Genomic DNA, 72,089 nt, shown 5'->3' with positions numbered 1-72,089 from the left:
ATTCTTGACTTTATTCGACTTGTCACTTTATTTTCTTATATTATATCTACCATGTGTCTTTGCTTTCATGTACCTTTGTCTACTCCTATATTTTTCATTTTACTTTATTCGTGTTATTATTTTGTAATTTGGACGATGTCCGTTAATAAATAAATAAATAATTTAATGCATGTAGAAATTAAATAAAATGACTTTATCGTGTTAAAGAAAGTAAGTGTTCACAGTTTGGTTTAGTAAAAAAGTTGCAAAATGAAATGTGAGGTGGTTTAAATGAAAAAAGACTTGAGTCTGAAAAATTATGTGTATGTGCCTAGATGTTGAGTTTGGTTTATTTGGCAATGCTTGAAGCATGAAAATGTTTTTTTTTTCCATATAATGAGTGCGAACGTAGGTAATTAAGTTTGACTTCTGTGAACATGAATAGTTGCAGTAGACACATGTGAACGGTTTTTCTTAAGTATGAGTACGAATGTGTGTAATCAATGATGACTTCTGTGAACACGAATAGTCACAGTAGAAGCACGTGAACAGTTTTTATTTAGTATGAGTGCGATCGTAGGTAATTAAGTTTGACTTCTGCGAACATGAATAGTTGCAGTAGACATATGTGAAGGTTTTTCTTAAGTATGAGTACGAATGTGTCTAATCAAGGATGACTTCCGTGAACATGAAAAAATACAGTAAGAGCATGAGAACGGTTTTTCTTTCGTATGAGTATGAATGTGTGTAATCAATGATGACTTCTGTGAACACGAATAGTCACAGTAGAAGCACGTGAACGGGTTTTCTTTAGTATGAGTGCGATCGTGGGTAATTAAGTTTGACTTCTGTGAACATGAATAGTTGCAGTAGACGCATGTGAACGGTTTTACTTTAGTATGAGTACGAATGTGTCTACTCAAGGATGACTTCCGTGAACATGAAAAGTTACAGTAAGAGCAAGAGAACGGTTTTTCTTTCGTATGAGTATGAATGTGTCTGTTTAGTGATGATTTATCTGAACATGAAAAGTTACAATAAGAGCATGAGAACGGTTTTTCTTTAGTATGAGTGCGTATGTGGAAAATTAAGGATGTCGCACGTGAACTAGAATAGTTACAGTAAGAACATGAGAACGGTTTTTCTTTGGTATGAGTACGCTCGTGTTCAGGTAAGTGTGACTTCTGTGAACATGAATAGTTACAGTAAGAGCATGTAAACGGTCTTTCTTTGGTATGAGTACGCTCATGTTGAGGTAAGTGTGACTTCTGTGAACATGAATAGTTACAGTAAGAGCATGTAAACGGTTTTTCTTTGGTATGAGTACGCTCGTGTTGAGGTAAGTGTGACTTCTGTGAACATGAATAGTTACAGTAAGAGCATGTAAACGGTTTTTCTTTGGTATGAGTACGCTCATGTTGAGGTAAGTGTGACTTCTGTGAACATGAATAGTTACAGTAAGAGCATGTAAACGGTTTTTCTTTAGTATGAGTGCGAACGTGTGAAATTAAGTTTGTCTTACGTGAACTGAAATAGTTACAGTAAGAGCAAGAGAAAGGTTTTTGATTAGTATGAGTGAGTAAATGTACAATTAGGTCAGGCTTCGAAGCAAGTTTTCGGTCATAATTAGAGCAAGGGAAAGATTTTGTCTCGTTAAATACCTTCCCATCGCGTTTTTGTTGAAAATAATGGATGTTCGTAGCTATGAATGCTTCACCTGGAAGAGAAAACAATATAAAAACTCTTATTATAATCGGGGAGTGTTGTGAGGCTGAAGGTAGTGGGGAGGGGAGGGAGAAAGGGAAGAGGAAGGTAGGAAATACCTAATTATTCAGATCTCTTTGCCACACACGGCTTAAGACATTTCAAGCAACATTTTGATACTGAGTGGTGGTCTCCCACCAGGGTGATATCGAGAGTATATTCTACTCTACTGCCTTGATGTATGTTGATGTTGTTTACAAACAATGCTTGTTTTTATTATTAAAGGGTGTTTTTTATTTTCATTAAGATCTTAGAGTCATTTACTGATCTTACTACTGGCACGACATGTCAGGCCATTCCGAAAATGTTGACAAAGCGCTTCAAATGCCCGTCCACAAACTAAGCAACATTCATATGGAAATTTCAATAAGCCTTTTTAATTATGCTTTATTTCTGAAATAAGTACGCGATGTGGGAGCATATCAAAAATATATTATTTTACCCGAGGTTTTGTGAATTTTTTCAGAGTGTTCCAAGCTTTCCTTCTTAATATCTGGGAGTTCGATATCAATTTCTGTATAAGATATATCACTTTCTTTTTTTTCTTTAGTACCTGGTTCTGCTTCGATGGTAACTCCCTGCAGATTAGAATTCTCTGTCGTGCTAATTTCACCTGCGAACAAAAACTTATTTAAAAATTGGGTACAGTTGTTGGGTGACTATACGACATGCCCCGATTAAATTTACGCAAACCAACATACATCAATATTTGGAGATCGGCTAAATAGAGCAATACAAACATAACGAAAACGCTGTTAGATTGTTTTAAATTTAGGCCATCAAACAATTCTATTTGTGACAAATTGATAACTTTATCGGTTTGCTAGGTTTTTATTATTATAAGTTTCAATGACAGAGTTCGTAAATGATATATGTTTAATGTATAAGTATACATTAAAAAAATCCCAGTCCTCCTCACTACGATTTCCTGTTCTGACGAGGTCTGTAGTATTTTAAAAATTTGTATTATGTTTCAAGTTGTCTTTACATCGTCTCCATAATATTAGTAAAATTGATTATCACTTTTTTTTCCAGCCATGAATTAACTTTTGTTTAAAAATATTCATTTCCGTTATTGTTTTTGTTTGATTTGCATTGTATAGTTTTGTAGCATAGAATTTGATATTTCTCCGTCCAAAAGATGAATTTTAATCGGGAGTAACCAGCATATCTCGGATTATTGTTCTGGTTGAGTAAATATACTGGGCAGTGGAGTAATTTGTATACTTGGAAGATTTAAATATTTCTTCCGTCGGAGTTCTAACAGGAACTTTTAGAATCGTTTTAAGTACTCATTTTTTCGGGTAAGTTGAGCCACTCTGAATGATTACTCATGGCAGATCCCCATCTAGTTGATCCATACTCTATTAGTATTTAGTATTGAGAAAATAATTCAAACAACTTTCCGGAGATCTGAATTACCACAAAAATATTGCAAAATTATTTTTTCAAGTGAAGAAAACATTCATAACTGTCAACATTGTTGATGTTCCATCACTTATCCTTATAATTTCACTTTCACCAAAAAAATTGCTGTCTTAAAAGACCAAACATAAATTTATAAATAGACTGCTGTAAACAAAAGTACCCGATGCAATTTACGAGAAAATGGATACAGTTTAGGGTCAAACACCAATCTTGCAGCAACATTTCTTACCAGCCATTTGATCAATTCTCGTGGAATGTTCCAAACATTCCTGCTTCATTTGCGGCAGGTTTACCTCAACTTCTGTATTTGGCAAGTCTCCTTCGCCTTCTTCACCAGTCCCTGGCTCCATTTTGATGGTGACAAACGGAGACGGAAGGTCCATGGAACAACTGTAAGAGTGTTCAACTAACAGCGGAATACTCTGAAAACCTAAAGCATTTCGAAAAATTAATGAAGTAAATTATTATTAAAGTACTTTATTATAAAAGTATTTGGCAGCTGAAAGACAAAGAAAAACCGTTGAAAACATTAGCTTAAGAAGAAGGAGTCAACTCTTAGATCAGCAACATTATCAGCTGTAGGCAGACTGATGGAACCTAAGCGTAAGCCAAATACTAAGTTATGTGATCGCGCTTTCGGAGTATCTGGGCCGATGGCTTGGAACAAATTCCCTCCGGAACTAAAATCTATAACAAGTTCAACAGATTTCAGGTCTAAACTAAAAACTTACCCTGTTAAGCTGTCATACCCTTTAATTAAATATACCATTCCTGAGAGAAAGTCCATTTATATCCAATTATGTCCTAAATCCTGTTTATAAATTTCGCTAAAAATCAATATGTTAATTATAACGTTAATTAAGTGTTAATCTCAAGTGACCTACCAGGTATATGGTACTGTATATTATCTCGACATATAGTTAGAAATAACAAAGATAACTCTAGAAATGTATTTTATATTTGTACTGCGCCCTTGAGGTGATTTTGCACAAAATCGGCGCAATAAAAATCATCCAAATGATAGAAACGTATTACAATAAAAATAAATCAACAAAACGGAAGTAAACAAACGATAAGACAAGGTAAAAGTACGTAAAATTTTGCATTATTACCTTATCACGTGGATTAAAATTAATTTTATTTATAGACAACGTTAACATTTATTTTAAAAGTAAATTTTCGATGTAAAACACAAAAAGGTGAAAAAGGAAAAAAAAACATAACGTAAAAACTCAAACACGAAAGGTTAAGTAAAAAAACGTAACGGAATAATGGTCAGACATATCAGAAAGACTTAGTAAGGGTAAATATTCGGAATTGCTGGACACGGATTCTACGAAATATTTTTAAATAAAACCTTCTGATTTACCTTAATTACTATGAAAGGTAATTTAATATATAATTAATGGAAGTAAGTTGTTAAAAAAATCAGAAAACGAGTAATTGATAAAAAAAATATAAATCTACTCACTTACAAGGCGAAGCGCAAAGTTTCAATGACGAGGAATGTAACCTAATATATGAAGTAGTTGAGCAAACGTCCATGAAAAAGTTAAGGTAATTTTTGGATAGGGCCTGACACGCTTATTACGAATATTTTTTAGAAAAAAACTTTATATTCGCCTTAATTACTATAAAAGAAAACTTTTTGCATTTCGGGCGGCGGAAAATTATGAATTTAAATTTTCAATTGCGTTAACCAAAATTCACTTCGCGAATCGATGCGGCGGCAATCAGCTGCCATTAGGTACGTCACTGTTATGTTGGTATCCCTGATACATTGCGTAGATACGACTATGGCTAACTTCGAGGAAGACAAATGGATTTGTATCACAAACCATGTTACACAAACCTAGCGTAGCCGGTAAACTATTTGAAAACTGGGATGTTTTTCTTGCCTTGACGCGAGCAGGCGTTATTAAGGGGCACTTTCCTTTGTATCACAAACCATGTTACACAAACCTAGGTATCCCACGAAGAAAGCAACGGTCGTATTTAGCTCTTGTTAATGCATCAGTGATACCAACATAACAGTGCGTTCCTAATGTCGCCACATCGATTCGCGGAGTGAATTTTGGTTTTACGCAATTGAAAATCCAAATGCATAATTTTCCGCCGCCCGAAATGCAAAAAGTTTTATTTTATAGTAATTAAGGCGAATATAAAGTTTTTTTCTAAAAATTATTCGTAATAAGCGTGTCAGGCCCTATCCAAAATTTACCAAAGTTAATTCAACATCTTCAGATATTATTGTGATGATTTAGAATTGGAAAAATTGCAATTTACAAGTAATTAATGCGATATTAATTCTGAAAACGATGCAGCCACAGCTCAACCCACAGCTGTCAGATAGATTTCACCATAGATAAAGCATAACTGAAGATAGTTCTCTAGCGGTTGTACCAACATTACAAAACCCATAAATTAAAAAGTCCTCATCGATATTTTTCAGTGCGCGCTCGATAGTAAAAGAATGCCATCAATGATGGAAAATGACACATTGAAGTATTAAGAAAAAGATTATTATAATATGATATTTCTTTGGATAAAATAAACATTTTCCAGGCGTTAGCTGTCGCGGTTTTGTTGGTTACGTTATTCCGATTTACTAAGTACTACACCTTCAGACAATGCGATTTTAGTTTATCAACTCTATGTTGAATGCCATTTGAAAGCTAATCGATAATTGTGAACACCCTTTCAACTTTCAACTAAGTTGATCAAGTTTTTAGCTGAGCGACGAAAGTTGAAAGCCCGTCTACTTTTGTTATTCGTGTTTAAGTCATCGTTAGATTTTCTCGAGAACATATGTTTCAAGTCGCTTGCGATTTTTAGTTTCCTTCGGTCGAATCTAAACGTTAGACGTCCCTAGGGAGTGGTTTATTTATGCGTACCTAGTATCTACCACCATGGCATTTAATTCAATGAAAAATGTATTAAGTGGTCGGATGATATGAATTTTAGATTTATGGATTTATGCCAACGCCATCCCTGTCTTTGGGATCAGAAGGAAGAAATTTACAAAAATGGGAATGCCTATTACACTAATAATTTTAATATTAATTTTGAAATGTTTCTGTAACTTAATAGTTATTATTATTAAATAGCACGTCTCTGAATGTTCATAACAAATCTTAGGGCATCAAATATTGTAAGGAGCCCTTCTTTTATAAACAATGCTATCGTGTTTTTTGGAACTCTGCGCATATAAGCTGGACTTGAAAAAGAATCCACGTTGTAAGGTTTTAGCTATCATCTAAGCGTAATTCGAAACTTTTTTTAGCGTTATATGAAAGTTTTTGCCGAGACAGCCGCGCGTATAACTGTGTCCTGTAATGACTTTTTTCTTAAATTTTAGACAACAGTACATCAAATTGTTCTTCCCAAATTCGCAAATGATTGCTATAGCCTTCGGTATCTTCTAATGCCATCTCTCAATAAAGCATTAGAAACACCCAATTCGTTTCTTCTTATAAACCATATTCTGGCCTACATACGAGGTTTTTTGCGCTTTTTCATACACTCAAGTTCGTTCCATAATAGGTCCGAAATCATAGGGACGCACGCAGCGATAACTTCACTTGCCATCTTGATAAACAATATCGGTTCAAGTTAAATTGAAACGTCTGAACGAAATCTTGTTCAATTTTTAACGTTCAACTAAAATCGCTCTGTCTGAATTGCATATAGTACTATCGCAAAAACACTACGACACAATTCAATACTCTGCCGCATAGAATACAGAATTTAGGTAATATCTTAGCACACGTAACAGATGTATGGAATATATCGCTGACACTATAGAGATATGTAATCACGAACTCTTTATCTACGGCTAATATTTGTACTCCCTGAGAAAAGTCTGTAGTAAATTTATTAATCAACAACAAATAAAAGATTACACATTTAGGTAGTTATTAAACTTATGATTTAAGGGAAAACATATGAACCTTAAACTACAATTTTATAAATTTGTAACGTTTTTTAGTCTTATTATTTTTTTACAGTTAAGACTGAAAGTGGTAAAAGAAACATTGGCCACGAAGGTGTACAAATATACGATCACCTTGACATCAATAGCCATGAACACTACACAAGCCAACATAATAAACTATACACATATTCAGTTAAGACTGAAAGTGGTAAAAGAAACATTGGCCACGAAGGTGTACAAATATACGATCACCTTGACATCAATAGCCATGAACACTACACAAGCCAACATAATAAACTATACACATATTCAGTTAAGACTGAAAGTGGTAAAAGAAACATTGGCCACGAAGGTGTACAAATATACGATCACCTTGACATCAATAGCCATGAACACTACACAAGCCAACATAATAAACTATACACATATTCAGTTAAGACTGAAAGTGGTAAAAGAAACATTGGCCACGAAGGTGTACAAATATACGATCACCTTGACATCAATAGCCATGAACACTACACAAGCCAACATAATAAACTATACACATATTCAGTTAAGACTGAAAGTTGTAAAAGAAACATAGCGCAGCCTTAGGCTAAGGACTCACGGAGCGATTTTTACCCGCGCCCGCTGCGGTGGCGGAATGGAGTTTTATTTTCAAAACTCACGAGACCGGACTTTTTTGCGGTGACGCAGCTGCCGCGGTTGCGGTTATCGCCTGCAATCTTGGCGGTTGATTATCGCAAGACGGGCGGTTGCAAGACGGGCAGTTGAGTTCCACTAACTCGCCCGCCAACCGATCGCAGAGCGCGCGGGTGTAACCCGCCGCGGCTGCGGGACCGCGCCCGCGCCCGCCGGTATAAGATAACCGCCGGTGCAGCGGGCCCCGCAAACAATCGTACACGCCGCGGGCGTAAAACGCGTCGTGAAATGTGCTTTATTTTTTTACATAAATATCTGCATTCTACAAAGGCTGCGGGGCCGCAACCGCGGCTGTCCCGGGTAAAAATCGCTCCGTGAGTCCTTAGCCTTAGTTCTTGTTTGTTCAATAGACCATTAAGCAAATTTTACAGGAGACGTTTTTTTTTTGTTTTTACAGGCAAATTCTAAAAAATTCTCGATTTTGGTCATTCATTGGTCGTTTAATACATATGTGTAACAGGAAATTATTAAAGATCATTTTTCGAAGATTGAAGCTATAATATGCCCATATTATGACTTTAAAGGTGGACGTTGAACATGGCTTGAAAATGATGAATGATTATTTTGGATATTGAACATATCGTCTGGAGATTGAACAATTCGGCTCCCATAAGTTTGAGGTATTTTTTGTTCAATTAGCCAATTAGTGGTAAATTGTATATACAGGGTGATTTTCAGATTTCAAATACTTTACTTTTATCTTAGTTAGTAGTTGACTTAAAGTATTACTTTAAAATATACAAACAGAGTCCTTGAGTTGATTTTTCACAAAAACTGCTCTATATAAATCATCAAATATTTTGGAAGTTTGAAAACAATGCACAAGTACAAAGGTACCTACCGCTAATATACTACTATCGGTTGTCGGTGCATGCGGTATGAGAAATATTCTTACATCGTACGTATTACGGCCTCCGTGGTCTAGAAATCCGGAGGTCGCGGATTCAAATCCCGGCGTGCCCAAGTAAATTTTATTTGATTCATTTATGTTATTTTCACAAATTATTAATTTAAAATAACATATATTCTATTTGCGGCATGTTCCAGAGAGGAAGATATGGTGTAAAGACCACCATAAGAATTGAAATGGCTTTAGCCATGTTTGGTGATCAGATCTGAATAGATACTCACATACCATCTCTCTTCTCCTTCATCCTCCTTCCTGTCTTTCTCCTCTCCATCTCCTTCCCCTCCACACTACCTTCAGCCTCACAATATACTAATATACCCCAATTGGGGATTCCATAGTCTCACTGGCTCCAGATGGTTGGGAGCAAAAAATCCCGATTGATGCGTAAAATTATTAAAGTTCAATTTTCAGTTGAAAATTGTCTTTTTAAACTTTTCTATTTATATGGTGTTTTTAATAATAGGAAGGGCATTATATAATTTTATAGCATGGAAATAGTGGTTTTTTTGGCCGAAAAATGTATTTTATTTTGGAATGTTTAGTAGATTTGAGGATTTCGTCAATGTAGTGTAGGTGTGTTGTTCAGCAAGGTAGTCATACTTTTCCTTAAAATTGATTACTTAGTGTATTTTTAAGTACAGTTTTTTAATGCTGAACGCTTTAAATTTTTTTTAAATTCTTTTGATGGTGTATTTATGGGTACTTTCAGGATTATTTTTATTATAACTTTTTGTGTTTGAACGAGCTGCTTCATATATGAAGGTTTGAGGCAGAACCCCATCCAATAATTCCAAATTCTATGCGTGATTGGCAAAGAGCATAGTAGACTTTCTATAGTCATTTAGTATATTGCGTACGTTTGTAAAGTAGTACATGAGTTTTGTAAGTTTCTTTGTAATGCTATTTATGTGAGTGTCCCATTGAAGATTTTCATCGATTTCAACGCAGAGATATTTTATGTTTCTGGAGTGTGTTATGGTGGGGCAGTGACATGATTGCGTTAAGTTTTTTCCTTGACAAATCATGTATTTTAATATCCACTCTCAAAAAAATTGATGACATACCAACACAAAATCTAAAAATATACAGACTTGGTGCTAAAAAACCTGGAGTCATCAGACCAATTAAAGTGGAATTTGAAGATTCTTTCCAAGTAAAATACATTCTTCGGAATAAATTTAAAATTACCGATGGAATAAAGATAAAACCGGACTTGACAATAACTCAACGAAATCACATGAAAAATCTGATAATAGAATTAGAACAACGGAAAAATAGCGGTGAAATAAATCTCACGATAAAATATGTTCATTATATTCCGAAAATCGTTCAACAGCATACACCAAAAAACTACTCAATAAACTAAATCACTGTTACCTATATTATCAAAACGTCAGAGGAATTCGAACTAAACTGGACACTCTCAGACTAGAAATAACTACTTCAATATTTGATGTGTTGATTTTCACAGAAACTTGGTTACATCCGGATATTCACACTGCAGAACTAGGAATGTCAAGATACAACGTTTTCCGCCGGGATAGAAATCAATCTACAAACGATGACATTAAAAACAATAAAAGAAGAGGTGGTGGAGTTCTGATTGAAGTAGCGAAAAATATTGTCTCCAGACAGTTAAATACAAAAAACGTTGAAATAGAGCAATTATTTGTTATGATTAATACAGGTAAAAACAGAATTTTATTGGGTAATGTGTACATTCCGCCTAAATCGGATTTAAGTATTTATACCAAGCATTTTGAAGATATTGAAATTTTACAATTAAAATATCCAAAAGTAAAAATAATTATAACTGGCGATTTTAATCTTCCGAACATCATTTGGAATCAAAACTTTATGGAATTGACAGGTATAGAAAACGCTGGCTTATCAACTATACACAAAGAAGTTATAAGCATGTCAAATTTTATAAATCTAACACAATTACATAAAATTGAAAATTGTAATAACAAAATACTGGACTTGGTATTTTCAAGTGATACTTCAGTAACTGTAGCAAAATCAAGTGAAATAATATGACCTGTAGATAACTATCATCCTCCATTAAGGTTAAACGCAACGCTTGTTATATTCTACGAGTTCATAGATGGCGTTAATTAAATAATTTTATTAAAATACGCTTTTGCAAAGTATTTCTTTACAATATTAAGAAAATCATTTGTTTGCGCCCGTATATACGCAATATGAATATGAATCAATAGTTTTGTTCGTTTAAAAACTCAATTCTTTCGAGAAAGGCGTACAAATACAATATTGTACCGATTATTCAATCCAATATTGTATTTGCATGCCTTTCTCGATAGAATTGAGTTTTTATAAAGATAAAACTATTTATTCATATTCATATTGCGTATATGCGGGCGCAAACATATAATTTGTCTTAATACTGTAAAGCAATACCTTGAAAAAAGCGAATTTTGATCAAATTAATTAATTACGCCATCTATGAACACGTAGAATATAACTAGCGTCGCGTTTAACCTTAAATATTAGCGTATCACTAAATAAAATACCAAATCTACAGTGCAAAAAATCACTTCACAATTTTAATAAAGCTGATTTTAATCATATTAATGAATGCTTAAATGCTACTGATTGGACTTTTTTAAAACAAGAAAATATTAACGAAAATATCAACGTATTCTATAAAATAATTCACAATATCATAGAAAAAAGTGTGCCTTACATTAAATGTAAAAATAATGTTTTCCCTCAGTGGTTCAGTAAAGATTTAATTGACTTGACTCTATTGAAGAAGAAAATACATAAAAAGTACAAAAATTCTAAATCAATTAAAGATTATATTCAATTCAATTCAATTCGGCGCCAATGTCACGATCTTTCTAAAAATTGTTTCAAAGAATACTTAAATAATGTGGAAAATTCAATTGCAAATAACGACATCAACACATTATGGAAGTACTCAAAGTCATTAAAAAGAAATGAAATAGATATACCTGCTAGCATGTATTATAACGGCATAAATGGAAATAATGCAGAAACTATTGTTAATTTATTTGATTCATTTTTTAAAGATGTATATGACAACACAATTGATAGTAGTGAAATTCCTTTTTTTTCATCTAACATCAATTTACAAATTTCTAACATTCACATAGATATAAATGAAATTAAAACCCATATTAACAAATTAGATAAGAAAAAAAAGTTCAGGTCCTGACAAAATACCACCAATTCTATTGAAACACTGTATACATGCCTTGTCGTATCACCTCTATTTAATTTTTAATATGTCATTGTCATCGGGATATTTTCCAATTGCATGGAAAAATAGTTACATCACACCCATATTTAAAAAAAGGTGACAAATGCGATATACGCAACTATAGACCTGTGTGTATACAGTCAACTATTCCAAAACTATTTGAAAAAATTATTTTGGATAAAATTATTTTTAAATTAAATGGGATTATAACAAGGTTTCAACATGGTTTCATGAAGAATAGATCAACTCTGACAAATCTACTAATATATGAAAACTTTATAGCGAATGCCTTTGTAGATAAATGTCAAGTAGATTCGATATATACTGACTTCACCAAGGCGTTCGATAAAGTTTGTCATAAAATGTTAATAAATAAATTATGGAGTATGGGTATAACTGGGAACTTTCTTAAATGGGTAGAGAGTTATTAAACAAATAGGCAACTGTTTGTAAAGTTAAATGACGTAATATCGGATGCCTTTTCTGCCACTAGTGGTGTGCCACAGGGCTCCCATTTAGGACCAATACTGTTTATTTTATTTATTAATGATATAGTAGACATTTTTTCCGATGTTGATATCCTGTTATTTGCTGATGATTTAAAATTACCTATATAAAAAATTAAAAATATTTCTGATAGCATAATGTTACAAAAAAATTTAAATAACTTGTTTAATTGGTGTATATGCAATAATCTGGCACTTAACATTAGTAAATGTCAAATAATAAGATTTTATAAAATAAAGAAACCGACAATTTATGAATACAATCTTGACAAAATTATATTAAACTCAGTAGAAACAATAAATGATCTAGGTATTATTTTTAACTCAAAACATACATTTATTAGCCATTTAACTAATATTATTAATAGAGCAATGAAGATTTTGGGATTTATTATTAGAATAACCAAACAATTTTGTAACATTGATACTATTCGCATTTTATACATAACGCTAGTGAGAAGCATTTTGGAATATAACTCTACGATTTGGGCTCCACATTACAATATCCATATTCAAGCGATTGAAAAAGTCCAGCATAGATTCCTTAGGTATATTAATTTTAAATTAGGTATTCCAAGAGAATCCGTGGACTATAATTTGTTATTAAACTGGACTAATCTCGTAAATTTATCAGATCGCAGAAAAATCTGTGATCTATTAATATTATATAAAATAATTCACTCGGTCCTGGATACCCCTGATTTAATAGAACTAATACGATTTCATTGCCCTGGTCGCGCTAACAATAGACTGACTCTACCGTTCTACTATAATAACACACATACATTATCACATTATTACTCACCAATCAGTCGATTACACATTTTGGGAAATGAACATGCCAACATCGGCGACATTTATTTTTTAAAATTAGCGCAATATAAACATGCACTCAAAAATTATTTTTCCATAATGTAACTTTATATACACAATATGGACATGTTGAAATGAAATGGTGATATTTCTCATTGTTCTTTTTTTGTTATTTTTGGTAGTGATACACAAAATAATTGTATGTTATTTTAAAGTTTAAAACTATTATTATGTAATTATATTATTTTTCTTACTTTTGTACTCTGTTATATGTTTATTTATAAAAGGCAGTATAGCCGTTTATGTATTTAAAATAAAAATTAAAATAAAAGTATTTTGAGAGCATAATCCTCAGCTGGTTGTCCTCTGGCCGTTATAGAAAATGTTAAGTATTTCGTTTTGTTGACATTTAGTGTAAGTAAGTTATGTTTAAGCCATTTTTTCAGAAGTACAATCCCATGTTCAGCTTCTGTGTAATTGGTTACCTAATCACTTTCATTAAATCAAATAACGATGTCGTCGGCAGAACAACAAAATTACGATGAAAGATTGAATTTGATTATAAAGGGTTAAATCAGCTTTCTGTAAGTGATTTGAAATTCAATTTTAAACGAAGATTTTAATGTTTTAGATAATTCAACATACATATTTTTGATGCGGGTCAATGTTTTTGTAGTATGTGCGATAATGCGGCCCTGCAGAATAATAGCTGATTGGGAATTGTTACACATACTCCCGTGACTAGATAACTGTAAAGATTTCAGATTAATTTAGTCAGGATAAAGACACCGATTTAAAAATGTTTTCTTCGTTTATTTACAATAGAAACAATTCACATTATAAATCCCACTTTTTTAATCTCTACGTAGATAAAGGCCGGATCGGCCCCCCTGATAGTTCTGAAAGAACTGCTTTGCCCTGCGTACAAACTTGTATTGTGGAGCTCATTGAGTTAAAATAGATATAAAAATATATATATATATAAAAGAGATTCAATTCAATTCAATTCAATTTGTTTATTCCTTTAAAAACATTACAAAATTTTATTTTATTTCGTTTTTAAGTATATTTGTAAAATGGTATTACATAATAGTTAGCGGTGTATAAACTATACCAGCATCAATAGAGCTTGCCTTTTAAAGGCAGCTTCACCGATGCTAAATATGTCGATATCCGAATTAATTCTGTTCAACAGCAAGACTGCTCTCCCCACCGGCATGACCATTGGCAAGTTGGTCCTGCAGGCCGGGAGATAAAACAGTCTATGCTGTCGGTGACGGAGATAACCATCAGGAACATAGAGACTAATACTTTCTATGATAGTCGGATTTTCAAACCATCCACGAATCAGTTTGAAGAAGTGTGATACAATATGCACATCTCTTCTGACCCGTAGATGGTTCATACCGAGCATGCCCAAGAGAAAGTCAGTAGGATAGAGCCACGGGTAGTAGCCATACTCCCTCAGGTAGAGGAATCTCAGAAATTTCTTCTGCACTCTCTCCAACATAAGGGAATACTTCACCTGATGTGGGCTCCAAACCACCGACCCACTCTCAAGCCTACTCCTAACCAACGCAATGTATAGCACTTGGAGAACCCGGGTGTCTCTAAAATTCCTCGCAGTGCGTAGGACGAAGCCCAGCATTTTCAGTGAAGCACTACACGTCATTTCGATATGAGTATGAAATGTCAGCCTACTATCAAACATGATGCCAAGATCTTTCATAGTGGAGACACGTTTTAAACTTCGGGCATTCATGGTATACCGGTAAAACCAAGTATGACGTGCCCGTGTGAAAGAAAGAATGAAACATTTAGAAACATTGAATTCCATCCGATTCCGTTTACTCCAGTCAACAATTCTATTAATGTCCGATTGGAGTCGAATGCAGTCTTCTAAAGTTTTAATTTCCAAGAATAGTTTTAGGTCATCAGCAAAAAGAAGTGACCTGGAATGCAGAATATTTTCTGTAATATCGTTAATAAAAATCAGAAAGAGGAGTGGTCCTAAATTAGAGCCCTGTGGAACGCCTGACAGCACAAGGAATAATTTTGACAAGAATATTCCATGAGATACAAATTGCTTTCTTCCAGTAAAATAGCTTGCAAAGAATATGAGAAACCGTAAAGAAAAACCTATAGTTGACAATTTATTTAATAATATGTCATGGTTTACGGTATCAAATGCCTTCGAGAAATCATTATATGAGCAATCTACTTGGTAGCCCTTATCTAAAGATTTGGAAATATAATCTGTGAGTACCAGTAGGTTAGTATCTGTTGATCGACCTTTTCTAAACCCATGCTGTTCCGATAATAAGAAAGGCTCTACTTGAAACAGCACATGTTTATGAATTATCGATTCGAATAACTTAGCCGGGGCGGAAAGTATTGCCACTGGCCTGAAATTTTCGACGGATGTCTTTGATCCACTTTTGAAAATGGGACAAATTTTTGAGACTTTCCAGGAATCAGGAAATATACCAGTATCTAAAGATAGGTTGAATATAAAACTTAGTGGCATTTTTAAAAATTCATCGCATCCTTTCAAAAAAAATACTGGAAGAAAGTCTGGCCCAAGTGAATGTGTATGTTTCATGTTATTAATTGAAGATTTAACATCTGATTCGTCTATATGACTTATATCAATGTTTTGGGCTCCCTTCACATTCAACTTGGAAGCAGAAATAGGATTTAGTAATGGAGGCTCATTACTGTACACTGATTGGAAATGGGTTGCAAATGCATTAGCTACATCCGCTCCTCTAACTTCCCGATCACCATGCATCATGATGTCTGTTATACCACCATCCTTGCGCAGTGATTTTACGTAGTCCCAAAATGCCTTGGGATCATGCTTGATATCACTCTCTATTGAGTCGACATACGTTCGGAATGCTATATGAACATTTCTTCTAACAACTGCTCTGAGATTACTGAACATTTCATACTCATTTTGATCACCAGTAGCTTTCCATTTTTTATGGTGAGCATGTTTTTTCTCAATGCTCCTGATGGTATCTCTAGTGAACCACTTTGGATATCTACGTCCACCTCTGTTGGGAGGTTTCCTAGGGAAGCAAGCGTCAAATACATTATATATACATTAATAAAAATGGTGTAGCGCCTCCTTAACGGTATCGAATTTAGAAAGTTCATGCCAATCCAATTGGCTCATCATCTGATAAAGTTTGACAAAATCGCCCCCATAAATATACCACTCTCTAGATCGATATCTTCGGGCTTTTTGTATACAACAGAATTATACAGTACTTAACCACAGATATACAAGCAGTACCTACCGTGCGGAAAAGAGCAGTAGACAAGATAGAAAAAACTCAAGGTCATCTAAAAGTAAGATGCAACCATAGACAATATAATTGCTCTCGGCCTACTCCATTCATTCACTAGCCCAAAAAAATATTTTAAAAATAAAAATGTCCTTGAAGCAGAAAAATGTCGAAATGTTTTCCGAGGGCAAGGTTCATCTGACTAAGAAAATAAACTTTTACAGTGCATTTCCTTAAGATGAAACTTGTTAATCTGAGAAGAAGAAACCCAAAATGACAAGAAATTTGCAACAACACTGAAGAAAATTTCCAAAACATGATTGTCCGACAGTACGACGAAGAATTCCGATATTTTTTAGCCTCATGAACTCATGGTTACATATGTTTAAAAATCTTTAATTTCACCAAAACAATAAGATAATACAGGATAACACTAATCAATAACATGAATTAGTTGGTCGATATAATAAATAACATTTATACGTTGTGGAGGAAGACATATGCCAAGTATGTTACGTAATAACCTAAAAACTGTCAATTCACTTTAAACTTGAACTTACGTAGGTAGGTTGAATATATGTTTGTAACTCGCTAACACTATACTGGCTTATATTGTATTTTTATCACGAACAACTTTAAAACGACGGAAATGATAGTATTTTGGCAGCAAATGACAACCCGCGTGTATAAATAAACCATTCACGGCAAAATTCCGTCATCTCTTTCTGTTACACAAGTCATTATGGTAGAGAGCGAGAGATCAAACCAATCCTTCTGCTCTCACCAATGAGATCTGAGATTTTAGCCATATTATTCGTTTTCTATAAGAATTTTGAGGTGGGCGTGGCGGTTTCAAATGAGTTTCAAGGCCAAAGCTGAGAGAAATGCCCCTGATCGCCCCTACCAAAAATCCATCCCCGCAAAGTGCCGTCTGTAGTTTTAGGTAATTTGGTAGTCTTCGGAGGCTTTTTACAAGAATACCGGAACTCTAATGCGGGGTGATATTTGTCCTCATATACAGGCCATAGAGAACATAAAAACGTAGAAAATATTCTATAAAGATATTTAAAACTGCCACTGGCGGCAATTTCAAATCACAAAAACGCTAATTTCGCGCATTTATAAAGTTTAAGATTTTTTAATAATTTATCTATCAATTCTAAAAATATAGAATAATTATTAAAATATAGGTGAATTCATTGGCTGTATAGCACTACAATCAGTTTTATGTCTCCGTATTAAAATTCGGAGGTTTGATTTTTTTAATGTTGGCGGAAAATATTCAAATTCGTCGCCAAAAAACCGCGAGCAATCGGAGAAAAAAGTTTTTTGACGCGCGATCGTTCGAGTGGATAAGAAAGGCTCTACTTGAAACAGCACATGTTTATGAATTATCGATTCGAATAACTTAGCCGGGGCGGAAAGTATTGCCACTGGCCTGAAATTTTCGACGGATGTCTTTGATCCACTTTTGAAAATGGGACAAATTTTTGAGACTTTCCAGGAATCAGGAAATATACCAGTATCTAAAGATAGGTTGAATATAAAACTTAGTGGCATTTTTAAAAATTTATCGCATCCTTTTAAAAAAAATACTGGAAGAAAGTCTGGCCCAAGTGAATGTGTATGTTTCATGTTATTAATTGAAGATTTAACATCTGATTCGTCTATATGACTTATATCAATGTTTTGGGCTCCCTTCACATTCAACTTGGAAGCAGAAATAGGATTTAGTAATGGAGGCTCATTACTGTACACTGATTGGAAATGGGTTGCAAATGCATTGGCTACATCCGCTCCTCTAACTTCCCGATCACCATGCATCATGATGTCTGTTATACCACCATCCTTGCGCAGTGATTTTACGTAGTCCCAAAATGCCTTGGGATCATGCTTGATATCACTCTCTATTGAGTCGACATACGTTCGGAATGCTATATGAACATTTCTTCTAACAACTGCTCTGAGATTTCTGAACATTTCATACTCATTTTGATCACCAGTAGCTTTCCATTTTTTATGGTGAGCATGTTTTTTCTCAATGCTCCTGATGGTATCTCTAGTGAACCACTTTGGATATCTACGTCCACCTCTGTTGGGAGGTTTCCTAGGGAAGCAAGCGTCAAATACATTATATATACATTAATAAAAATGGTGTAGCGCCTCCTTAACGGTATCGAATTTAGAAAGTTCATGCCAATCCAATTGGCTCATCATCTGATAAAGTTTGACAAAATCGCCCCTACCAAAAATCCATCCCCGCAAAGTGCCGTCTGTAGTTTTAGGTAATTTGGTAGTCTTCGGAGGCTTTTTACAAGAATACCGGAACTCTAATGCGGGGTGATATTTGTCCTCATATACGAGGGGAGAATCGCTATGTATGACATTTAATTCAATGTTACACAAAACGAGATCCAACATCCTCAACTCAGAATTGGGAATACCATTATTCTGGGTGAGCCCAAACACTTCGCATAAAAAATTGAGGTCATTTTCAACATCCTTGCCGCTACGCGCTGAATGGATGTTGAAATCTCCCAAAACAATAATATTTTTTTTTTTTTTTTTTTTATTTATTAAAAGTATACAATACAGAATATAGTATATTATATAAAGCATCGTACTCCCAGGAGTTAATAAACTCATATTCCTTCCTCCGAGAAGATCCACGTTTTCGTGAAACTTATCGAAGAATAGTTGATATGTTTCCAGAGTTGATGCCGGTGGAAAATATATTACACATATAAAAGTAACAAACAAATCCATTGTAATTTTTATCCACAAGTCTTCGATGTCAGCTTCCAGATCAGGCATGTGTTCGGCCTTAAACTTAGTTTTGACAGCCAAAAGGCAGCCTCCGCCTTGTCTGTGGCCACTACCACTATCTTTGTCTCTTCTGTACACTTGAAAGCTGTTATCGAATAACTCCTGGTTGAACACACTGGAGTTCAGCCAAGTCTCAGTGAGCCCTATTACATCGTAATTGTTTACCAAAACGTTAGAATAAAATAGAGAACATTTAGTTTTCAGTCCCCTAACGTTTTGGTAAAAGAAATGAAAACTATTGTACTGTCAACTAGGTTTAATATTTGGTAGCCGTGGGGTAATTACCTTATTGACCCATTCTTTTAAGAACGAATGCTTAGGCCAATGCTTAGATTGCAGTAATTCTGCCACCGCTGACCCGGGTACACCGATTTTAAATGACGCATATTCTCCCCTCGTTTTGATTTTCGTTATCCTAAATGAGGAGATACTGACAGATTTACTTATTGTTTTGAGGTGCGATGTTAAGTCATCTACTGTAGTCTTTGGATGCAAGGGGTAAAGATGGAAGTATTTCACTTCCTCCTGGTCCTTTTGACTACCTCGTACGGTGATGGGACGCCGTTTACGATTACGATTAATCAAAGTCCAAGATTGACTTCCTGGAGTTTGACGTAAGGGCGGTGCATCTGCCTTAGCTCCATCGGGCGGGGGCGGTGCATCCACGTCAGTTCCGCCGGCCGGGGGCAGCGCATCACTATCAGATGGCGTGGAGGTAGGCGCTATGGAGGTAGACGCAACGGGTGTCACATCAGGAGTACTTCGGGATGAAGCATAAGCGGAAGAAGATTGTCCTTTGTCTGAAGGCGGTTTTGCAGCCTGCGAGCGGGTTATTATTTTTCTGACGGCCAAACTTGTAACGTCATCTGAGGTACGAGTCGGCTTATTAGACGGGGCGACGTGCGGGGGGAACGGAACGGAGACACCGGCCCCGGCAGTTGCAGTTGTATTGTCTGCGGTAGTAGCGAGCGGGGGCGGTGAGGTGGCGGTGACAAGGGGCGCGGGCGGGCCGAGTGTGTCGCCTGTAGCGTGAACGGGAATCTTGTGCACACATGTACCTGCAACCGCAGTTTCACTATTGTACAAACTACCGACAATTACTGGTGACGTTTTTAGAATATTTTTAACAACATTCAACTCACTAGTTAAATTGTCCACTTTAACCGAGAGAACTTCGATGGCCATCGTTAGCAAACGAAGCGCATTCGTTTCCTCGTTGATATCCATTAGGATAAACTTGTAAACTTGTAAATTATTTAATAAATTAAAATTACGGCGCGCGGCGAAAAACACGTACGTCCTGCCGGCGAATTTAGAAGAATTCAAACCAATACCAAACAATATTCAAGCTCACCAGTCTACGTTGCGGAACACCTGACATTTCGTGCTAACCACTTGTGGTACCTGGCCCGCAAAGCTACAAAGGAAAATTTTTTTAAGTATTCGTGGATCAAATCAGGGCAGATCTACGTACGTAGAGATATCGGAACACCTGCAATTCTTATTTCTAATGCGGAGACACTGGCACTACTCTCACCAAATTCATCACAATTATAGTTCTAAAATTATCATGTGTAAAACTTTTATTGTATCGTATTATTATTTTTTTATTGTACTTGTTTTGAGGTATCACATATATTGTACTAGTGTCAGAATCAAGAATCCGGTAAAAGATACTATTCCTATTTCTATTGCTTTGAAACATCAACATTATTTTCTAACATTGCCAACAGTAAAAACTCTACATACAACTTGTTTTCTAAATTGCTCGCCAAGTTTTGTTCAGCTTCTAGTCTTCATCCAAAGTTTAGCTACCAACACCCTACACCAATTTAAAAAATGGAAGATAATATAAATAATATTTTAGACAATTTGTCGCAGATTCCATGTATCGAAACAAGTAGTTCTGTAGAAGTTCAAAAAACCCTAAATAAATCCAACCTAAAAATATTTTCCATGAATATCAGAAGCATGAACAAAAATTTCAATGAACTAATGATACTACTTACAGAACTTGACTCAGACTTTGACTTGATTATTCTGAGCGAATGCTGGATCAGAGATAACTATATTCCTAAAAACATAAAAAACTATAATCAATACAGTACTCAGAATAACCAATTACAAAATGATGGCGTTATTATATACATAAAAAATCATATACAATACTCTATAAAGGAAATCACAATAACTCACTCAAATTGTCTTAAACTTGAAATAGAAAATAGCGTTACTGTTCTAACTATATACCGATCACCGAGCACTTCCAATATAACACCATTTTTAAACTCGCTTAATCAATTTCTGGCATGTATTAGAGATCATGAAAATGTTCTAATTATTGGTGACCTAAATATTAATATTATAAATACAATGCATCCCCAAGCAAACGACTACATAAATGTATTAACTCTTCAAGGATTTATCCCAGCTATTACAGCCCCTACTCGTGTCTCAGAGTTATCTGCCAGTTGCATAGACCACGTCTTTGTCAAATGTAAGCTAAATATCAAATCTCTCATATATCAGTGCACTGTGACAGATCACTACGCTACTATCACCTCCATTTCTCATAAAATTCAAAAATTACCAGCATCCACTATACAACTAAAGAAAATTTCTTATGACACTCTCTTCAAACTGGTTTCCAATGAAAACTGGTCAAATTTCTACAAAATTAGCGATCCAAACTTAGCGTGTGAATCTCTCATCAACATCCTACATAAGCATCTGAAAAATGCCACATCCCACACACACAACAATCAAAGTAGTCGTACAACTAAACTAAAACCTTGGATAACTACTGGTATTTTAAACTGTATCCGCAAACGTGATAAACTTCATAAATATTGTAAAAATAACCCCACTGATTACGAATCTCTCTTATTTTATAAAAGATACAGAAATGCCTGTAAAAAAATAACCTGTACGGCCAGAGAAGATTATTATAGGAAACAGATAGAGGAAGCTGCGAATGATAATAAAAAAATCTGGAACATTGTCAAAGAAATATGCTACACCGACAAAATTACCACACCCATAAATAAAATAACCATCACAAATAAAACACTAAATGCAACCGAAAATCCAGAAACAATCGCAAATCACTTCAACCAATTCTTCTCTACAATCGGATCGGATCTAGCAAATAATATTTTAAAAAGAAATAGCAAGTCTGAAAATAATCTTGCAAATACTATCTTTCTCGATAATCTGAGTTATGACCCTTTCAATCTCACACTAACAACAGAACAAGAAATCACTGAAATCATCAATTCACTCAAAAATACACACTCCACGGGAGTTGACAATATATCCACTAAACTAATTAAACACCTTAAACCAATCATTGCTAAGCCCCTTGTATACATCACAAATCTAAGTTTTCGAACTGGCCTTTTCCCAAACACTCTAAAACATTCAACAATTATTCCTATCTTTAAATCAGGGGACAGATCAATCGTCAATAACTATAGACCAATATCTCTACTGAGTCCAATCTCTAAAATAATCGAAAAAACAGTAAAACAAAGGCTCTACAAGTTTCTCGAAGAAAATAAAATCCTGTCAAAAAACCAATACGGCTTCCGCAAAGGTCTTAGTGCATCAGATGCAATTGCAGCTTTTACTAAATTAATTTCTGATAACCTCGATAAAAGTCGCAAGCCCCTCGCTGTATTCTTGGATCTGGCTAAAGCCTTTGACACTGTATCTCACCGCATACTTTTGAAAAAACTCTCACAGATAGGAATAAAAGGTGTTCCTCTTAAATGGTTTGAGAGCTATCTAACAAATAGGTCCCAGTCAACTATTATTAACTCCGCTAAAGAGTATAGAAGTACAAGTTTGCCAATCACATATGGCGTGCCCCAAGGCAGTGTGTTGGGCCCACTTCTGTTTCTAATATACATTAACTCGTTATGCAATTTGGATACTGGTGGCACTATAATATCTTTTGCCGATGATACGGTTATCATATTTGCAGATGAAAATTTGAATTCAACATTTGAAAAAGCAAATCATGGTATAAATGAAATAAAACACTGGTTAGATTCCAACCTCCTCACTCTAAATATTGAGAAAACTAAATACTTACTTTTTTCCATACGCAAACCTAATCTCCCTCAAAACTATCATAAACTTACCATACATTCATGTTCACAGAACTTCAACATGGCTACATCACCTCACAAAAATTGTTCATGCGATAACCTTATAATATCAAACGAAATTAAGTACTTGGGGGTCATTATAGACAATCAACTGCGATGGGAGGCCCATATAAATTCTACAACAAAACGGCTTCGCAAATTATGCTACATTTTCTACTCTCTCAGATCTATCCTTAACCTACAAACACTAAGATGTGTATACTTTGCACTTTTTCAATCAATTACTACATATGGTATAGTGGGATGGGGAGGTTGTGCAAAAACGATTCTTCATCCCATGGTTTTAATTCAAAAACTGTTACTAAGGATAATATTCAAATGTAAGCCAACAAACCCATCAGAACCACTTTTTAGAAAACTCAGAATATTAGATATTCGACAATTATATGTTAAGACCATTCTCATATACATACGGAAAAATGACTTGGTGAATAAAACACAACAAAAAATTAACACCCGTTACTCGTCACACCTAAATTGTAAAATTCCCCAAACGAAAACAGCTTTCGCCCAGCGGCAGTTTTCTTATATTGCTCCCAAAATATTCAACTCGCTGAGTATTGATATCAGAAAATCAAAAACTCACAATTTGTATGTCATAAGTGTTCAAAATTGGTTATTTATAAAGGGAAGGAACTTTTTCAAGGAATGCCTGCCATCATTAAATTAAGCTCATTTTCTTTATTAGTCATTTTTGTTTTTCATTCAATTCTGTAAAGAAAAAAGTTTAATAATTAATTAATTAATCTTTATTTTCATTATTTCAACAAGTTCATTTTCATAATTTCTACTTTATTTTCATTATTTTAACAAGTAAAGTAACCTATTTATTTTCTGATTGTGTTCATTTTATCTCATTAATATCAACAGTTTAAAATACGGTTGATGTACACTTGAGCAATCTACTGAACTGGGAACCAGTAAAAGTATCACCTATTATACACATACATTGCATGTAAGAAAAAAATACTTAGATTAACAAGTTATCAAATATTACATTTATATAATTATATAAACCTATGTATATAAATTTCGACTACCATAATACGGGCGTGTGTCTAGTGTGGTAGTCGAAAAGCATGTAAAAACTGTACACATTAATATTTCATGAATAAAGAAAAAAAAAAAAAAAAAAAAAAAAAAAAAAAAAAAATACACTGAAAAATAATCTGTGTTTTCAGTTTACCCCAGAATTAGCACCCTACCTTATCAAATAAACAATAGCAAAAAATGCTTTATTATATAACCAGTGATAAATAAATTTGACGGTAGAGTTCTGTCTGCTTCAAACCTAATGTTTATTTAATTTTTTTTTATTTAATTTAAATCAAATTTAATAATATAATTATTAAGTTCTGCAAGTATTTTTTGGTTTTTGTTATTGTTACAGCTGTTTCGGCTTTCAAGGCCATTTTCAAACTGTATTGAAAGCCTTGAAAGCCGAAACAGCTGTAACAATAACAAAAACCAAAAAATACTTGCAGAACTTAATAATTATATTATTAAATTTGATTTTAATTAAATTTAAAAAAAACTTAAATGGAGTTCTACGAATTAAACACAAAAACAATAAATCAAACCTAATAACTTAAGATTTACTCCATAGAGGGCAATAGCAGTCACTTTTTAAGCATATTTGCTTAATTTAACCTTTCCCGTACCGTGCTTTAAACACCCTTGTCATGCCATGCTGTAACGCAGAGTTACTGTGTGGTTTTGAAATCTTTTCACGATGTTTTTTGGTTCTTGTAAATATTTTTCATGTGGTTACTTTAATTTACTGAAGAAAAAAATAGATATTGTGAATAAAACCTAAAATAATTTAAGAAAAATTCATTGGATAATAAAATATTTTTCACAAATCGATGAGTGTGGGGCTGTCGCTGCCATCATGCACCCAGCAAGCCACATGTGTTTGCGGAAGCGAGCTATTACTACACTATTTTACATACAGAAGGTCAAAAGTACATTCTATAATTAGATAGATTTAATAACAATGTAGATAAATGTATTTCGTATCACGAGGTGGTTTAACTACAAAAAAGACTTGCGTCTGGAAAATCATGTGTATGTGCCTAAATGTTGAGTTTGGTTTATTTTGCATGAGTAGCATGTTAGAGTGTACAGAAATATTAATACTTAAAGCGTGAAAATGTTTTTTTCCATAGAATGAGTGCGAACGTGGGTAATTAAGTTTGACTTCTGTGAACATGAATAGTTGCAGTAGACGCATATGAACGGTTTTTCCTTAGTATGAGTACGAATATGTGTAATCAAGGATGACTTCTGTGAACACGAATAGTCACAGTAGAAGCACGTGAACGGCTTTTCTTTAGTATGAGTGCGAACGTGTGTAATCAAGGATGACTTATGTAAACATGAAAAGTTACAGTAAGAGCATAAGAACGGTTTTTCTTTCGTATGAGTGCGAATGTGTCTATTTAAGGATGATTTATCTGAACATGAAAAGTTACAGTAAGAGCATGAGAACGGTTTTTCTTTAGTATGAGTGCGAATGTGGTTACTTAAGGATGTCGTATGTGAACTTGAATAGTTACAGTAAGAGCATGAGAATGGTTTTTCATTTGTATGAGTGCGAATGTGTCTATTTAAGGACGACTTATCTGAACATGTAAAGTTACAGTTAGAACATGAGAACGGTTTTTCTTTGGTATGAGTACGCTCATGTGGAGTTAAGTGTGACTTCTGTGAACATGAATAGTTACAGTAAGAGCATGTAAACGGTTTTTCTTTAGTATGAGTGCGAACGTGTGAAATAAAGTTTGACTTATGTGAACTGAAATAGTTACAGTAAGAGCATGAGAAAGGTTTTTCTTTAGTATGAGTGAGTAAATGTACAATTAGGTCAGGCTTCGAAGCAAGTTTTCTGTCACATTTAGAGCAAGGGAAAGATTTCGTCTCGTTAAATACCTTCCCATCGCGTTTTTGTTGAAAATAATGGATGTTCGTAGCTTTGAATGCTTCACCTGGAAGAGAAAACAATATTAAAACTCTCATTATAATTGGGGAGTGTTGCGAGGCTGAAGGTAGGGGAGAGGGGAAGGAGAAAGGGAAGAGGGAGGTGGGAAATACCTAATTATTCAGATCTCTTCGCCAAACACGGCTTAAGACATTTCAAGCAACATTTTGATACTGAGTGGTAGTCTCCCACCAGGGTGATATCGAGAGTATGTTCTACTCTACTGCCTTGATGTATGTTGATGTTGTTTACAAACAATGCTTGTTTTTATTTTCATTTAGTTCATTAAGATCTTAGAGTTATTTACTGATCTTACTACTGATCAGTCAGATTAAGAGTCAGCGAATACACACGTCTTTCTGTCGCGCCGTAATTAAATTTTTTTTTCGCGAGTTTTTATTCACTCTCGCACGAAATAATGAGTGATACCGTACTCTTTGAATTGAGAAGCATCATTCTCGAACAAAACAAAACAATAAACGAATTATTAATCCGTGTAAAGTCCGTGACAGAAATATTAAATCGACAGGCGACAAACAGTGTAAACACTAATGGTCTACCTACACCTCCCGCTACCGCCAGCTGGGCTGACGTCGCCGCACCGCCCGCCGCCCCCCCCCCCGCCAACCTGTTACACTAACCAAAGAACGTATGCGCACTAGGGCGGCCACCAAGGCCAAAAATAACGCAAGTCATCTCGAAGTCCCCACTACCAGCGGCGCGATCCCCAAAATATAGACGGCGGAACCACGCATTCTAACTTCCTAATCTGAAGCGAAAACCGCGCCAAATAAGGAAGAATGGATGAACGTCAAGCGCAGACAACGGACAAGCAAGAATCTGATTGTCGGTAATGGCGATAAATCCTCTAGTATAGTATCTAGGATTTCAAAGGACACCACAGTAGATGATATCCGAGCGCATCTAGAGAAAAATAATATAACAAACTGTGAGATAGAGAAATTCATCGCTAATTCTCAGGAATACGCAGCGTTCCGCACAGGAGTAACAGATGAGTTATACGATAAACTTTTGCAGGAAGATTTGTGGCCCCGAGGAGTACCGGTAAGAAACTACCGTTACTTAAAACCGAGACAAAATCCGGTTGATCTTAACAAAAACCGAGGCAAACAAAACGATTCTGCGGCCACTAAATGACTAGAGAGCAGAGTTAAAGTAAATTCACTGATGACTTCTTACATAGTGTTATTATACAAGACAACGACTTTATATTATTGTCAGAGACCTGGCTCAATGACAGTATTCATAAATGTATTCACTGTTCGATCAAAGATATGACGTCTTCAGAAAGGACAGAACTTCAGGCCAATCAAGAGGAGGAGGAGTGCTACTAGCCGCGAGACGTGATCGTGTCAAACAATGCCAGAGACTCACGTTTCTAGAAAATGATGGCGAAAACTTATGGATTAAGGCTAAAATAAATGAAATTAGTATTTATATATGTATAGTGTACATTCCACCGGCTTCACAGAGAACTACTTACTCTGATTTTTTCGATAAAATCATAGCTAATTTTAACTTTTTAGTAGATTAAAAAAATATTATTGTTGGCGATTTTAACTTACACTCCTGTGTGAGTCACAAAGCAACTCAAACAGATTTGTTATATTTTATGGAACTATTTCAATTGGAACAGAAAAACTTAATCACTAATATAACGAACAGGACACTGGACGTTATTATCAGTAATTTTGACTTAAAAGTGTTCAAATCCGTATACTCACTTGTTAGTGAAGATTCATACCACCCATCTTTATGTATAGAATTCGCGCTCAATGTAAGCAAAGCCTATTGTCGGAATTTATTAAATGACGACAGTGGAAATTGTGTTAAGCGAGGATGGAACCTAGAACGTGGTAATTTCGAATATTTTTTATGTTTACTTGAATTCTCACGACTGGAAACCCTTATTAAAACTTAAAGATGAAGAATTAGCAGTAGAATATTTTTATAGTGTAATTTATGACCCTTTTGACATGTGTTTTGAGAGAAAGCGTGTACCTTGTTTTGAAAGAAGATACCCTAAATGGTTTAATGGTGAGATTCTTAGTGACCTGAAAAAGAAATGCAAACTTCACAGAAACTGGAGGTGCACCGGATTGATAAGATATCGGGAAAAGTTTTGTATTCTACGATCTAAAATCAAACGTAGTATAAATATTGCGTATAAAGATTACATAAATAATATCGAAAAAAACGTCAAGAGTGATCCGAAATCCTTCTGGAAATTTGTATCCGAAAAGAGGAAAGACGGTGGGTTTCTAAACTCAGTGTCATGGAACGGAAGTACTCAAACTGGGCCCGATATTCCGGAAGCATTTGCGAATTACTTTAAGTCAGTCTATAGCAAACACAGTGCAGAATTTGACTCATACACCCCAGGCGGTTACTCTTTACTAGCTCAAAATGTTGAAATTTTAAGTGTAAATAAAAATGATTACCTAGCTGCAATTAAAAAACTAAAACCAAAAAAATCTGTTGGACCAGATTTTATTAACACAATTGTCCTGAAGGGATATGCAGATCCGTTAATGGTACCGCTTTTACATATCTTTAATATTTCACTTAGCTCCGGTAAGTTCCCCGACCGTTGGAAAATCTCAAAGGTCACGCCCTTACACAAAATCGGCGATAAATCATGTGTATCTAATTACAGACCTGTGGCAATTCTTTCAGCACCGGCCAAATTATTTGAACTCGTAATACAAAAACGTATATACTATAAAGTAAACCATTAAACTATTATACGTATCTCTAGTAAGAAGTCTAATTGAATATAACTCAGTAGTTTGGTCTCCATCTTATAAAATTCACATTAACAACATTGAGCGAATACAAAAAAAAATTTCTACGTTTTATAAATTTTAAATTAAATATCCCTGTCGAAGACTTAAAATACAATTTCTTACTAAATACTCTAAAAATACATACATTAGAATATAGACGTAAAATAAACGATTTAACGTTCTTATTCAAAATACTTAACTCTAAATTCGACTGTTGTGAACTCCTGCAACTTATAAACATACATACACCCACAGTAACAACACGACAAAATACAATATTCTACAGCAGCACACATAAGCGTAACTACATTGCCCACTCTCCGATAGAACGACATCTCACCATGGGAAATCATTACTTGGGTGATGTTGACATATTCAATACCAACTTGGCAAGTTTTGTGGATCATTTAAAACATTTATTTCAACAATACTCCTAAACACATCATGTAAACCAACAAATAGCTGTAATTTTCTGTTTTTGTTTCTTGTGTTTGTATGACTTGTTGCATAGCTTTTATCAAATGTAATTTTATTCTTATTTTTTATGTTTGAAAGTATTTGTCAAATTAAAATTATACTACCAACCATGTAAAAGCCCTCTGGGCGTTAAATAAATAAATAAAATAAATAAATAAAAAAAAAAAAATAAAAAGTAGAACCATTTCTCATATACCAGCAGCATGGGCTTAGAGAGGGCAGGTCTACAACGACCAACTTAATGGTATTTACGGATTACGTCTCAAATATATCAGACAACAACGAAGAAGTAGATGTCTCATATAATGATTTTGCGAAAGCTTTTAACAAAGTAGATCACCACATATTACTGAATAAACTTGAAAGCTTCGGCTTCTCATATATTCTGCTTTTGTTCTTTCATAATTATCTGTCTAACAGAAAACAATACGTTGTTTACGGGCAGTTCACATCGAAACACTACGCCACAAATTCTGGGGTCCCTCAAGGGTCTAATTTAGGACCACTATTATTTTTATGTTTATTAGTGACATAGGGATGTTTATAAGATTTGTAAAATTTTTGTTATTTGCGGATGACATTAAACTATACACCTGTATAACGACAAATGAAGACTCCATTCGTCTACAAATCGATATCGACGGTATAGTAGAGTGGAGTCATCAAAATAAACTTCATTTTAACAGTAGTAAGTGTACAATTATGTGCATTACAAGGGCAAAGCGTACTTTATATTTTAACTATAAAATGTCTGGTACCTCTCTAAAACATATTTCGATAACGAAGGATTTAGGAATCACTTTTGACACGCGTCTGACTTTTCAAACTCATATCGATTCGGTGTGCAACTCTGCAATGCGAATGCTGGGTTTTGTTATATGTAATTCGAAATCTTTTACGAATACAGCAGTCATAAAAATGCTTTATTTTACTCTGGTTCGCAGCATTCTTGAGAGTGGATCGATAATATGGGGACCCGAAGATGCCCTTTACTCAAATGATGTAGAAAAGGTGCAAAAAGGGTTTATGCGATACCTCTACATGAGAGAGTTCGGATATTACCCTTTATTGTATCCCTCTGATTTTCTTGCCGGAATGCTGGGGATAGAACGTCTAGACGTTAGGAGAAATATTGCAATGGTGTTAGTGGCGCACAAGCTGCTAAATGGGCACATTTGCAATCCAGATATTCTGGAACGAATTTCTTTTTATGTCCCTGATAATTTCATCACAGATTTACAGCACAGATTATTTATTTTTCCAAGGGGCAGGACCAACCTACCGATGATCATGCCTTTGGGGAGAATAACTACTTTGTTATCACATTTCTTCTGTGATTGACATTTTCAATTTGAACCAAAGAGAATTTAAGACGGCAATAAGTATACTATTTAACAAATCTGGTTAATCAGATAGTATTGATGTACTTACCCATGCAAATAAATGTATGTACTTACTTATTATAAACTGATATTTGTGAAATGTAAATGGATTATACTGTTTTTCACAATAAATCAATAAATACTAAATACTAAATGACATGTCAGGCCAATGCGAAAATGTTGACAAAGCGCTTTAAATGCCCGTCCACAAATTAAGCAACATTCACAAGAAAATTCAATAAGCCTTTTTAATAATGCTTTTTTTCGGAAATTAGTACGGGATGTGGGAGCATATCAAAAATATTTTTTTTACCCGAAGTTTTGTGAATTCTTTCAGAGTGTTCCAAGCTTTCCTTCTTAATATCTGTGAGTTCGATATCAATTTCTATATAAGATATATCACTTTCTTTTTTATCTTTAGTGCCTGGTTCTTCTTCGATGGTGACTTCCTGCAGATTAGAATTCTCTGTCGTGCTAATTTCACCTGCGAACAAAAACTTAATTAATAATTGGGTAAAGTTGTTGGGTGACTATACGACATGCCCCGATTAAATTTACGCAAACCAACATACATCAATATTTGGAGGTCGGCTAAATAGAAAATAACGAAAACGCTGTTAGATTGTTTTAGATTTAGGCAATCAATCGATTCTATTTGTGACAAATTGATAACTTTATCGGTTTGCTAGGTTTTTATAATTATAAGGTTCAATGAAAGAGTTCGTAAATGATGTATGTTTAATGTATAAGTACACATTAAACAAATCCCAGTCCTCTTCACTACGATTTCCTGTTCTCAGGAGGTCTGTAGTATTTTAAATTTGTATTATGTTTCAAATTGTCTTTAAATCGTCTTCATTTTTGTAAATTGATAATCACTTTTTTTCCGAGCCATGTATTAACTTTCGTTTTAAATATATTCATTTCCGTTATTGTTTTTGTTTGATTTGGTAAAGCATCGTATAGTTTTGTAGCATAGAATTTGAAATTTCTCCGTCCAAAAGATGAATTTGAATCGGGAGTAACCAGCATATCTCGGATTATTGCTCTGGTTGAGTAATTATATTGGGCAGTGGAGTACATTGTATACTTGGAAGTTTTAAATATTTCTTCCGTTGGAGTTCTAGCAGGAACTTTCAGAATTGTCTTAACTACTCCCTTTTGGGGTAAGTTAAGCCACTCTGTATGATTACTCAAGGCAGATTGCCATCCAGTTATTCCATACTATATTAGTATTAAGTATTGAGAAAATAGTTTAACCAACTTTCCGGAGATCTGAATTACAACAACACTATTGCAAAATTATTGTTTCAAGTGAAGCAAACATTCATTACTGTCAACATTGTTGATGATCCATCTCTTATACTTATAATTTCACTTTCATCAAAAAAAATCGAGATAACATTAACAACTGTCAACATTGTTGATAATCCATCACTTATCCTTATAATTTCACTTTCACCAAAAAAATTGCTGTCTTAAAAGACCAAACATAAATTTATGAATGGACTGCTGTAAACAGAAGTCCCCGATGCAATTTACGAGAAAATGGATATAGTTTAGGGTCAAACACCAATCTTGCAGCAACATTTCTTACCAGCCGTGAGATCAATTCTCATGGAATGTTCCAAACATTCCTTCTTCATGTCAGGCAGGTCTACCTCAACTCCTTTATTCGGCATGTCTCCTTCACCTTCTTTGCCAGTCCCTGGCTCCATTTTGATGGTGACACTCTCCGGATGAGGAAGGTCCATGGTACAGCTGTGAGAGTGTTCAACTAACAGCGGAATACTCTGAAAATCTACAGCATTTCGACAATTTAATGAAGTGAAGTATTATTTAAGTAGTATATTATAAAAGTATTAGGCAGCTGAAAGACAAAGAAAAACAGTTTACAGCATTATCTTAACCCCTCCGAAAATCGCCATGTAAGCACTTTAACTGTCTTTAACGAAATGACATTTTACGAAAACTTTTTGTTATTACCGCTTCACAATTAAAGCTCTATAAATGAAACATTTCTGAACGTAGCCGAATAGTAAAAACTGTTTTAGAAAAGTTACAAAATAAGCTTTCAAATTATTATATTACAAATAAATATTAGCATTTTTAAATATTAAAATTTAGAACGCAAACATTAAAAATAGGTTAAAAATGACTCACGTCATGTTTTTAGGTGAAAATGGTACTAAAATCACAGATTATGTAAACAAAAATATTTATTCTATTCTATATATGTGTAATAAACACTTTTATCACCTCATTTTTTTATCATTTCATATAAAAATATTTTATAAAAATTTAATATGTGAAGCGCGCGGCGCTACCGGCAGACATTTTGCGCGGGTAAAAATGTTGTGTCAATTATGCGACTGTCAGCAGATTCCTGTTTTGTATTTCCATAGACAACTTGGTAGTGATGTGTAGCTTGATCTATAATCGACCTTTTAGTTTTTGTTTGAGGGATGTAACTAAAATAATAACGGAGTAAGAACGATTTCTATGGAGAGACACGCGTTGACGTGTAAACACGCTTATTGTACTTGACTGCTATCGTTATTTTATCGTGTATATCTGCTTACGTTGCTGACCGGTTAAGAAGAAGGAGTCAACTCTTAGATCAGCAACATCATCAGCTGTAGGCAGACTGATGGAAATTAAGCGCAAGCTAAATACTAAGTTTGGTGATCGCGCTTTCGGAGCATCTGGGCCGAAGGCTTGGAATAAACTCCCTCTAAAACTAAGATCCATATTATGACCAACAGAATTCAGGTCTTAATTAAAAACTTACCTTTTTAAGCTGTCATACCCTTAAATAAAATATACCATTCCTTAGAGAAAGTCCAATTATATCCAATTATGTCCTAAATCTAAATTTCGCTTATAAACAATAAGTTAATGTTAATTAAGTGTTAATCTCAAGTGACCTACCAGGTATTTGGTACTGTATATTATCTGGATATATAGATAGAAATAATATAGCTCATTCTAGAAATGTATTTTATATTTGTACTGAGCCCTTAAGGTGATTTTGAACAAATACGGCGGAGTATAAATCATCCGAATTATTATTATTATTAAATGCAATATGCTCTTACACAACAAAAACGTACAAACAGAAAAAATACTGTTTTATTTAACAACAAAATAAAATTAACTCCGCCCACTTTACACCATTAACTAATTTTTATAGCTTAACTCTATTATTTCACAATTCTAATTAAATTCACACGAAACAAACAACAAAGAAAAATATGCGAAGCAGACAAAAGTTAAGGATGCGACGAAGAGTCGAACTCGGAACCTTTGTCTAGCCGAGAGGACGCTGTTATCTATATACTATATACTAACTTACCATCAGCAATTCCTCTCGGAAGAATGATGGGCCTTCTAAACTCACTAGCCTCTGACATCGACATTTTCCACCTGAGCATTACTAAATTTAAATTGCTAATTAGGCAATTATGATTGTATAATGTATCTTTGTTATTGGATATTTTTATTCTGTAAATATACATTTGAAATATAAATAAATAAATAATTTTATGTCAGATCTGATGTATCCCATCCGAGGTTGCAACATCTTAAAGAAGGATTACTCCCAGGCATAGTAACCAAACAATACTTAGAAAAGTATTACAGTAAAATAAATCAACAATACGGAAGTAACCAAACGATTAGACAAGGTAAAAGTACGTAGAAATCCGCAATATTACGTCACGTGAATTCAAATAAATTTAATATTATATTATATATTTTTATAAATAGCGAACTGAAGCGGGACTTCAAAAGCGTGTCATTTCCTCGCACACTCTTCGCGTAGAAGTGTCACACGGTCGATTGTATTGGAGTATTTGTTCCCGTTTTTTAACAAAAATCTCTGATTTTTAATTGAATTTGAAAACTATGTAAAATATTATTTTTTAATTCAGTGCATAAATGTATAGCGGGGGAAAACCTAAAATCTGTATCCAGAATTTATTATATTTATAGAGTTATTAAAGTTATTAGAAGCAATGTGTAGTAAATACACACCACAGATAAGGAAAGGTTAAGTAATCGTGTGATTTAACTGATTATTTTGTCAATCAATAGCTACGCTATTAATTCATACTGTAATTTGATTAACATTTAGGTTATTTGTAAATTAATTCAAATAAATTTAATTATATTATATGTTTTTAAAAAGTAAATTTTCGATGTTAAACACAAAAAGGTGGAAAAGGAAGAAAACATAACCGAAAAACTCAAACACGAAAGGTTATGTAGAAAAACGTAACGGTAAAATGGTCAGAAATATCACAAAGACTTAGAAGTAAGCTGTTAAAAAATCAGAAAACGAATTAATAATAAAAAATATAAATCTACCCACTTACAAGGCGAAGCGCAAAGTTTCAATGTCAGTGTGTTTCAATGACGAGAAATGTAACCTAATATATGAAGTAGTTGAGCAATTGTCCCGGAAAAAGTTAATTCAACATCTTCAGATATTATTGTGATGATTTAGAATTGAAAAAATTGCAAATTACAAGTAATTAATGCGATATTAATTCTGAAATCGGTGCAACCACAGCTGTCAGAAAGATTTTACCATAGATAAAGGATAACTGCAGATAGTTCACCAGAGGTGATACCAACACTACAAAACTTGTAAATTAAAAAGTCCTCATTGATATTTATCAGTGCGCGCTCGGCAGTAAAAGAATAACATCAATGATGGAAAATAACACATTGAGGTATCAAGAATAAGATTATTATAATAGGTATGATATTTCTTTGGATAAAATAAACATTTTCCAGGCGTACGCTGTCACGGTTTTGTTGGTTACGTTATTCCGATTTACTAAGTACTACACCTTCAGACAATGCGGTTTTAGTTTATCAACTCTGTGTTGAATGCCATTTGAAAGCTAATAGATAAATATGAACACCCTTTCAACTTTCAACCGAGTTGATCAAGTTTTTAGCTGAGCGACGAAAATTGAAAGCCAGTCTACTTTTGTTATTCATGTTTAAGTCATCGTTAGATTTTCTTTAGAACATATGTTTCAAGTCGCTTGCGATTTTTAGTTGCCTGCGGTCGAAAGTAGACGTTAGACGTCCCTAGGGAGTGGTTTATTTATGCGTACCTAGTATCTACCACCATGGCATTTAATTCAATGAAAAAATGTATTAAGTGGTCGATGATATGACGTTTAGATTTACGGATTTATGCCAACGCCATCCTTGTCTTTGGGATCAGAAGCAAGAAATGTACAAAAATGGGAATGCCTGTGACACTAATAATATTAATATTAATTTTGAAATGTTTCTGTTACTTTATAGTTATTATTATTAAATAGCACGTCTCTGAATGTTCATAACAAATTTCAGGGCATCAAATATTGTAAGGAACCCTTCTTTTATAAACAATGCTATCGTATTTTTTGGAACTCTGCGCATATAAGCTAGACTTGAAAAAAAATCCCCGTTTCCAGGTTTTAGCTGTCATTTTAGCGTATTTTGAAACTTTTTTTAGCGTAATATGAAAGTTTTTGCCGGGATAGCCGCGCGTATAACTGTGTCATCTATTTGAATTTTTCCTTAAATTTTAGATAACAGTACATCAAATTGTTCTTCCAAAATTCGCAAATGATTGCTATAGCTTTCGGTATCTTCTAATGCCATCTCTCAATGTAGCATTAGAAACACCCAATTCGTTTCTTCTTGTAATCCATTTTCTGGCCTACATACGAGGTTTTTGATACACTCAAGTTTGTTCCATAATAGGTCCGAAATCATAGGGACGCACGCAGCGATAACTTCACTTGCCATCTTGATTAACCTTTCCTCATCTGTGGTGTGTATTTACTACACATTGCTTCTAATATCTTTAATAACTCTATAAATATAATAAATTCTGGTTCAGATTTTAGGTATTCCTCCGTTATACATTTATGCACTGAATTAAAAAACAATATTCAACATAGTTTTCAAATTCAATTAAAAATCCGAGTTTTTTGTAAGAAATCGGGAGCAAATATAGCAATACCATCAACCGTGTGCCATTGCTACGCGAAGAGTGTGCGAGGAAATGACACGCTATTGATGTCCCGCTTTACTTCGCTATGCGTGCACATGAGAAATCCACTTGTCCCCAGTTCTATTTTTCTATTTAGACCATCGATACCTACGGCCGCATTGTGTAGCTTCGTCTCGTGACCAACTTGTGCAGGGGTACTAAAGTGATTCATTATTTTCGTTCGATAATTAAATTAATAATTTTTTGTAAGTACTTTTTCATTTATTTCCGAATACTGTGTTATACTTTTACCTTATATTATAGTATTGAAAAGTGTGTATTACGTAACTATTTATCCGTGCGCTTTCGTCATTTAATCATTGATCTAAGATTTATTTTTGAATATTTATTTCAAATTTTAGATTTTTTTTCTTATTCGTTATAATATTCAGTTAAGTAATACTGCGTTTTACATTATTTACAAAACCCTTCCATTTTCAGGAAGAATAATGACTGGCAGAAATTTAACAGAAGAAGAGATAGCGCAAGAACTTGATTATGATAGTGATATTGAGTTTGAAATGAACAATGACATATCAGATACTGAAGATTTGGTTGAACATTTAGAAGAATCGGACTCGGAATCGACTAGTGAAAATGAAGACGAGGGAGAAATACTGGTTTCAAAACATGGATTCGAATGGAGTGTATTACCACCATCATCATCGAGACGTCGGCAATGCAATATTTTCAACGAAACTTCGGGCCTGAAAAATGGTAGTTTATTAGCTAACGCAATAAGAGAAATGTTTGCTTTATTTATAAGCGCAGATATGGTTACAGAAATATGCCAAGAAATGAATCGTCAATTGGGGCGTTTACCCGGGAATATGATTGAGCAATTATACGAAGATGAATTATATGCTTTCATCGGTATAATGCTTGCTTCCAGCAGAAATCGCACCCGAAAACTAAGTTTGAATGAGTTGTGGACAAGTGAAAGTCCATTTTGTCAGCCGTTTTTCACGGCAGCTATGTCTCGAGACAGGTTTATAAATATTTATAGTCAGATCCGTTTTGTTAATAGAGATACAAGACGAGAGAAATTTGAAGCTTCTTCAGACAAGCTAGAGCCATTAAGTCGATTTTCAGTAAATTGATAGATGCGTGTAAATCAAATTACTCTCCATCGCTTGATATAACCGTGGATGAGCGTTTGGCGGCGTTTAGAGGTAAATGTCCATTTTGGGTATATATGAAGTCAAAGCCAGCCAGGTATGGTATCAAAATATGGATCGCTGCAGATGCTAAAACCGCATATATATGTAACATGCAAATATACAGCGGTATGATAAATAATAAAAGAGAAATAAATCAAGGCAATCGTGTCGTTATGGAATTGGTGGAACCTCAATATGGCACCAATAGAGGCATAACCACAGATAATTTTTTTACGTCAGTACCACTGGCGGACAATCTTCTATCTAAAAATCTGACCATAACTGGCACTCTCCGCAAAAATAAGAGGGAAATCCCTAAAGAGTTTTTGCCATCAAAAGAAAGGCCATTGTATAGTAGCCAGTTTGGTTTTACATCAAATAAAACACTTGTGTCATATGTACCTCAGCAAAATAAAGCAGTTTTGCTGCTATCAACTCAATTCCTTGGAAATGAAATAAGCCAAACCGATACAAAAAAACCGGATATAATTTTACATTACAATAAAACCAAGGGTGCCGTTGACACAGGGGACAAAATGACCTCCGAGTATTCGTGTTTAAGGTCGACAAGAAGATGGCCGTTTCGTTTGTTCATGGAAATGTTAGACATTGCTGCACTGAACACATATTTATTATGGATTCAAAAGAATCCGGAGTGGAAAAAAAATAATAGAAGTAAAAGGAAATTATTCATAAGACAGCTAGGTTTAGAGTTGGCTAAGCCCAATGTAATGAAAAGAAAAAACAGCACGGTCAAATTTCACAAACAACAACAAGATGCTTTCGAGACAGTTTTGTCATATTATCAAGAAACACCACCCGCAACTGCTGTTACGAATGATATTACGAGTGATTCAGGAAATGTACTAGTGTCCCGAGCACCGTCGAAAACTTGCAGATTTTGCCCAAACAACACAAAAAAAAGAAGCACCATAGTTTGTCATATTTGTCAAAAATCTGTATGCACAAGCCACAGAAAAGAAAAAAAAATATATTTCCTGCCACAATTGCGATGCAATTTAGATTAACAATTTAATATATTTGGTTTAAAATTTTTATTATTTTTAATTTCGCTGTATTGTTTTGTTCTTACATAATTTTGCTGTTATATTTAAATATAATGCATTTGGAATTTTTAATGTTTAGTTTCTCAATTTAATATTTCTTTTTACAAATTTGTTTATTTCATTTAAAAAAAAAAATTAAGTTTGAAACCCCTGCAAGACTGGCAGCGTAAACACGCAAAGCTGTGTGCGTATAGTCCAGCGCCCATCAGCCGCCATTGACCATTTGGTCACGGACCGTCGTTAGATAAGAACTCCTCGCACGTTTTTTTAGCATCTGCCGATGGTTTTTTCATGTTTTCAGATTACAATTATTATCACTTTTGACATAAAATATAATAAACATAAGCGATTGGCTATAAATATACATATTTTCCGATTTTAAATCGCTTATTTTAAGATGTGTATTGACTACACAGCACGGGAACGCGTGTATTTTTTTAGGACAGTAAGGGAAAGGTTAAAGTAAAGGAATTCAAATTTCAAGTAATTTGAAGCTATTTTTACGACAGCGTCGGGACGACAGATTTTCAACTGACAAAGCGCCCCTGAGAAAATGTGAAAGATACCTTATAGCTCATTTTAGCAGGACCGCACTTTGTAAGTTGGAACCTTGTCGTCCTGAGAGAATTTGTAAACATTTTTAACATTTATTTTTGGCTGATGAATGGCACAATATGATCTTTCCTAGGTGCCTACCTAGGAAAGATCATAATGTCTATTGCCGCGCCTTTTTTTATTGTTTCGGCTACCTTGTCTATGAAATCAAAGGCTGTAATGACGTCATCGGTTAAAAAATAGTGGACAAAATTTCCCCCTACAAAAGCTCGGAGTTATCAATCTAGTGATTGGTTTATTTATGGGCCAGTGTAAACACCGACAAGAACGTTACGCCGCGTTACGTTGCGTGGCGCGGGCTAAGTGTGATTCTGCTGATGTCATAATACTTGTCTATTACTTTATTATTGTCTTTGTAAAACTAACCTAATTTGTTGACTCATCCTTTTGTCATCGCCAGTCGTATCACCGGGTTTTTACTCTTTAATTCTACATTTTATCCCTTACACTGTTTAACCCACGAAGTTCAATTTATATTCCCATACTTGTGATATTTATAAGTGAGTTCTAATGCTTTTAATAATTACTCTAATCATTTCGGTAGTGGCCCTTATCGGTACACCTAAGTTAGGAAATCTATTGGCGTTTTGTTTGCGTAACGTTCAAACTGCCAATTTGACGTCTGCTTATTTCAATAAAGTGTTTTGTTTGCGTAACGTTCAAACCGTCAATTAGACGTCTGCTTATTTTAATAAAGTGTTTTGTTTGCGTAACGTTCAAACTGTCAATTAGACGTCTGCTTATTTTAATAAAGTGTTTTGTTTGCGTAACGTTCAAACTGTCAATTGGACGTCTGCTTATTTTAATAAAGTGTTTTGAAAATATTTTAATTATTAGTTACAAATATTTTATTAAAAGCGGATTAGCGACTTAACAAAGGGTTTACGAGCTTTACTTTACTTATAGTTAGTGTTATATTAACTTATCAGATGATTAACGACGAATCTTTCAACAGATTTCAAATGTCACCTTCAAGGTCAAGATAGTCACAATATGTAAATCCCTATTTCCAAATATGAGTTTCGCATAAGATATCATTGTTTTGACTTAATATTTCAACCAAAAAATATTTACCTCTTTCAAAGGAGGATTCCGTTACAACTATGTTCTGTTTCAGGTACATATATATTTGTTTGGGCTTGTACCAATTACCAAACCCTACCACAGCAGTGCCATGGATCTAGAAAACCAAGAAACTGTTTCCGTCAAGACGGAACCAGGGCCCCAGGAAGGAGGCGGATGTGTAATGCCGAACACGTTTATGGTTTTCGACCTCCCAGATGTAAAGAAGGAATGTGCGGAGAGTACTCAGACAGCCAGTTAGTTGCATTACTTACGTAAAATAAATTATATATTATTATTCCAAGTCCATTTTGGATTGCCATGGCGACAGAACATAATATGCTTGTTCACGCGGTCCTCTTTTGCCGTAGTAATTTTAATTTTTATCATGATATATATCTTTACCAGAACAGCCAAACTACAACATTAGTCAAAGTTAGTAATTTTTATTTAGTTTTTGTGAATTCCCCAAATGAGTCCTAACTGCTCTGAACCTCTTGGTTTAATTGGTGTATGTTGTAAGGCTGGTAGAAAGGAGGGGATGAAGATGGGGAGGTGATAGGTGTGAAGTCCTGGCTATTCAGATGGCGTCATTTCAATCAATGTTTAAATTGTGAATTGTTTATATTACACCAAGGCGATACCGAGAGTATCTCCCATGCTGGAACGCGCTACGAGAATAAATTGTAAGATGTTATGAAGCAATCAAATTCAGTTCAATTTGCTTGCGTACACTGGAATTTTATCCCGGGACCTCCAGATTACTAGTTGAGAGCCATACCCTACAATCACAGAAGCCGCTAATGCTCACAAAAAGTGCTTGATTCATCAAGTTGTCCACTTTATACTCATACGTTAAAAATACATATTGATGGAAGAAAACATCATTTTGTTGATGTAAAATGACTCCACACTGAAGGTGTTTATGAACAAAAACCTTTTCCTTCCTGAAGCGGACGTCCTGGTCATACTTATTAATTTTCTTCAATTAACCTTGAACTCTTTTCTCCTAATATTCACTACTACAGGGTTAATCTACGATTTTTTTTTATAGAAAATATTTTATTTAAAAATGTTTTTTTTTGTTTAAATTGTCGATGTACGAACATGTTGTTTTATAGCTTGCATTAATATGGAGACGATAACGGTCAAGGCAAAACTCGGACGCCGCGAAGAAAATGATGGGGGATTCTCTTGTATGGACATTGACATTGACCTGCAGGATGTAAAAAAGGAATGCTTAGAACGCTTTGAAAGAATTGACCAGTCCGGTAAAAATAATTTATTTTTGTTTATAATTTCTGCCTTCTTATTTTTTTATACATTTTTATCAATTTTCTGTTCTTCCTTATGCTTAGTGTTGATATTTAGTCGTGTTGAGTATTTATAATCGTATTTCTTTATTTTTATCTACAGATCTGAAGACGCAGCCTATGGAAAAACAATTACTTTGTCCTCATTGCACCTATTCCAACTCTCATAAGTCGATTTACAAAAGGCACTTAACCACCCATACAGGCAATCTGACGAGTCACATGCAAACTCACAGTGGAGTAAAACCTTTTTCATGTTCTGAGTGCAATTATTCTTGTTCTGGAAGTGGCCAACTGAAGTACCACATGCTGACTCACAGTGGAGAAAAAGCTTTTTCATGTTCTGAGTGCAACTATTCCTTTTCTCTAAAGGGTAATCTGAAGAGCCACATGCTGACTCACAGTGGTGAAAAACCTTTTTCATGTTCTGAGTGCAATTATTCATGCTATCAAAGGAGCTATCTGACAAGCCACATGCGGAATCACAGTCGAGAAAAACCTTTTTCATGTTCTGAATGCAACTACTCATCTTCTCGAAATAGCCATCTAACGAGGCACATGTTGAGTCACAGTGGAGAAAAACCTTTTTCATGTGCTGAGTGTAACTATTCATGTTCTCAAAGGGGCAATCTGACGAGTCACATGCTGACTCACAGTGGAGAAAAACCTTTTTCATGTTCTGAGTGCAACTACTCGTCTTCTCGAAAAGGCAATCTAACGATTCACATGTTGAGTCACAGTGGAGAAAAACCTTTTTCATGTGCTGAGTGTAACTATTCATGTTGTCAAAGGGGCAATCTTACGAATCACATGCTGACTCACAGTGGAGAAAAACCTTTTTCATGTGCTGAGTGTAACTATTCATGTTCTCAAAGGGGCAATCTGACGAGTCACATGCTGACTCACAGTGGAGAAAAACCTTTTTCATGTGCTGAGTGTAACTATTCATGTTCTCAAAGGGGCAATCTGACGAGTCACATGCTGACTCACAGTGGTGAAAAACCTTTTTCATGTTCTGAGTGCAATTATTCATGCTATCTAAGGAGCTATCTGACGAGCCACATGCGGACTCACAGGGGAGAAAAACCTTTTTCATGTGCTGAGTGTAACTATTCATGTTGTCAAAGGGGCAATCTTACGAAACACATGCTGACTCACAGTGGAGAAAAACCTTTTTCATGTGCTGAGTGTAACTATTCATGTTCTCAAAGGGGCAATCTGACGAGTCACATGCTGACTCACAGTGGAGAAAAACCTTTTTCATGTTCTGAGTGCAACTACTCGTCTTCTCGAAAAGGCGATCTAACGATTCACATGTTGAGTCACAGTGGAGAAAAACCTTTTTCATGTGCTGAGTGTAACTATTCATGTTGTCAAAGGGGCAATCTTACGAAACACATGCTGACTCACAATGGAGAAAAACCTTTTTCATGTGCTGAGTGTAACTATTCATTTTCTCAAAGGGGCAATCTGACGAGTCACATGCTGACTCACAGTGGAGAAAAACCTTTTTCATGTTCTGAGTGCAACTACTCGTCTTCTCGAAAAGGCTATCTAACGATTCACATGTTGAGTCACAGTGGAGAAAAACCTTTTTCATGTGCTGAGTGTAACTATTCATGTTCTCAAAGGGGCACTCTGAAGAAACACACGCTGACTCACAGTGGAGAAAAAGCTTTTTCATGTTCTCAGTGCAATTATTCATGTTCTCGAAGGGGCGATCTGAAGAAACACACGCTGACTCACAGTGAAGAAAAAGCTTTTTCATGTTCTGAGTGCAATTATTCATTTTCTCAAAAGGGCAATCTGATAAGTCACATGCTGACTCACAGTGAAAGAAAACCTTTGTCACGTTACGAGTGAAACTAATAATTATCTTTTCTGACGAGTTACATGCTGACTCACTGTTCAAAGTTTACGGAAAACATTTTTGTTTTAAATATTCAACTACATTGCTTTTCATCAACTTCTTTATGAAATGCAAGGTTATGGTGAACACTAAAAAATTATAATCGTTAGTAAAGCTAAGGTTAAAAAGCTTTGTTTAATTTTATATAGTTTGGAAGCAGATCTGACTCTCACACAGCTCGTGCATCTGCGAACGTTCAAAGTGTATCTCAAAAAGAAAAAATGAAAATGCGGCAAACAAGAACGAAACGATGGATGTGTTGAAGATCGATAATGCCGGCCAATTGGCCGCGCTTAGTTAAAATTGGACTAAATGACCTACATTTCGCAAAAAATATACTTTTTATCTAGTCCAACCTACTCTGATTCAATAACCTGGTTTAGAAAAAAAAAATATCTTTACTACATCGCAAGCAATTAACTGTCTCTCGGAGTGAACTCGGGACGGGGATATTGAACGATGTAAATGATCTCACAAACAGATATACACATTCATCATCAAAGTCTTGCTAACGACAGCGGATGCACTGTAACCGATGGTACCGAAAACTGAAACTTAGCCATTATTCTCGCTTTAAATTTTTAATTTTTATCGTTTTTTAAAAACATCTTCTGAAAGTTAAGCAAAATGGGCGAATGATTATTAATAAAAATTTTGTGATATTAGGAACCCTTTATTATTTATGTACTTCGAGCCACTTGAGTTTTTCCACATATTATTGTGACAATAATAATACACCATCGGTGTTCGAAAGTATACAAAAAACTCTAATTATTAATCAATTTATAACATTTTTCTTTGTACCTACCTTCCTCCTATGATAGCCAGCTATTAATAATATATTAATGTTATAACTTTTAAATGTAGGTACATATTTCAACTCGATTGTATAAACATTATAACTAACAATGTAAAATAGAAGTAGGCCGAGTGGCCCAGTTGTAGCATTGTGAAACATGTCATTTTACTAACTTCATTATTAGTTCTCATTTTCTTAGTAAATATTTATTTTTATTTGTTTGTTTACATTTATTTTTATAATTATCATATTTCCTTAAATCATCATTGATTACAAAATGTTGATTATCACCACACTTTTAAACACAAGCACTTACTTCTATAAAAGAAAAACATTTTAAAAAAATCAAAAGCGGTGAAAACTAATTTTACGAATTATTTTAGTTAGCATAAATGATTATAAATATATATATCCCTGTAAATTGGTTAATTATTAACTAAAATATAAAAACTTTATCCTATAATATCTTTTTGTATAAACCATAAATTTTTTTTTTTTTTTATGTATACATTTTTTTAATAATAGCGAATGCATCAGTATTAGTCATAATTTTCAATTATTAATGTTAGTAATTCATTTTTTTAACAATCAATAAAGCAACATTATTTTCGAAATTTTATTAATATATTAGATTTAGTAAAAAAACTCACAATTTAGCGCGAATTTATCCCCGAAAGATTAACATTAAAGGAAATCAATAAGAATCCAAAAGTTATAAATTGCTGACGATGACTCTTTTAAAATGAAAGCATATTTTTAATTGATTATTGACGTTAGTAAGAAGCACAATATCCTTGCGCCTCAGGAGTAGAGTGTTTAGTGAAGTTCAAACACGTCTGACAGCTATACATGATGTTTTGTCAGACAAGCAGTCGAAGGTCTCTTAAACGTATCGGAAGTTTTTAGTTATTTTTATAAGCAATAATAAAATTATTAGCCTGAAACACTCATCCATATTGAAAAATCTCCTGATAAAATATACATGACGCCAACGGGACTTGAACCCGTGTCCTTTCGATTTCCGGTCGACAGCTCTGACCACTGAGCTATGTCGGCTTATCTCTTATCCGCGAAATAGTTCAATATATACTAGTGTTTCATTCAACAATTACTGCTTATTACATTTTTTCACCTGAAAACAACCAACTTTAGTTTATATGAGAAAGGCATTGTAAGTGCTAACTCTCTCACTAGATGGCGTCGAGACAAATTGTCTACATTTTTTTGGTGAAGATACTAGAACTTGTCAAATATTAAATATTATTTTTTTGGACAAGTTTAAGACAAGATTTTTTATGCATAGCACAAAAATAATTGTTAATAATAAAATAATTGTTACCCTTTGTGCTATGCATAAAAAATCTTGTATTAAACATTAGTTTACCAAAAAAATAATAATTCGGAAGTTTTTAGATTCGTATCTCAGCTGTCGGAGCACAAATACCTGCCATATGCATATTTCTAACAGATGCAGACACCACCAAAAATTGTAACCGTACTAAAAACATTATCCAAGACATAATTCGGTCATCTGAGCCAGGTGTTCGGGTCACGGGAATAAAAAATAAGAAATAAATGTTGTTTTGTTTTATATATATTAACTCCACACAAGAGGCCCTGAAGAAAATAATTTCCTTCAGGGCCTATGTCATCTTTGGGTATGCTGTGTGGAGGGTCTTTTTGTGGAGAGGAAGGAGTGAACATGGGTCTTGAAGAGTCCCATGTTGTAGGAGAGAGGAAACACAGAGGTCGGCAGTTCGTTCCACAGCCGAGCTGTTGAACCTAAGAACGAATCGTAGAAGCGACCCGTTCTCATGTGACAAATGTCAACCGTGTTCAAATGTTGGGCGCGCGTTTGGCGTGTATCCCGACTACGCACCGGTGCCGAAGGGATCAATGACGCTAGTTCCTCAGAGCATCTTCCATTGTAATACCGATAGAACAAGCACAGCATACCTACCTGACGCCTGTGCTCTAAAGATTGCAGTCCGTTTGTTAAGATTGGGGAATCTTTCAAACGGACCGCCCGTTTTTGCACAGATTCAAGAGTTTTTTTCATGTATTTAGGGGCTCCGGACCAGAGATGGCTGCCAAATTCGACAGTAGGGCGCACTTGCGATTTGTACAGGGTCAGCAGTTGTGTACTATTAAAGTATCTGCGGGCCCTGTACAGTACGCCCAGCTTCTGAGAGGCCAGCTTTACTCTGGCTTCGATGGAGCCCCCGTACCTGAGCTGGTCACTTATAGTTACACCAAGCATATCAATGGAAGGCCTGTTCGGAAGATTGCTTCCGTTGAAGGAGACTAGATTATCATTTGAATCCCTTTTAGACGTAATCAGACAGGATTGGGTCTTTGAAACATTAAATTCGACGAGATTATTTTTACCCCTGGAGGAAATACTCTCGATATAACCGTCCATTCTCTGCTTCAAAGCCCTCCGAGCCGTTGGAGTTTGTGTGCCCCTTGGGGGCTTGTCAAACAAAAAGCTATCATGAAATGAATTGTACTGTCATCCGCGTAACAATGTATCTCAATAAACACGGCAATTACAAGCAACCAGCAAAAACTATTAAATGCACCCTGCTTCGACAAATCGAGCACAATTCAGGACCGACTATCGACCCAGCGATTTCCTATACTTATTAAAATTTTTTAGTATACTGTATATATTTTTTAGACTGACAAAGAATTTTTAAGGGTCTCAACACTCAGGAAATTGGACGAACCATTACGTGCTGTAACTTAAGTCACTTAGCTGGTGCTCGCTCAGGAAACATCGTATTTATGAAATGCCCGCTACCATGCGTAAATTAATAACTGAACAGTAGAAAGTATTTGTAAACTGGTTTGTTTGCCGCGTCAGAGATTTAACCGGACATTCATGCAAACATTGCGCAGATACCAAACCTATAATATGTAGACACTATGCGCTAGAAAAACACACCCGTGAGATTGGCTTACCTTCAGGCACTTTGGTTGGCGCTTTTGTTTTTTTTTAATTTCTTCCTATTTTTCAGTTTTGAATGTTTTTTCTAATAATTGATAGTCTACTTGGGAATATGAAAGATTTAATTTGGGTTTCGTGTTTAGTTTTCTAATTGTATCATGTAATATAAGACACGCGTAGTTATCAATAATATTGGTTTTCCCAAACGGTAGATATAATATTTTTTATTTCATTTAAATGTTTATTACACCAGATATGATCTATGCATGATGGCGTTTGGTTTGTAATTTCTCGAGTGCTACTATTTACATAAGATTTAAAATTGAGGTGCGTCATCATGTTAACCTTTCCTCATCTGTGATGTGTATTTACTACACATTGCTTCTAATAACTTTAATAACTCTATAAATATAATAAATTCTGGGTTCAGATTTTAGGTATTCCTCCGTTATACATTTATGCACTGAATTAAAAAATAATATATTACATAGTTTTCAAATTCAATTAAAAATCAGAGTTTTTTGTTAAAAAATCGGGAACAAATACACCAATACAATCAACCGTGTGATACTAAATACGCGAAGAGTGTGCGAGGAAATGATACGCTATTGATGTCCCGCTTTAATTTGCTATGCGGTAACATGAGACATCCACACTTCTGCAGTTGTAGTTTTTGATTTAGACCATCGATACCTACGACCGCACAGCTGTGTTTGTGCCAGCTGCCAGCTGCGCCGCTACTCGCTAGTCAGTTGGCCGCGAACCGTCGTTAGATGTGGACCCCTCGCACGTTTCTTTAGCATCTGCCGATGGTTTTTTCATGTTTTCAGCAATTAAATTACAATTATTATCACTTTTGATATAAAATATAATAAACATAATCGATTAGCTATGAATATTCATATTTTTCCCATATTAAATCGCTTATTTTGAGATGTGTATTGACTACACAGCACCGTAACGCGTGTATTTTTTTAGCACAGTAAGGGAAAGGTTAATGAAATAATTTTTTCTTTTGAGTTATGTTTTGTAAAAAATATTTATATTTAACTCACTACACACTTAAGTAAGTTTTCGCGGTAATTTGCTTAGATATTCACATAGTTCGTTTATAAAGTCATTTATTTTTGATTTGTGTGTTCTGTACACTATGATAATTCTGTATAATTTATTTCTTAATCTCATATCTATTTTTAGACAGTCTACATATTGTATATAAATTTCTTCCATGTCAGAAATTTCACACACATCATGAACAAATATAATTAAATAAATGAAGACCCCAAGGCAAGAAGTTGTTAACTTACATTGAAGGCATTCTGAGATATTTAGACTTTTGCGTTTTGCCTTATAATTTTTTATTTGAATGTCATATACAATGTACTGATCCTTCATGGTGTAGTAAACAAACCAAATTTACATTACATCTAGTAATATTAAGTAGTTTTCCAGTCTAAAAGTTAAAATAAACATGTTTTCTACAAAAAAATGTAGTTAACATGTTCATGCCATCTTCAGGGATAGGTGAGGAAGATACAGAATTGAAAGGCAAGAACATGTTAAATTCTTGTTGTTTTATTTAATCAAACAAATTAAACATTTTTTTTATATAAAGTAACTAAATAATAATTATTATTGAAAAGAAAAGGTAGCAGAGCATGTGTCAATTTTTTTTGAGACTTAAGTCTATCAATCCACGAAAAACCTCATCCAGGTATGGTAACAATTTTTGGATATCATTCCATTTGGCCGCATCGATTTCTTTGTTATCTCTCACTTTTGATGACAGCATTGGCGGGGAAGATAATGTTTCACACCTTTTTTTAAGATCCACTTCTTTCCAAGGCTCTTCTTCGGAGAGTGATTCGCGATATTTATAAATCCCGAATTCCTCCACTCTTATCCAGCGAATTCCTTTTTGAAAGTTAACCTTTTTTCCGATAGTGTTTTTTGTATTGTGTATAAAGTTCAATTGCTGCCCTAATTCTTTAATATTAACAAACTTATCAGCCATCATTGTCACGATGGGTATATTTTTTGTGTTAGCCGACATCATTAAATTTACATATTGGTCCACTGATTGAATGGACTGGCATCTATTAATTTTTTTTCTACCAATGCAAAATCTCTATCAGAGTCCATATATGAGTGACCAACCTCAGGAAATTTATGGTCAATTATTTTGAATTTTTTTGCTAGAATTAAATATTTCCAAAACATAATAAATTATATTTTGACCGGCACAAGAGTCACTCCTCGCAATAAGGTGAGACTTGTTGCTCTGAAGTTGCATGGTGTTGACAAAGGCCATTAAACAACTGGCAATTTCCTCGCTCCCTCTGCCCCCTTCGTTTTCACTCCAAACATGGAAATATGACCTATTTAACTCCTTTGTCACACAATGTAATCCCAAATTATAGAGCCACAGTTTTATTAAATAGAAAGCCACTTTGTGGATATCTTTGGGAGAGGTAGCGTCTTTTCCAAATCAAATGTGATGAAACAAGTTTCATCACATTCAGATGCCTTTTTCTTATCATGTTTTTGCATTTCAAATGCAGCTTTGTACATATTTACATGAATTTGGTCAGATTTTTTGCTAACGCAAGTCCCACAAGTGTCTGTCTTAGGCACACCAAACGACAAGTTGAAATCCTCTGTAAAGATTCTAGTGTAACGATTCAACGAAAGAGGGGCATACTCTTTTTCTCCACAAAACATATTATAGAGCTCATACAGTTTTGGGATTGACAAATCGGATGCGAGGTACAATTTACTCAATACTTTAAATCAAACTCACCAGTTTGATTTAAAGTATTGAGTATCTCATCTTGTTGTACGTATTCCAAAATTATATCTCCTGTACCAGTGGTAGTAGCGATATACTCTAGACTACTCTGATTATCTTCTGAAAATACAAAGTACAATAAAATAATCATTTTTAGTTCAATGTTCAAAAGAATTTAGTGTCACAATAAAGTATGTTTAAGTTTACCTACCATTAACATGACATCATATTGAGATATTCCTAATAATATCCCAAACTCAACATCAGTCAAAGAGTCTTGAACACTTTCTGAAACGAAATATTGTAAAGCATTAATGAAGGAATTTAAAACATAAGAAAACATAAAAGAATATTCAGAGTCACAGAGTAAAACATTTTTTTTGCATTTACCATCCATTAAAATTACATTATTTTGGGGTATTTCTAAATGCTTCTCAGGTTGTACTAAATTAGTGGACTCTTGAACACTTCCTGAAACAAATTAATAAGCATTACAATAAAAAAATTGTTGACTTTTAGACAGAAAAACACCAAAACAAAAATGATTCACCCATTTTAAAACTACTTTAAGGATAAATTAAGATGAACAATAATGTTTTATACAGCTTACCTGATTCCCTGATCATCTTTTGACACATCTTCACCATTTTTTCACCTCTCATTTTCGATGATTTTTAAATAAAAAAACACCCACTGCAAAACTTTTTAAAACCACCAAAGTAAACGTTAAAGTGAGTGAATAACATGTTAACCATAGAAATCTAAACCAATGTAGATGGGAAGAAGTTGTTAATTACAGAATTACGGCAAGAACTTGCTAACTTAGTAGTTAACAAGTTCTTGCCCTGATTTTATCAACTTAATGTCACAGAAACACGTAGTTAACATGTTCATCACATTGATTTAAGCATGGTCTTGACGTTTTTAAGCTCTGGCATGGTGTTCATTGGAAAGAGCGTATGCGAATTAGTTTAGAGAGCATTCTAACTCATTTTTTACGAAAATGTAAGTTAACAACTTCTTGCCTTGGGGTCTTCAAATATTTTTTTTAATCCGTGTTGTAATATTGCGATGCCTTTGTAGTTGAGTAGCACATTAATGTATTGATAATTATTTTAGTGCGTTTCCGTTAATACTATGCATGTGGTGATGAATGCAGAACATTAATATTTATCAAAAATTCATTTAGGTTTTGGCGATGCCATGAATGTTCACACGTAATATGAAAATGAGTTATAATGCACCATTTATCTTCTGTAATATTTTGACATTTTTCTTTGTTTATTTTCTATTTTTCGTCAATTTGTTTTACTATAAAATCGGTCATTTTTAATTGTTAGAAATTTTTTCTTGAGCAATAGCCATATTTATTCTGTGTTTGCATTTTCGCTATTTGATTTGTGGTCTGTTGGTTTCGTGATTTTACATTTTAAATTAAGTTCTGTGTAATTAATGCATTTGGGTGTTTGGAAGTTGAAGGCAACGCATTGCTGTGTGCCCATATTTTTGGCAGTGGTAACACTGCATTAGGGGGTTACAATTTTCTACTTTGATTTGGTAAAAACCAAGGTTTACTTTTTTTCTCAATTAGTAGATTTCTCAAATCTCCACTGGTTTTGGGGATGATATATTTTTGTAGAATTTTTTTTGGTGTGGTTCCTTTATATTTTATTTTATTTGGGTCCTTTTCGTACATTATTTTTACATCTTCATTTTTCAGAATTAGATCCGACATAAATTCTTCATGTGTGAAATTTTCGTTGATTCCTTTAAAGATCATGCACGGTTTTTTTATCAATGTTTTCAATTTGTATTCCTTCAAGTTTTGATTTTGTAATTTCATTTTTGATGTTGGCCATATCATCTTCTTTTTATAAAATAAATTATTTATTCTTTTTGGATGTCTTCCTGAAGCTACTTACTCCGATTCCTAGTTGGCGTCAAAAGAAGAATCCAGACTAACTCATTAATAATAAACAGCTCGACCTTCTTACTACTAGGTACTTGCAAATTTATACCGAGAACCAAAACGTAAACAACACAACCTACCTTTCTACGAGTACCTACTTGCGAGTTACTACTGACAGCTAAAATCGTAAACAAAGCGACCTATCTAAGACAATACGATTTCAAGTCGGTCTGGCACATTACGCCAACTCGCTAGAAGGTTCTAGCCGATCGCCTATGCGTAATTGCAACGCCGACCGAAAGTTCCCGAAAGGCCCAGACTGAGCGAGTGGCTCCGATTTATTTGTAATTCCACCTACCTACTGTCGCCGCCGGCTGTACCATATAAATAAGCCCGACGCAGCGAGGAGTCAGTATTCAGTCTCCAAACCGTCAGCCAAGTACTACCGCGCTAGGGAACCTTGACCTAGATATCGCCCGCATTCTATAGTATTGTGAATAGTAAACGCGTAAATATTGCGACTGTAAAATCGATTTTTAATTTAACAATAAACGCTGTATCAGAGTTGAACGAGACTTTTATTTGTACACCAACATAACTACAAGATATTTTGACATTCTTCATGATTGTTTCTTTTATGTCTTCAGTATCATTTTTAGTTTTTATTTTAGCGAGGAATACTGGAATCTTAGGTGTCGTGTATTTTCCACTTGTGATGTTAGCGTAACTTCTCGTAGTTGTCTCATTTTCGAGATTTTGATATTTTAGTTACTGATATATTTTCTGTCACTGTTGATTATATTTTCTTGATGAAGAAAAGATAAAATGGCATTATACTTTAGGTAGAAAGTTGGCGAGTCAACAACTGTGGCCGCGATCGTGAAAATGTTCGTATTTTAAGTGCTATCAGCATTTTAACTGACAGGTATAGTATTCTGTTAGTTCCTTTGCAACAATAACTAGCATTAATCACGGCACAGATCTTAAAATCACTTGAAAAGAGTGTTTCGCGGGCGTTTTAGATTTATGAATATACAAGAACACAAGTACCTGACTATCCACAACTATACTCCCATGGAGAACTGCCTGCGAATAATGTATATAAACGCGAGAAGTTTACGAAAACGACGAAATTGAGGAAAAGTTAGAAGATTCTGTGATTCTGTGCATGTTCTTGTTATCAGTGAAACGTGGTTTGATGTTGGAGGAGAAAAGTTTTTTTGCTTAAATGGTTATAACGGTGCCTTTTCTTTTTGCTCGAACGAAGGAGGGGGAGTTGTCGCCATATATGTTCTGGATTCTATGAAGTGCTCTTTCGTTGAATATTTTTTCAACAAAGATACATTTTCATGTATTAATGTTTGTAACAGTGATAAGAAGCAGTCAACATTTATGCCATATATTTAAAACCTAACCCAAACATGTACCATTTCCTTACACATTGTGAAAAAATACTAGATTAAAATTATGTTTAGCTTTCTGTTTTCAAATATGTTCTTTAAGCAGAAAAATATCGAAATGTTTCTTGGGGACAAGGTTCATCTGACTGCGAAAATGAACTTTCACAGCTTATTTTATAAAGATGAAACTTTGTCAGTGAAACTTGATAATCTGAGAAGAAAAGAGACAAAATTACTTGAAATTTGAATATTTGAAAAAACAAAGAATACTGAAGAAAATCTGCAACACATTATTGTGCGATAATACGACACTACGACAGATGAATTCTGACATTTTTCTGCTTATTTAACTTTATATAACAGTAAAAGTCAAGGTTATAATATGTTTAAATGTTTTTAATTTCACCAAAACAATAAGATAAAACAAGATAATGATTAATTAATGACATGAATAAGTCGGTCGATATAATAAAAACTTAATTTACGTCGGAATAACCTAAAAACTGTCAATTCAATTTATACATAAACTTACCTAGGTAGTACATTAAGAACAAGTTGAATAAATGTTTGTAACTCGCTAACACTACACTGGCTTCATATTTTTATCACGAAGAACTTTAACAAGCAATATTTTAGACACAAAATTATAGTGTTTCACAACTGTGTCATATCTCGCTTGGACTCGAGTGAGATGTCCATAAATAATAAATAAACCTTTTTTTATTTTTCGGAATAACTTTATTGAGTAAAACCTCAAATTGTAATATTTAAATATTGAAGACAATATTAGTGATTTTTAAACGAAAATCTGAAACAGAAAAATCAGAAATTAATGAAGTTAAAAAAAACGCATTTCTTGGTTTATAAGTGACATTTTGAGCATTTTTCGAGTGCCAATATCCACTCACAGAACAATGTTTTAGTTCTTATTTGTTCAAACTCCCGGATATTGAACATTCAGACACTCAACGTTATGAATATAATATCTTTTTTAAAGTTCATAGATATTTGTTGAACATCCCGCCGAACGTTCAATGAATTTAAATTCAACGTCTTGAATGTTCAATCTCCACATTCAACCAAACAGGAGCCGGCTAGTTAAAATGTGCGGCCATGTTGATTTTTAGTTGTTTTCTAACAATTGTTCCACTAAAAATACGTTTCATTTTTTTTTTGTAAGAAACAAACAGTTTTTACATAATATTCAATGATAGATATAAATATAAATGTTAACTGAAATCAAGCCACAGACGTTTCTTATGCTAAAGTTCATTGAAATTTAAGTTTAATATCTTAAAATTAATTTGATGTTAAAGGAAGGGGAGAGAAAGAGGAAAATAGGAAGAGGATAGGAGATGCTCCCAATACATTCCATACTCTCATATTAATAATCGATCGTACGCATTACTTCATATCGATATTTCTTTAGGTAATTGCCAAAAATGTCAATGCTGTAAATTTTTGTATTATATTGTGCACATATACGAGGAATTGGGGAATTTTTTCGAATGTTTGTTCTACACGAGGGTAGATAAAATAAATCAGATTGTCAGGTTGATCTAGACGGAATATGAAGATTTATTATTACAATGGTTTGATACAAATCTTCTCTCATTGAACACTAACAAGACATACTATATACATTTCTCAATTAACAAACTACAAACACTCCCTAACACTCAAATAATTATTCACAATAACAAATGTAATAAAAACATATGTATCCAAGGCTGATCAATATTGAACTCAGTATCAGAAATTAAATATCTCAGAGTGATAATAGAACAACATATGAAGTGGAAAAGACATATCTGTGAATTGGTTAAGTGTATTAGAAAGTGTGTATACATATTCATAAGATTAAGAAATATTTTAAAAAGAAATAACCTAAAAAGAGTATACTACGCACTAATCCAGTCGTTAATTCAATACGGAATTATTGGATGGGGGGGTCATACAAAAAGATTCTAACCCCGAACAAAGTGGTCCAGAAGCTAATCCTCAAAGTAATCCTCAAGAAACCCTCCACGTATCCAACAGAAACGCTATTTACAGATTTCGGGGTGCCTAGTTTTGAGATAATTGAATTTGAAAGTTTGATCAACGTTATCTTTTTAAAAATATATTGAAGTCATTATATGGATGAATAGAGTTTTATAGATTATTTTATTGTCTGCTTATGCCTGTCCTTATTATTTAAAAATAATAGAAAAAATTATATTTTTTTCTTAAAAATAGAAGGCTATTGCACGACTTAATGCTTTTTCGCTGATACAATATTGCAAGCACAGAAGTAAAAATAGTCTCGTGGTGTAACATTTTTATTTTAATAATATTTTTTTACAAGCTTTTACATAAGATTTTCATCCGCTTCATTAATATTATAATCATCATTTATTTCGCTGTCGTCGACAGAAGGAATGGAAGCATACCAACTTTGAAGCTCATGTGGTATAATTTTTTTATCACATAAAACCATCAAATCTTTTTTCTTGGAATGTGATATTGGTATAATTTTTTGTATAATTTTGATATCACACAATGCTGATCAATAACTTCTTGTCGCCTACCCCTACGTATATTACGGACATCAATAACAGAATAGTGGTCTGCACTATAATTATATTTATATTGAATTTTTAATTGGTAGTTCTTTTTCATATTTTAGTATTTTAATTTTTAGCCAATTGACTTTATTACCGCTTTCGTCGACTGTCTTATTTTTTATTGTTTCGAGTGAAAGCTTCTTCAAATCCAAAAAGTCATCAAATTGTAGCTCTTTAACCATGTAAGGTTCTTTGTTTTTGTTGCGTCCTCTTTTTGAGCGAGCCAATTTGAAAATATTTATCCACTCTCGTACACTGAACACGTCTGTGTTTTTTTTTAATATTCAATTGCGCTGTGCATCGCATCGACTTCCATGTAACTATGACCACTTTCTAGGAATTTTTGCTCAATTACCTTAAGATTCGTTGTTTGTACCAGACGAAGTAATATTGCAGATAATTGAACATTCCTGTTCTGACCAGCACACGTGTCGGAAAATATAGAGAGGTATTCTACATCGGAAGGCACTTGCTTGTTGATATACTCAAATAGACACGTACCTATTTCACAGCTTCCCCTTTTACCATTCACTTCCGTCCATGCATAACAGTAACCATTATTAGGTGGTCTGTTTTCATAAATTGTAAAATTGTACATGTTCAGTTTTCTCAAGTAGTACAAAATAGAAACTTCTGAACTGGGTATCTGAAGAACACTTTGTAGATCCATCGTTATGGTCAAACACGCCGAGTCCTGGCTTGATCTTTCCTTGTCCGCTGCTTTCGCTGCCTCAGATTCAGTCTTTCTTCGAATGTGATCTTCAAAATTTTCTTTTAATGCCAATTTCTCACCTTCGTTAGCCTTTTCATAGACACTACATATTACGCATTGATCTTTTTTTGGCACATAAAAAGACAAATTATAATTGGTGGCAAAAATTCTACGATAAGTTAGTTGTTTCACAGGAACTTTATGATTTTCAGCACAAACTTCTTTGTAGAGATCATACATTTTTGAAATCGTCAACTTGCTATCGAGATACAGACGTTTAGAAGACTTCCTACAATAATGGCTTTCAACTCGAGGGAAGCTGTCGATATGAGCTTTCACCCTTTCGATATCTTCATTACTTGTTTTGTTGTGTGGAGTATGTTTTTTTCTAGGATTCACGAAATTTCCATGAATATCTTTATTTTTGAAAGCCATAATTACAGAACGGTTTGATATATTTAAAGTTTTCAAGAAAAAATTACAACAAAATTTAACAGTTTCTCCATTTCTATTAATGGAATAATATTTAGAATTTGATCGGATCTTTCCGTTTTCTTTTCGTAATCTACGATATTTTGGTGGTTCACTTGAAACATTTCGTAGAATAAATTCTTTCTTTCTTTCGTAAGATGGAATGCCCCAGTATAGCTTGCATAACTCAAGACGCTCATTTTCCGAAACGACATCAGTGCAGTGAAAGCGGCATTTTTTTGCACAATCGACTGGTTTTGGAAGCTTTGCTGGTTTTAAAATATTTTTCTTTCCTAAATATGGCAGGCAATCATTTCGTTTTTTCTTCTCGACATTTACTTTCCACATTTCTGGGTTTGATTTACGCCAACGTGAAAGAACTTTCGGACTATTTTCGATAGCATTTGTCGTAGTAGTAATAGGCAGTATGTCAAGTTGAGAGATGTCAACACGAGAATCGTCTTCCACTATTTCAGTTAATGATGTCGTCGAACCAGAAGGACTTGGAATGTAATCTTTATCAGCAACAATATCGTCGTCACTAAAATCGATGAAATATTCCATATTAGCAACAATCGCCATTTGATTTTCATCCAGCAAACTTTCGTCTTTTGGCAATTCTTCATATTCTGATAATCCTGCCGATGTACTGGGTTTAACTAGAATGAGAAATGAAATTATTACTTTTTTTCATTTTTGTGCACGTGAAATTAATAATTTTGATTTCTCTAAAAATATATAAAACCCTCACTTCAAATTTTTAAATCCCTCTCGTCGCAAAATCAGTTTTAAATATAACTCATCGGGATTTCTAAGGCTAGCTTTACACTTGTAAGTTTTTTCGTAAGTAAGCGACTTCTGGCCAATGAGAACCTTTGTTTTCAAAATCCATTGAGCCCATTGGCTAGAAGTCGCTTACTTACGGAAAAACTTACATGTGTAAAGCTAGCCTAAGTACCAAGATACGAGTAAATACAAAAATTTCTATAAATAAATGAATCATTCAATTTTTGTGTTAAACTTTCAAAAGATTGCTATATTTTAACGGCAGATTAACAGAATGTTTTCTGCCTTCTGTTTTTTTTGTATTATCAAGATAAAAATACACACGGTGTAATATTTATATTTTTGAAACTCTCAATTCACGGTGGAATCCATTTTAATGATTTATTAAATCAATTTATTTCTTTTATCCACTGCGACACAGAATAATAATTATTGTTTTAATAAATAATAAAAAATAATTATTGTTGTTATTGTAGGTACTAAAACACGTGACATTTAGCAAAAACAGACAGTGTAATAAATTAATTTAGGTTATGTTTTCAAACAATCACAATACAATGATAAAATATAAGAGAAACTTACCGTCAACTGCCAAGAAATCATTTTCATTTTGTTTTCTAGCCATTTTTAATATTTTTGCCGCTCTTGACAGCATTTTTGTCAATAAAAATTCAATTTAGTCAGCGAGAAACTTACTTCAAACACAACTGTCAGATTTTGAATACCACAGATAAACCAAAAATCTTTCAACGAAATTGCATTAAGTCTGACTTAGTGCTGTTTCACACGGTACAATTTATCAAAGTAGCCAAGAAATATGCACTAAGTCCCTTAGTGCTCATTCGCTGAAAAGATTTGTACATAACTGACTTAGTTCAGATATTATCTCATAAAGTATGATAGGTATAACATATAGCGTCTTCGTAGACTAAAGATTGGCCACCGAATGATATAACTGCATCATTAAGTCAAATCAGCAAAATTTTGACTTAGTGCTTTTCCGCAGAAAGCCCACGATATATTCAAGAAAAATGCAATTATCCAAATTTATAAAGATAATATAGTTAAAAAATTTGAAACCCACTTATCTAAAAGATATCAATACAATATCAAAATTCTAAAAATAATCCCTATTCATAAAACAGGGTCAAAAATTAACATTGAAAATTACCGCCCAATCTCAATACTCACGGTATTTAGTAAACTTTTTGAGCGCATTGTCTAAGATCAAATTTACACAACAATTGTTCGTAATATACAAAACCAACAGCACGGATTTCTTCAAAAAAGATCAGTACTAACAACAAACTTGGTAAATTTACGGAATATTTAACGTGCAATATGGACAATGGAAACCAAGTAGATGTAATCTACACTGATTACTCTAAGGCCTTCGATAAGGTAAACCATTTCATTCTAATTCAAAAATGAAAACAATTAGGCATCCATGGTGACTTACTCCGGTGGCTCACTTCATACCTTTGGAGTAGACTTCAAAGTGTCTTAGTTGAGGGAACAAAGTCCAGCTTCTTCTTTGTGCCCTCCGGTGTGCCTCAAGGTTCTCATTTAAGCCCATTATTATTTAATGTGTATATATACGATATTCACAAATGTTTGTTACATGCTAATTACCTAGCATATGCAGACGATAAAAAAATATACTTAGTTATTAAATCAATCAAAACGACTGCATTTAAATTAAAGAGGGAAGTCCTCTATTGCGAATTAAACAAACTTGTTATTAACATCGCAAAATGCAATAAATTAACATTTACAAGTAATAAAAATAAAAAAATCCTTTGTATACACTCTAAACGGCAAACACATAAATGAAGTAAAATATATCAGGGACCTTGGGGTAACACTGGATGTTAAATTAAACTTTATCCAACAAACTGATGCATCATCAACAAAGCCAATAAAATGCTGGGATTTATAATTCGCATAGCAAAACCCTTCCACAACATAAACACTCTATATTTCCTTTACACCTCATATATTCGCCAGCACCTGGAACACTGTACACCGATCTGGACTCCTTTATACCAAGCCCATATCGAAAGAATAGAAAGAATTCAAAAAAAAAATTAAACACATAAATTATAAACTAAACTTACATTTCTCAAATTATACCGAATCCATTAAATCCATTGATTGACTCACCTACTTTTTTGCAACGCATCTCTTCCAATATCCCTTCCCGTGGACTCAGAAATAATTAATTGCTTTTCATCAATCACAAAATTTAGATACCATTTACCAATATTCAGAATTGCTCCTTGAACCTTGGTCCTGTCTTGACTTGATATCTTTATTGTTTATGCGCCCTATTTTTGTCAGAGCTGTACTTTTTTTAAAATTATCCTGTTTTGTAACATTTCTCCTTGCATTAATGCTTCGTTAATCTCTAAATGGTATAAAATATAGTCGCTATCCGCGTCTGTCTGTTTGTGCGCTTAGTTCTTCTAAACTACGCATTGGATTTTGATAGGGTTTATCTCAGGGTCTATCAGTATCATTTAGAGATTTTCTGCCGGAAGGTTTACATATATGATACATGCATATTATATTTACAAAAAGTAGAGAAAAGTCGATGTTTTATAATCAAGTCGTAAAAATATATTTTCGGGTGCTTACATTGCTAACGCTGGCTAAACCTTATAAGATACATCAAAATAATGTACTACGGAATTGTATATCTTAAAAAGGCCTACAGAAAAGTCTGCAATGGAATATGTCTATCTCCTAAGGATAACCCCCAGCAACACCAGGTATATGTCTATCTCCTGAGGATAACTCCCAGCAACACCAGGTATATGTCTATCTCCTGAGGATAACCCCCAGCAACACCAGGTATATGTCTATCTCCTGAGGATAACTCCCAGCAACACCAGGTATATGTCTATCTCCTGAGGATAACTCCCAGCAACACCAGGTATATGTCTATCTCCTGAGGATAACTCCCAGCAACACCAGGTATATGTCTATCTCCTGAGGATAACTCCCAGCAACACCAGGTATATGTCTATCTCCTGAGGATAACTCCCAGCAACACCAGGTATATGTCTATCTCCTGAGGATAACTCCCAGCAACACCAGGTATATGTCTATCTCCTGAGGATAACTCCCAGCAACACCAGGTATATGTCTATCTCCTGAGGATAACTCCCAGCAACACCAGGTATATGTTTATCTCCTGAGGATAACTCCCAGCAACACCAGGTATATGTCTATCTCCTAAGGATAACCCCCAGCAACACCAGGTATATGTCTATCTCCTGAGGATAACTCCCAGCAACACCAGGTATATGTCTATCTCCTGAGGATAACTCCCAGCAACACCAGGTATATGTCTATCTCCTGAGGATAACTCCCAGCAACACCAGGTATATGTCTATCTCCTGAGGATAACTCCCAGCAACACCAGGTATATGTCTATCTCCTGAGGATAACTCCCAGCAACACCAGGTATATGTTTATCTCCTGAGGATAACTCCCAGCAACGCCAGGTATATGTCTATCTCCTGAGGATATCTCCCAGCAACACCAGGTATATGTTTATCTCCTGAGGATAACTCCCAGCAACACCGGGTATATGTCTATCTCCTGAGGATAACTCCCAGCAACACCAGGTATATGTCTAACTCCTGAGGATAACTCCCAGCAACACCAGGTATATGTCTATCTCCTGAGGATAACTCCCAGCAACACCGGGTATATGTCTATCTCCTGAGGATAACTCCCAGCAACACCGGGTATATGTCTATCTCCTGAGGATAACTCCCAGCAACACCAGGTATATGTCTATCTCCTGAGGATAACTCCCAGCAACACCAGGTATATGTCTATCTCCTGAGGATAACTCCCAGCAACACCAGGTATATGTCTATCTCCTGAGGATAACTCCCAGCAACACCAGGTATATGTCTATCTCCTGAGGATAACTCCCAGCAACACCAGGTATATGTTTATCTCCTGAGGATAACTCCCAGCAACGCCAGGTATATGTCTATCTCCTGAGGATATCTCCCAGCAACACCAGGTATATGTTTATCTCCTGAGGATAACTCCCAGCAACACCAGGTATATGTCTATCTCCTGAGGATAACTCCCAGCAACACCAGGTATATGTCTATCTCCTGAGGATAACTCCCAGCAACACCAGGTATATGTCTATCTCCTGAGGATAACTCCCAGCAACACCAGGTATATGTCTATCTCCTGAGGATAACTCCCAGCAACACCAGGTATATGTCTATCTCCTGAGGATAACTCCCAGCAACACCAGGTATATGTCTATCTCCTGAGGATAACTCCCAGCAACACCAGGTATATGTCTATCTCCTGAGGATAACTCCCAGCAACACCAGGTATATGTCTATCTCCTGAGGATAACCCCCAGCAACACCAGGTATATGTCTATCTCCTGAGGATAACCCCCAGCAACACCAGGTATATGTCTATCTCCTGAGGATAACCCCCAGCAATACTAGGTATATGTCTATCTCCTGAGGATAACCCACAGCAACACCAAGTATATGTCTATCTCCTGAGGATAACCCCCAGCAACACCAGGTATATGTCTATCTCCTGAGGATAACCCCCAGCAACACCAGGTATATGTCTATCTCCTGAGGATAACCCCCAGCAATACTAGGTATATGTCTATCTCCTGAGGATAACCCACAGCAACACCAGGTATATGTCTATCTCCTGAGGATAACCCCCAGCAACACCAGGTATATGTCTATCTCCTGAGGATAACCCACAGCAACGCCGGGTACAGAATTGCTTGCATTGATAAGCTTTCATATTACACTATGTAATACTAGGATTTATTTCAGTGCAGAAATTCTGGGACTAACTACCAAATGTATTCCTCATTTCCCAGAATACTGATGGAGGGAAATAGTTATGCTGAGTCAGAGGATATCTTCAATTTATCACTAATTAAATACAAAAGATGATTACTGAGTCAGTTTAGTCATGTATAATTTTTATTATGTAAAAGCTCCTAAAGAGGGCGTTAATAATTAAATAAATATATTTTATTTTTGTTGTATGTTTTTGGGGTGTTATGCCGTGTTGCGCTAACTCCTTCTTTAGCCGACGTTTCGGACAGCGTTGCAGTGTCCATCATCAGGGCAGATCCGGTAGATCCGAAGATGTGGAAAATATATTTTACTTTAAGGCCATTTGTGAACGGAGATGCAAGCGACTAGAGTTTTGTGTGCGTAGCGTACACGCTCGTGAGTATCCGCCATACTATTTTGCAAATGTTCGTACACGTCGCGTCGACCACGGGTTCGACATCACTAGCACGCCCCATTGACAGAGCTGGTAGCACGCTATGCGAGTTACCTTTGCATCTACTTAACTTACTTACCTTAACAGAAATGACGTCCAAACACGACTTGAATGTTAAATTTGTTTTGGACGTGGAAAATACCTACAATTATCAAACGCTCCCACTGTGGTCTCAAGTCGATGGGTTCCTTCTGCTACATAAGTGGACCCAAGTGGACTGTGATCCCAAGTCGATGGGTTCCTTCTGTTACATTACCTGCAATTATCAAAAACAGGCAAAAGTGATGAACACAAAACATAGTAGGTATTTAATATTTATTTATTAAAATGTTTCAGTACACTGGGTTACAATAAATGATATCTTATACAAAAAAACATTATCAAAAAATAACTATAAACAGATGAAAATTTTATTTATTTATTTACACTTTTATAGGCCAATGGAGGTTTTACATTTTTAGTTTACAATTTGTTGGTAAATAAACAACGGTTGCAAAAAATAATTTCTTACAATGGATTTCGATAATTGATAAAATTAAAAAATATATATTTAGGTATGTTTTAAACAGAATTTGTTAAGTTGAAATGTGAACATAATTTGTATATTCGTTTACTAAACAATGTAGGCGAAGAATTGGCAAGTTTGCTTCGAAATTTTAGTTTGTGAATGGTAACATTAAAATAGGTCCTTGTGCCCAGTGCGTCGAGTAAGTTCTCTTAAAGCGATTAGAAGATTGAGGTGACCAAATGACAAAATTATACTCTAATTGACTGCAAAAATTTTCATGATAGGAAGTGAATTAAAGTTTTTAATGGATCTCAGCAAAAATACTGAGGTTTTCATAATAATGTTTGTAATCTGATTTAAATTGTAAACAAATTATAGTTTTTCATCAAATATAACTCCGAGGTATCTAATATTAATTAATATCTCCAGTTGTGTGCGTTCCATCGCATAATTGGATAGTATTAGAGATTTGTTTCGACAGAAACTTATTGTATCGTTGAAGACTTTTATGTATCGTTGAAGACTTTTACGAAACATGAAACAAAACACGACACAGACAATAAAAAAGATAACGGTCACAACTAGGAATCGAACCCGGGATCTCTTGTATTACCGTAAGGGCGTCTTAACCACTTGACCATTGGGACCTATTTATTAAACGTCATATCTGTCGATCTCATATTTCAAAAACACAATTAACAATCATCTTGCAACAAATTTTTCCCATTTCTTGGCACATTTTTCAAATGTTTACAAAGTTTCTAATGAAATTGGTTTCTAAACTAGATAGTGTCTTGGATATAATTTACATTTGTTAATATTTAGAAATAGTTCGTTAAACACCAGTTATAATACATTTCATTTAAATTTGATTGACTCGATAGATTAAGGGCCAGTTATTTCACAGAATTCGATTTAACTTTAAAAGTTGATGAATTTTTCAAGTTATGTGAAAAAAGTGGCCCTAAGAAATTTTATTAATTACATAGTTTTTTTTGCATGAAAGACAAACATTGTCGAATTATATTATAGAAGGAAAATGTCGCTTGTGCAATGATGACGGACTTAGCTTGCAGTGGATTAAACCTGCGATGCCGCAGTGAGAACACGTAATTCAGCGGCAGTCAGTAAGAACTGTGCTTACTTACAGCAAATGGACACGCCCTACGCAACTTCAATCTTCAGTGCGCGAGTGCTGACTTTTTAGGTGTATCAATATTTACTGTGGTAACTTAAATGCCATTAAGTATGCAATTAAAAATAAATAAATTTAGGAAGGTTTTCATATTTGTATATGTAGAAATTATATTTTATACCTAGGTAAAACGGTACCGATTACAAATCTTACGGAAGTGTTAGAAGTTGTAACAAACTAGGTAAACTTTATTTTTAGCTCAAAAGGGCTAAATAAAGTGTTAGTAACTTTTACCTAAAACTACTGTTTTAAATACACATCTTTTTGTAAATAACAAATCTGTGACAACTTAATGACGATAAGAAACAATTATTTCAGTTGGCGGAGATGGAAAAAAGGGCATATTCAATTTAGCTATTTCCATCCAATCAAAATGATTATTGTTGATCGAACCATAACTTATGGCAGTTTTACACAACACCTTATTTCATCCAGTTTGTCTAATCTGGATGAAAAAAGGGACACATTCTATTCTGGTAGATGGTGTTACCGATTTTCCTACATTTTAAGATGTCGGACATTATTTGACGTCTGCCACCTGTCACTGTTTTACGTAACTATATTACGAGAAAATGTTGCATGTATATTCAGTGTTACATTCAAAATTTTAGTAAAAAGACTATAATATCTATTTATTACTCTTCGTGAGTGTCAATTAGATTTTGTCAATTGTTTGATGATTTGACATTCTGTTTTGCAAACATCAATACCGGTCCGGACGTTCGAGAGAGCGGGAAAGCCGAGTTGACGAGACCGGAAGTTAAGGGGTATACATACGAACACGTGGGACAAACGTCCGAGGGTCTGCGGTGACGAGGAAGCCAAAAGGCAGACGATTTGCGAACCGAAACTCATGTCCCAGATGCAGGACATGTTGCGTCTGCCTCTGGAGAAGTGTTCAGATAGCGTGAGCTCACTACGTATTCATGATGTAATATTTTGCCAAAAAATCTGGTATATTTTTAAAATATAAAGAACCCGTTAGACAAACTAATAAAGAGCAGTTTATCGGGATTTTTTTGCCTTATATTTGTAAAGTGTGTAAAATATAATAAAATTTTTTTTTTTTTTAAATAAATAAAATATAAAAATTCCTATATTCAAAAAGACAACTCACATGATGAGTGTTATTATAGTTACTTTCGGAATATTTCCCACTGGCGACCATTTTCACCCAGATGGTATTGAGCACCCTATTGAGATCTGAGGCCGTCCTGTCAGCGCAACTGGACCATGTCAGGTATGTAAACGTTGGGATACATTATAAACCAAGCTTACAACAGTGTTAGAAACATGTAAACAGATCCAAGACCCTCAAATGAAGAGTTACCTTTCGCACATTCGAGGATAAAAGATACTCAATATTTTTTACATATGGGAGAAGTTTGGGTTTTCTTTGAAAAAGACAACAACTTTAGACATGAGGAGTACAACCATTTGATTGAAACGCAAAATGCCTGATTATGTATGAAACCATTTTTTGGAAGTTAGGCATCGCAACCGAGACTTCACAATCAGCCAATTCACCGGACTGAATCTAGGATCATCTACACCGAGAAGAAGTCAAAAGAAACAGATGCAGGTTCCAGGAAGAGGGCAAACACTTGCTGAAGATGCCTGAGTCAAGAGTCAGACATCCTGAGCACGGATCCTAACTTCAGCGATCGCACTCCGATGCGGCTTGCATCCGAGGTCTACAAAGAGGAGGAGTCGCTGGGAAAACATTTGTATTTTATAAAGAGCCTGGCTTTGCTCAATAGCTGGTATCTTTTAGCCACTGGATCTAACGCAGATTGGGAAAACTATTCTTTAATATTGTAAAGTGTTGTAAAGTGAAGCTCTTGCAGCATCTGGGGACGGCTAACTGGAACAACGTCCGCTATCTCGAGATACAAAAGTTGTATATGTTGGCATAGAACCCGAAGTTGAAGGATCAGTCAGCACGTCAACAGACTCCCGAAGGCCCCAGAGATCGCACTCAGATGCTGCTTGCATCCGAAGTCTACGCCAAGAAGAAGTCAGGGGAAAATTTTTGATTATTTCAAGAGCCTGGCTTTGCTCGAAGACTGGTTTATTCTGGTTACTGGACCAAACCCGGAACGGGCAAACTATTTATTAATATTGAAAAATTACCAACACTTAACATGAGAAGTGTTATAACCTCGCAATAACTGGCCATCCCCGGGGGCCAAATTCTACTGCGGGAACATTCATAGATCAAAGGCCAAGGCGAAAAAAGATTCGGTCAAGACTAGAGACGGAACACGTTACAACCTTGCCCTAATAGGTCACACCATAAAGGAGGCTTAAATATGCCACAGCATTCACGGCTTATAAGGCAAGTTATAAATTTAGCGTACACTTAATTTGGGGCAAGATAATGATATATTCGTCATAACGTGCCAACAGGCTTTGCTTGAAGACTGGCGTCTCCTAGTTACTGGATCCAAACCGGAACGGGCAACAAGGCGACAAAAGAATTAATCAAGACTAGAGACGGAACACGTTACAACCTTGCCCTAATAGGTCACACCATAAAGGAGGCTTAAATATGCCACAGCATTCACGGCTCATAAGGCAAGTTATAAATTTACGATTGTACTTACACCGGTAGCACCTGTCGTTGTGACAGAATTGGTGAAATCAGACTGATAATCCAAGTGATAGTCGGAGAGTTATTGTCCTGGACGATATCATGGAATCGATAGCAATATCCGTGTCAGAAGAACGGTTCCAGCTGGAGCAGGGGAGACTTGTGTGGACTCGAGCCAGACGAACAGAAGTCGGGGTGCATTTTGGTCTACCTTGATAAAGCTAGTCCCTCTAAGGTACAGCATTATAAGGTCTACCAGTCAACAAATGAGAATTGGCTCCTTATCAGAGCATCACACTGGAACTGTCTACGAGGAGAGGATGGTCAGCAAGTGTACAATACGGTCCCCCTCGGTGTCAGAAGAACAGTTCTAGCTGGATTAGAGGAGACCTCTGCAGAACCGAACCAGACGAACGCCAGTCATTGTAAATATTGTATGTGTATTTGTAAGCATATATATGTACCCGCCTCAGAACAGAAATCTTCTAGTGAGGCGGGATACTTTCATGTTTGTATATGATTATGTTATTGCAATAAACGCCCGGGTTGGGGGCAATTAAAAAAAAAAATATATATATATATATATATATATTAACTACGAATTGAAATACTGGTTTTGCTAAATGTATGTGTTGTGATCACTTGCGAGACAGGCCTTGGAAACAACCAGCGGACCACTACTGCATAGAGCTAGCCGAAAAACTATATCCGTGTCAGAGGAACAGTTCTAGCTGGAGCAGGGGAGACTTCTGCAGAACCGAACCAGATAAACACCAGTCATTTTACATATTAACTGTGAATTGTAATACTGGTTTTGCTACATGTATGTGTTATGATCACTTGCGAGACAGGTCTTGAAAACCAACCAGCAGACAACTACTGCGTAGATCTGGCTGAGAAGCTATATCCGTGTCAGAAGAACGGTTCAACTGGAGCAGGGGAGACTTGAGACGTGGACTCAAGCCAGACAAACAGAAGTCAGAAGTCATATGAAATCGTAAGAATGAAAATAATGATTGTGTAAAGCGAAAATTTTTCATGTGGGTTCCAATTTGAGAATCGGTATGATAAAAAGTATGGTGTAAAGCATTCATTATAATTGTGTCCTTATGCAGATTTGTGAGGATATTTAAACAGCAATAGCGGTCCGGACGTTCGAGAGAGCGGGAAAGCCGAGTTGACGAGAACGGCAGTTGAGGGGTATACATACGAACACGCGGGACTTACGTTCGAGTGTCTGCGGTGCGAGGAAGCTAAAAGGCAGACGATTTGCAAACCGACACTCATGTCCCAGATGCAGGACATGTTGCGTCTGCCTCTGGAGAAGTGTTCAGATAGCGTGAGCTCACTACGTATTCATGACTAATATTTTGCCAAAAAACTGGTATATTTTTATAATGTTAAGAACCCGTTAGAAAGACTGCTAAAAAGCAGTTTATCGGGACATTTTTGCCTTGTATTTGTAAAGTGTGTAAATTATAATAAAAAATAAAAAAAATCCTATTTTCAAAAAGTCAACAAGGCCCTAGAGATCACACTCAGATGCTGCTTGCATCCCAAGTCTACGTCGAGAAGAAGTCAGGGGAAATTTTTGAATTACTTCAAGAGCCTGGCTTTGCTCGAAGACCAACAGAACTACCTAGAATTATCAACACTTAACATGAGAAGTGTTATAACCTTACTATAACTGGCCACCCCCGGGGGCAGAATTCTACTGCAGGAACATTCATAAATCACAAAGGCCAAGGTGAAAAAAGATTCAGTCAAGACTAGAGACGGAACACGTTACAACCTTGCCCTAATAGGTCACTCCCATAAAGGAGGCTTAAATATGCCACAGCATTCACGGCTTATAAGGCAAGTTATAAATTTGGCGTACACTTAATTTGGGGCAAGATAATAATATACTCGTCATAACGTGCTAACAGGCTTTGCTTGAAGACTGGCGTCTCCTAGTTACTGGATCCAACCCGGAACGGGCAAACTATATATTTAATATTATAGAATTACCAACCTGTTTTTTTGTTTTATGCAACATAAACCTAGCTGAACAACCACTTCTATAAATTGCCATCTCCACATAGGACATCCGTAATTATCAAGATGACATTGCCCTCGTACAGCTCCTCCTTCTCCCCATGTAGTGAATGCAGTTTGCTTGGACCTGATAGACAAGGAGCTGGACAGCTGTAACATGTTTATTTTTTTATGCAACATAAACTTAGCGAAACAACCACTTCTATAAATTGCCATCTCAACATAGGACACATTTCCACTACTGCATCATAATCGTCTCCGGTAATTGGCAGACCCTCGATACTTAAAACTTACAGCAAATGTGATGGGGAAGACGGCCATTGTTGACAAGTGTTGATCACCTACATTAACGGATCGGCAGTTTGCCAGACGGACTCAAATAGTGGTTAATTTCCTACCGAGTGAATGACTCAAGCTTATTGAAAACTGGTTTGGAAAACTTTATAAAAACAACATGGGTTGTATACATTGAATTAAGTCAATTCCATCTGCAATTTCCAAGGCAGTTTGCTAAACGAAATCACGTATTATTTCTTAGCAATATTGAAATAAATCTCCCCAATTCCCATTGTTTAAGACACCATAGCATTTTTCACCTGAATATTTTCAAAAATAATATCGCCTATTTTAGCCCTCTGACCCAAATGTGTCGACTGTATAATAAGATTGAGTGTGCTGAAGTAGATAATTTAAATGGATTCAGAAAAAAAATTCTGCTATTGTTAAATAATATGTTGCACTGATTATATTATGTATTGCTTGCGTCTCTTACTTTTCTGTAATACATATTTGGGTTTCATATATATTTTTGATTTTTATTTTTATTTGTTTTATAGGTATTTTGTAAAAACCCAGTATAAATAAATAAACCATCAAAAGTGTTCAAACATCACTTGTTCAAATTATCTAACTGAATTAAATGACAATTGTCCTGATGCTTCAGAAGTGAATAACACTAGGACAATAGATTACAACTTTTATAAACATGTAAAAGAAAAATTTACATTAAATCCGAAAATCGGGGAAAAACTATGGTCAAGATATTATTGATTTGACATTATTATAAGTCTCGGGGGAAGTACGAATGACATTATTAGTCTCGTCAATTGCAGACCCAAAACACATGTAGTTAGTGGAACCTCGAGTAATACCAGAACCGAAAAAGGAAACAAAGCTTGATGACCTCTTGGCATTCCTCTGGGGGATTAATTTTAACAAGGTGTTTTTAATTAACATAAATTCATTTATCTCGGTAAAATCCATTTATTCGATGCGTGTTACTTTTACTTCAACAGCGTGGGTTGTATACATTGCATTGAAGCGATTTCAAGTGCAATTAGGCAGTTTCCTATAGGAAATCTCCATCAAAGTGTGCCAAATGTCATCAATGGTAAGAACAGTGACCATATTGAATATTTTCTACAGGTTATAAATACCAAAAACATGCTATGGATACATTGAAGTTTGTTCTATCGCTTCCCTTGATCAGAATTAAAATAAAATTGTTAATTACGTCATGAAAACTATAAGCGTAAACTACTAAATAGTTTTCCTTTTAATGAGTTTAAAAACTCGTATAAGAAACAACTTGTAACTTTTTGTTTTGTCCAAAAACAATGAA

The 72,089-nt window shown here is 34.8% G+C and overlaps 1 protein-coding gene and 1 long non-coding RNA gene across 2 annotated transcripts in view; one reads left to right on the top strand and one right to left on the bottom strand.

Annotated features, from left to right (window-relative positions):
- Positions 1-5,518, bottom strand: part of LOC149414432 (uncharacterized) — a 13,235-nt gene extending 7,717 nt beyond the window's left edge. The window contains exons 1-4 of the long non-coding RNA XR_016304118.1: positions 5,458-5,518; positions 4,643-4,684; positions 3,401-3,601; positions 2,297-2,356 (exon numbers count right to left, since the gene is read on the bottom strand). This is a non-coding gene — a long non-coding RNA (uncharacterized LOC149414432). The remainder of the gene's footprint in view (positions 1-2,296; positions 2,357-3,400; positions 3,602-4,642; positions 4,685-5,457) is intronic.
- A 32,212-nt stretch (positions 5,519-37,730) lies between these two features.
- LOC149414431 (uncharacterized) lies at positions 37,731-40,208 on the top strand. Its single transcript, XM_089644171.1, has 3 exons — positions 37,731-37,926; positions 38,862-39,304; positions 40,197-40,208. The coding sequence occupies exons 1-3, from the start codon at positions 37,731-37,733 to the stop codon at positions 40,206-40,208; spliced, it is 651 nt and encodes a 216-aa protein (XP_089500297.1).
- The last annotated feature ends 31,881 nt before the right edge of the window (positions 40,209-72,089 follow it).

The sequence above is a fragment of the Hesperophylax consimilis genome, chromosome 20 (genome assembly GCF_061612785.1).
Source record: "Hesperophylax consimilis isolate HC1 chromosome 20, BYU_Hcon_1.0, whole genome shotgun sequence".
Classification (NCBI taxonomy): Eukaryota; Metazoa; Arthropoda; class Insecta; order Trichoptera; family Limnephilidae; genus Hesperophylax; species Hesperophylax consimilis.
The sequence above is the reverse complement of the archived record's forward strand: the minus strand, read 5'-3'. Positions and strand labels throughout refer to the sequence as shown.

Bases quoted from the DNA above. Each gene is read 5' to 3' on its own strand.
- LOC149414431 (XM_089644171.1), top strand. From the start codon at position 37,731: ATGACTGGCAGAAATTTAACAGAAGAAGAGATAGCGCAAGAACTTGAT. The intron at 37,927-38,861 runs GTGTATTACCAC...AAAATAAAGCAG, and splicing joins AAAACATGGATTCGAATGGA to TTTTGCTGCTATCAACTCAA.